Source organism: Vicia villosa, linkage group LG3 (assembly GCF_029867415.1).
Source record: "Vicia villosa cultivar HV-30 ecotype Madison, WI linkage group LG3, Vvil1.0, whole genome shotgun sequence".
In the NCBI taxonomy this organism is placed as follows: Eukaryota; Viridiplantae; Streptophyta; class Magnoliopsida; order Fabales; family Fabaceae; genus Vicia; species Vicia villosa.
This window is the reverse complement of record NC_081182.1, coordinates 60,524,204-60,596,292: the sequence shown is the minus strand read 5'-3', so window position 1 is coordinate 60,596,292 and position 72,089 is coordinate 60,524,204. Positions and strand designations below refer to the sequence as shown.

The 72,089-nt window shown below is 36.4% G+C and overlaps 4 protein-coding genes across 4 annotated transcripts; 2 read left to right on the top strand and 2 right to left on the bottom strand.

Annotated features, from left to right (window-relative positions):
- Positions 1 to 12,016: 12,016 nt before the first annotated feature.
- Positions 12,017 to 14,541, bottom strand: LOC131658172 (uncharacterized). The gene is made up of 3 exons (XM_058927500.1): positions 14,126 to 14,541; positions 13,142 to 13,427; positions 12,017 to 12,994 (listed from the first exon to the last, which is right to left on the bottom strand). Exons 1-3 carry the CDS (start codon positions 14,539 to 14,541, stop codon positions 12,017 to 12,019), a joined length of 1,680 nt encoding a protein of 559 aa, XP_058783483.1.
- Positions 14,542 to 15,240: 699 nt separating this feature from the next.
- LOC131658171 (uncharacterized) lies at positions 15,241 to 16,788 on the bottom strand. Its single transcript, XM_058927499.1, has 2 exons — positions 15,966 to 16,788; positions 15,241 to 15,872 (listed from the first exon to the last, which is right to left on the bottom strand). The coding sequence occupies exons 1-2, from the start codon at positions 16,786 to 16,788 to the stop codon at positions 15,241 to 15,243; spliced, it is 1,455 nt and encodes a 484-aa protein (XP_058783482.1).
- Positions 16,789 to 33,583: 16,795 nt separating this feature from the next.
- Positions 33,584 to 35,760, top strand: LOC131655891 (uncharacterized). The gene is made up of 4 exons (XM_058925691.1): positions 33,584 to 33,951; positions 34,034 to 34,168; positions 34,250 to 34,430; positions 35,381 to 35,760. Exons 1-3 carry the CDS (start codon positions 33,802 to 33,804, stop codon positions 34,424 to 34,426), a joined length of 462 nt encoding a protein of 153 aa, XP_058781674.1. The 5' UTR covers positions 33,584 to 33,801; the 3' UTR covers positions 34,427 to 34,430; positions 35,381 to 35,760.
- A 21,603-nt stretch (positions 35,761 to 57,363) lies between these two features.
- On the top strand, positions 57,364 to 59,540 carry LOC131655890 (uncharacterized). The gene is made up of 4 exons (XM_058925690.1): positions 57,364 to 57,731; positions 57,814 to 57,948; positions 58,030 to 58,210; positions 59,161 to 59,540. The coding sequence occupies exons 1-3, from the start codon at positions 57,582 to 57,584 to the stop codon at positions 58,204 to 58,206; spliced, it is 462 nt and encodes a 153-aa protein (XP_058781673.1). The 5' UTR covers positions 57,364 to 57,581; the 3' UTR covers positions 58,207 to 58,210; positions 59,161 to 59,540.
- Positions 59,541 to 72,089: the final 12,549 nt, after the last annotated feature.

Below are 72,089 nucleotides of genomic sequence, written 5' to 3'. Positions count from 1 at the left end.
AAGCGATAGTAGAGCTTTATTGTGTGTTAATAAATGCCTCTAAGTGCTGGAACTTGCTGCTATACCTATACCATGCTATTTGCTTTCTTTCCGAATTTTTCAATAACGCGCGCGGTGTGTCGGCTTTACTTCAAAATGTCATAACTCTTGAACCGTGTTGAATTTTCGCGAATCTGAATAATATTTCTTGAGTAGAATAATGCTTCTGGAGCTGATGGTGAGGTTTATTTTCGGTTTCGGCCGACTTTTTTTATCGTTTTTGCTACTGCCTGATTTCGAAAATCGTGCTTCCGAGCCGATTTTGTAAATTCCGACCGCATATTTGAGTTCTTTGTGTCGCACGCTCGCGAAAAATGAACAGAGTCGCCACCAATATATTTATCCCATAAGGGAAAGGAATACCAGGAAACCTCACAAAGGAAGGAACAGGGTCTTGCGACCAGAGAATCAAGGTACGGAAGTCGGTTACGCAAGGGGAAGGTACTAGCACCCCTCGCGCCCATCGTACTCGATGGTATCCACCTATGTTTGTTTCTATCTAAAGGGTGTGAAACTATGTCTATGTCTAAATGCGAAATGAATGCAGAATGTAGGGAAAATAAAGAATTGTGCTCGCACGGGCCCTACCCCGCTGCCTACGTATCCTTTTCAGAAATCAGAGTTACCGTAGCTCGGCTCACGATTTTCTGTTTGTTTTCGTGTTTTTTAGGTGGGCGGCGTTAAAGTTCGCGCTCTTGCATAAGGGATCGCCTAGGATGCGTACGAGCGGAAATAATGGTGCCCTTAGGTGCCAACGAGGCAAAAGGAAAAAAATGATTGGTTTGTGTCTTTTAGGGTAATTCCATGATGACGGATACCTACTACAAGGCTTCGCATCACTTCCTTACTTTGTTTAGAATCTGAACATTTATTAGGTTTTTTGAAGTGTTTTTGGTTGGTGTTTTTTAAGGGAATTTTGTTTGTGACTTAGATCATACCAAAAGAGTTTTGTTTTGCATATTTAGAGAAAGCACATCGAGGCCTACGCCACAATCGTTTCTCTAAATGACGGTGAAGAAATACATCGAGGTTTCACACCTCAATCATTTCTTCTCCGCTAAGTAGGAAATACAACAAGGAGTTCTTTTGTGAATATTTAGAGAATGCACATCGAGGCCTACGCCACAATCGTTTCTCTAAATAGCGGTTTAAGAAATACATCGAGGCTTCACACCTCAATCATTTCTTCTCCGCTAAGTAGGAAAGAACATACATCGAGGCCTACGCCTCAATCATTTCTTTCCTACCATGAAATATAGCAACGGTATGATCTTCATCGATTTTTATTAAGTATTTTAAAAGTTGAAAAGAAAAAGGGAATCAGAAGGGAACTATTTCTAAATTCTAGTCTAAGTTGTCTACACAAGGGAAAAATAAAAGAACTATACAATCTATTAAAAGAAACTATACAAGGAATAAGCAAAAGAAAATCAATATGCGACAAATAGAATTGAGAACTATAACGAGCAAATGATACTCACAAACACATATACATCCATTAATTCTATACAAAAAGATCGAGACTAAAAATTAATTCCTAAGTCTATTAGAGGATTATTTACAAAGAAGTTTTAAAACAAAAGAAAATTCAAGATATTGTAAAAAGGTTTATTAAAAGTATCAAAACAATTAACAAAAATCAACAAAATTATGAACATTATTTACTCATGCTAAAAATATCTAAAATTATTTTTATGTATTTTTATCATTTGAATTAAAAGGATTTATAAGGCAAAAATTGAAAGAAAACAAAATTGAAATAAGAATAAAATCTAAACTGCCAGGGGGTGCACCAGTAAAGAGAAAATGGACTAAAATTGTGTTAATGGCGCGATGGGCCTGAATTAGGGGTGGTGCGGATAGAACTGGCGCTAAGGCCCAGTTATCAGGTTCGTGTGGTGTATGAGTAGAGCACGGGTGCAGTTTCGGAAATGCGTTTCAGGCCCAATAGATTCGTGGCCCATCACCATCTTACCAACATCATGATCCAAATTTCCTTTTATTTCATTATTCTTTATACCAGTATGTGTGTTATTAATTGATTAAACGTAACATGGAATAGAATGAACATTATCAATGGGTCAAGGTCACTTAAATCACTACATGACAAAAACCTCCCACAGCCAGTAAGAGCCTAACACTTGTCATCTCTTTTCCCAACTTTGCATCAAATGAAACAAAAAGGAAATAAAAAACAAAAAAACCTATCCACTGGGAAGAGGACACGTATGGAGCTTCATGCACGTTCCAATAATAAACCGCCGGAGCTAGTCTCCGGCCTTCTTCTCCGATTACCCTCCCCGCCGGAGACGTACGGTAACACCCAGAAATTGACGATGCGACCACCGTCTCACTCGGAATTTCAAGTTGAGTCTGAATATGAGCTTAGTTTTTACTGGTCTTTGCTCAGTCTTATGAACCGTGGCCAACAACCAACCCCTAACTTATACAACTTTCATGAAAAACCAAGTGATTTGTAGCCAAATGATCTACATTTCACATACAACTTAATCATGCCATTTAAACATAGAAATGATGACTAATTCATGCAAACCGAATCGGATTTTAAGAGAGCAACAAAGTTCCAACTACACATGCAAGAACAACGTCTCATGAATTTATCAAACGCTCATGCTCCTAACACATGCCATTTCGATGCTGAGAGGGACTTAGAGACTTACCTGAAGCGAAGAATCGATATCCAGAGAACTCTGCTGATTTCAAAGCTCTTTGGTAATGACGTGTCGCAAAGTTGCTCCTAACCGCCGAGAGATGAACTCAGAAGTCAACGAATATTGATGATGAATCTTGCTTGTTTCTTGGTCGCGATAATGGTGGTAGAAATGGAGCTTCGGTTCAGGAAAACATGGTGATGAAGGTTCTTGAGATCGGTTGGTGAGGATGATTCAGTGATGGAGAGAGAAGGTTGGCTTTGTGAAGATCAATGGAGGTAGGAGATGATGAAGGTAAGAGAGAGATGAAGGTGGTTGCGGAGGGTTGTATGAGTTTGTTAAAGTTTGTTACCAATTGTAACAAACTTTGAAGGTGAGTTTATGGAAGGGAGAGAGAGAATCGAGAGAGATGGAGAAATTTGAAATCTAAAAAATGGAAAAAATGAATTATGAAGCGTGTGTCCTCCTGATTCGTGAAGTGGGGTTCACTTATATAGCAAGTGAGGTTGCATAGGAGCTATGGTGAGAGTGAATGTAGGATATCTTGTGCATTGTTGTAGTGGATTGATTCTCACAGCTTTGCAAAACAACATGGTCACGTAGCCTACTTTGTGCTCTTGTATCTATCTCTATGCTTAACCAAATGGACTCATTGTTGGCTTATTGTAAAGAGGATGTATAATAGAGCAAATTCCATGTTGGTGATGTTTTGGATTATTGCTTGGAGGTGGGAGAGAATGACTTGGAAGAGTGATGCATTGTTGCTACATACGAATCGCGCACGTCTGACTGGGGTTTGGTTTCATGTTTTGGTCGAAATACAGCTTGGTCAGGGTACAACTTTGAAGCTTCACAACCTTCTCAATACATGCTCAATCATCACACCCCTTGGCTTAAAAGAAAGAGGACATGGAAAGGAGTAATTTGAGGCTTAGTTTGAACCAAATGGAGGTTTGTAGAGTCTCTGAATGAAGCTTACATTACGCTCACCACATGTTTGTTAAAATGCACGCTCGTGACCTAGACCCTGACCTAGCCAGATGTTCAACCAAGGCTTTGCGAAACAATGACTTTAGATGATCATAAATGATTCATACTTTGTCCAAATGACTTATTCCTTGGCTTGTTATGAAGAGGACATGGCAAGGATTAGAATGACACCAAGTTTGCTTCCATGGCATTTTTGTAGAGCTCTAAAATTGGCTTGAGATTTGGCATGCCACGTGTTTGTTAAAATGACTGCGCTGCCTAGAATTCTTGCCCAGCTTTATGACTTGTGTTAAATGAAAACCTCCAACTTTGAACATTAATAACTCTTCAACCATGCTTCATATGAAAAAGTGTCCAACTACAAAGTTGTTCCCCTCCATGAGAGGAACAACTTTGATGTTGGAAATTTTCCCAAAAAGTTCCATTTGCCACGTGTAAAATGCTGATGAAGTGGACTGCACACCAAAGTTTCAAAGGCCTCAAAATTTTTCTAAGTATAAAACTTTCTATTTTTGATTTTTTTTCTATTTTTGGCAAATTTTGTCGAACTCCCGATTTTATTCATTCCTCGACTTTTCTTGACCGATTTTCCACCAAAAGTCAATATTCGAATAATTCTCCCGATTTTGACCCAAAAGTCAACTGTTCTGATTTTCCTCCGATTTCGATGAAACTCCCGATTAATCCACTTCTGACCCAACTGAACACTTCCACACAAGCATCATGCCACTGTTCTCCATAGAATCGACTCTTGATCAATGTATTTGACCAAAAAGTCAACTGCGTTGACTTTGGTCAAGAAACCCCAATTCAGGATAATCAGATGAACATCAAGCTTGCACTTTTCAAACAATGCCTTGAGTTGAGAATGAGAGGGCCCCAACCCAGGGGGCTTCAATGAACAAAGATCCACATGATTACACCTCAGATCCACATATTTGGTAGGAGATCCTCTGCCATGAAAGTTATCCCTTGCTAGTCTCTGATTAATACCAATGATATGAATGCATGAGTTATGTTAATGACCTAATGGGAGATATGTACATGAGACTATGAAATGCCTAAACCTGAGCCAGATAAAAGTTAAAGGGTAGGACAAATTTGGGGTATGACAGCTGCCCCTATTTAATCGTCTTGAACCTGAAGGTGAGATTGGCGCTAGCCTTTCGAACATTCAAGGTAGGAGAAGATTAAATATCAAGACCAGAAATTTTTCCTGAAAGATGAGATGGTGTAAATGATATCCTTATTTTTGTTTTGATATCTGCTGGGGAGAGAGAATTGTCCTTTTCTTTTTCTGGTGGAGAAGTTTATGGTGAGTAATGGTTGAATGGTGATAGTATGTAACATAGCATCGGTGCCAATACAAGGTTTCCAAAGAGAATAGTTATATGAGACAGTGACTGATAGGAATAGATCTCGTGCGATCTACGACTCAACATCGGGAGAAAATCTCGTACGATCTTCAAGACTGAAAGGAGAAGATCTCGTACGATCTGTGACTCAACATCGACTCGACATCAGGAGAGGATCTCATACGATCTTCAAGACAAAAAGGAAAAGATCTCGTGCGATCTACGACTCAACATCGGAAGAAGACCTCGTGCGATCTTCAGGACAAAAGGGAATAGATCTCGTACGGTTTACGACTCAACATCAGGAGAAGACCTCGTACGATCTTCGGGATAAAGGGAATAGATCTCGTGCGATCTACGACTCAACATCGGGAGAAGACCTCGTACGACCTTCAAGACAAAAAGGGAATAGATCTCGTACGATCCACGACTCAACATCAGGAGAAGACCTCGTACGACCTTCAAGACAAAAAGGGAATAGATCTCGTACGATCCACGACTCAACATCAGGAGAAGACCTCGTACGATCTCCAGGACCAAGGGAATAGATCTTGTGCAATCTACGACTCAACATCGACTCGACAACAAGAGAAGATATAAGCAGAGGGTCATTGTGTCAGACACTTGTCGGGGATTGAGGATACCTCATATCGGCACCGCAGATTAAAAGTGTTTGTGGCACTACAGCAGATATCAAATGGAGTTTGTAATGATGACAACTTCTGTAGGGATGTATCATTGTTTCGATTCCACTTTGACTCACATTATCTGGCTTATGCTTCGTATGCATGTTTAAGTTTTAATGGCGTAATGATCCACTGTAATGGATATGCTACGCTTTTGAGGATGCGATGTTGCATGCAAATGAATGCTATATGCAGAGCGCCAAATAAAGGCCTCGATGAGATAGCGGAGCAGGATCATTGGGGTCCGTTGCTTGTCTTCTTGAGACGCCATTGTGAGTGGGCGTTGGAAACCTTACAGCACCAAAGATTATTGGCGACTGTGCTGAGGATTAGAACGTAGCTTTGCTGGGGAGGAAGTGACTTTGCCCGACTTTCCTTACATCCTATACTGCTTGGGGAATCATGAGTCTTGAGGGACCCTTCCTTATCTATCATATGGAGGAAGGATATGGACCTCTTCAGGTGCCCCATATTTACCAGTACTGATGAGTTACACGCTTGAACTTCTACGCGGGATGATGACGATCTTTGTGATATGAGATGGGTCAGGGTGACCGGTATAACCTGCAACCTGCACAGAAAACGACATTTGGATACGAATGGTGCCCTTTAGAGCACTTTTATGTTTATGTAACATCATGTTTCATTTTGGTATGACCATTATTCCCCATGTTTTCAATGCAATGCTTAATAACGAATTAAATCACATATCGCATGAAAGATAAGAATGAATTTTTCAAAAGATCATTTTATTGATGGAACGCCTATGAATAGGCTTCTGTACAAGGAAGCAACTCCTAAATGAGGTAGTTGCGAAAAAAAAAGAAAAAATAAAAGAAAATAAAACACGAAGGCGAAATGGCAAAGGGAAATGCTTGAATTTCCATTAAAACTGGTATTGCTACAGTTCCCATATCCTCGATCCTCTCAATGCTTTGCTTCAGAAGCGTAGTGGTTGAATCGATCTGTCCGTTTTGCCAAGGGCGTATGGTAGTTTTTGTGAAGGATATTCAGACTGCAGCCTCTCGCTTTTGATCCCTAACTTTTGCCTGGATCGCCCTTTCGGGTTTTCAATCCAGCGGGATACCCCTTTTTTGCCTAAGTCGCCCTTTCGGGTTTTCGACTTAGCGGGTTATTCTCTTTTGTTTTATCCTTAATTTTTTCCTAGGTACGTCGGCCTAGCGGGTCTTTTATGCGTAGTATTTTTTGACTCAGTCTGAATTGACTGGAAGCGGAACGTCTTCCCCATCCATCTTTGTCAGGATTAAAGCCCCACCTGAGAAGGCTTTCTTCATAATGTATGGTCCCTCATAGTTGGGAGTCCATTTACCCCTTGGATCGGTGTGAATTGGCAAGATCTTCCTTACGACCAGGTCACCTGTGTGGAATTCTCGAGGCCGAATCTTCTTGTCATACGCTTTCTTAATCCTCTTTTGGTATAACTGACCATGGCAGATAGCAGATAAGCGCTTTTCCTCAATCAGATTGAGATGGTCAAGCCTCATTTGAACCCACTCTGTTTCATCAAGTTTGGCATCCATTAAGACCCTCAACGAAGGAATTTCCACTTCGACGGGAAGTACAGCCTCCATGCCATAGACAAGAGAGAAGGGAGTTGCCCCAGTTGAAGTGCGAACCAAAGTTCTATAGCCATGTAGGGCGAATGGTAACATCTCATGCCAATCCTTGTACGTTCTAACCATTTTCTGGACGATCTTCTTTATGTTCTTGTTAGCAGCTTCGACTGCGCCATTCATCTTCGGCCGATAGGGTGACGAATTGTGGTGTTCAATCTTGAACTCTTCACATAACTCTGTCATCATCTTGTTGTTCAGGTTGGACCCATTATCCGTGATGATCTTGTTTGGAACCCCATATCGGCATATGATCTCTTTCTTGATGAATCGAGTGACGACTTGCTTGGTTACATTCTTGTAAGAAGCAGCTTCAACCCATTTGGTGAAGTAGTCGATAACAACAAGGATAAATCTGTGTCCATTCGAAGCTTGTGGCTCGATTCGCCCAATCATGTCGATGCCCCACATGGCAAAGGGCCATGGTGATATAAGAACATTCAAAGGAGTTGGAGGAACATGAATTCTGTCAGCATACACTTGGCATTTGTGACATTTTTTCACGTACACATAACAATCACTTTCTATTGTCATCCAAAAATATCCCGCTCGCAAGATCTTTTTAGCCATAGAATGCCCACTGAAATGGGTTCCAAAAGATCCTTCATGAATTTCCCGCATGATCAATTCTGCTTCGTGTCTATCCACGCATCTGAGCAAAACTGAATCATAGTTTCTTTTGTACAGGACGTCTCCTGACAAGAAGAATTTGGATGCTAACCTTCGAAGCGTTCGCTTATCATTAATTGTAGCATCTTCGGGATACTCTTGCTTCTCAACATACTTCTTGATGTCATAGTACCATGGCTTTTCGTCATACACATCTTCAGTAGTGAGGCAATGAGCAGGGAATACATGTGCAGGCTCTTTGTAACGGAGGATCCTTATGTCCGGCATTTCTTTGGGAGAGCTAAGTCTGAACATAGCCGCCAAGGTAGCCAAAGCATCTGCCAATTGATTTTCTTCTCGGGGGATATGATTGAAGGTGATTTCCTCGAAAGCGGGCAACAACTCCAAGATATAATCCCTATAAGGAACTAAATTGGGGTGTCGCGTCTCCCAATCACCTCTTACTTGATGTATGACCAAAGCAGAATCCCCATAAACTTCAAGGATCTTGATTCTCATGTCTATGGCCGCCTCAAGGCCCATTACACAAGCCTCGTATTCCGCCACATTATTCGTGCAGTCAAAGCATATCGTGGCTGTGAAAAGAGTGTGAGTCTGACGAGGAGAAGTCAAAACAGCCCCAATACCATGGCCCATAGCATTCGATGCACCGTCGAACGTGAGAGTCCATCGCTCCCCTGGTTCGGGCCCTTCGTCATCATCCAGTTTCATGATATCTTCATCAGGAAAGTCAAACTTCATTGACTGGTACTCTTCCAATGGTTGATGAGCGAGATGATCCGCAAGGACACTTCCTTTGATGGCCTTTTGTGTGACATACTGAATGTCATACTCTGATAAAAGCATCTGCCATCGTGCTAGTCTTCCTGTAAGAGCTGGTTTTTCGAAGATGTACTTTATCGGGTCCATTTTGGAGATCAATAGAGTGGTGTGAGTCAACATATACTGCCTCAGTCGGCGAGCAGCCCATACCAAAGCACAACAAGTTTTCTCGAGTAGTGAGTAGCGGGATTCACAATCGGTAAACTTTTTGCTCATGTAATAAATGGCACACTCTTTTCGACCGGACTCGTCATGCTGGCCGAGCACACACCCCATAGATCCTTCAAGCACAGTTAAGTACATAAGAAGTGGCCTCCCAGGGACCGGAGGCATGAGAATTGGCGGCTCTTGGAGGTACTGTTTAATCTTCTCAAAGGCTTCTTGACAATTATCATCCCAACGGATACCTTGGTTTTTGCGCAGCAGCTTAAAGATGGGTTCACAAGTGTCAGTGAGGTGAGAAATGAATCTGGCTATGTAATTCAATCTCCCTAAGAACCCTCGAACTTATTTTTCATTCTTTGGTGCTGGCATATTCTGTATTGCTCTTACTTTATCAGGGTCGACCTCAATCCCTCGTTGGCTCACGAAGAACCCAAGTAATTTTCCAGATCGCACTCCGAAGGTGCACTTGTTTGGATTAAGCCTCAACCTGAACTTTCGCAGACGAGCAAACAGTTTCTCAAGATATACCAAGTGTTCCTCTTCAGTTTGAGATTTTGCAATCATATCATCGACATATACTTCAATCTCCTTGTGGATCATGTCATGGAAAAGGGTCACCATTGCTCGTTGATATGTTGCACCAGCATTCTTAAGGCCAAAAGGCATGACCTTGTAACAATATGTACCCCACGGAGTGGTGAAAGTAGTCTTGGTCATATCTTCCGGAGCCATCTTTATCTGATTATAGCCAGAGAAACCATCCATGAATGAGAACACCGAAACTGAGCAGTGTTGTCGACTAGCACATCAATGTGAGGCAGAGGGAAATCATCCTTCGGACTTGCCCTATTCAGATCTCGATAGTCGACACACATGCGCACCTTTCCGTCCTTCTTAGGAACAGGTACGATGTTTGCAATCCAAGGAGGATACTCACACACAGATAAGAAACCAGCATTCAACTGTTTTTCAACTTCCTCCTTGATTTTCAAAGCCATATCAGGTCGAGTTCTTCGTGGTTTTTGCTTAACAGGCGGACATTCTGGTCTGAGCGGTAACCTGTGCATAACGATATCAGTGTCTAAACCAGGCATGTCTTCGTATGACCAGGCGAAGATGTCGACATATTCTCGAAGCAGCTCAATCAACCTTCTCTTTACATCACTTTGTAAAGCGGCCCCTATCTTGACTTCTTTCTTTGCTTTTTCTGTACCGAGGTTGATGATTTCTATGGCTTCTTGATGCGGCTGAATAGATCTCTCTTCTTGTCTCAATAATCTTGCCAATTCCTCAGGGACTTCACAATCTTCCCCACTATCTTCATCAGCTTGGTCAATTGGATTTTCAAGGATATCAGGACGTGGAACTGTAACATTATCATTTTTGATGGAATCCGAGTCGGATTTGCACGACGGATGATTTATGCCTTAGAATGCAACACATAAAGGAAATGAAAAAAGGAGAAATACTTTGCCATTTTTTTTCAAAAGAGTTTTTTAAAATAAAAATCATGAAAGAAATGGAACAGTAATTGCATGCGAAAATATGATTTTCATTCAATATTAAACAAATTGAAAAACATGGGGGGCCCTCCTTTATACAGATGATCAAAATGCTTGGGGCGAAGCACATGATTTATCGAAACAAGAAAATTACATCTCCATAAAAGTGACTCTAGGGATGTTCAATATGGTCCAATTGTTGAGTTCATGTCCGGGCGCAGCATGGCAAATGAATCTGGAGAGATCTTCTTCATCATCATCATCATCCACGGCGAGAACCTGACTTCCAGAACTAGTACTGGCACTGACGAACACTTGAGAAATCGGGGGGATCACCTTCTTTCCAAGGATTGGGCTGAGCTGAGTAGAGGAGGATGGTTGGTATCCAAGTCCATACTTGTCTCGCTTCTCATGGATATCAATCAGCTTGCCCCAGGCACCATGGGGAACACCAGCTTCTAAGAAAGCCTTGGTATCATTCAAGGATGAGAGGGGTGCTCCAGGTTCCCTCTTGTTTTCAACCACAGGGAGTCTATCGACTGACACAATTTCCAAGGCTTGGAAAGGCGTCTCTTGTACTTCCCTTTCTATTTCTACATAACGGTATGCTGCCAGATTATTAACTATCAGATCTTCTTCACCAGTGATCACAACAATCTTGTCATTCACAACAAATTTCAAACACTGGTGGAGAGTAGATGTCACAGGTCCAGCAGCATGGATCCAAGGACGGCCCAAGAGACAAGTGTACGAAGGGTTTATATCCATGACGTAGAAGGCAATGTAGAACATGTGAGGACCAATCAAGACAGGCAGATCAATTTCCCCTTCCACGGATCTTCTGGAACCATCGAACGCCCTGACGCTCATAGTACATGGTCTCATCATAATCCCATCTATACTTAGCTTAAACAGAGTAGCCTTGGGCATCACATTAAGAGAGGAACCTGTATCAATCAGAACTCGAGACAACACAGCATCCAGACATTTTATGGATATATGCAATTCTTTGTTGTGTGCTCTACCCTCAGGTGGAAGTTCTTCATCACTAAAGCCCAAACAATTGCCAGCAGCAATATTGGTCACCACCCCTTCAAACTGTGGCACAGTAATGTCTTGAGTTACGTGTGCGGAAGCCAGGACTTTCATAAGAGCATCACGGTGAGCTTCTGAGTGCACCAAAAGGGACAAGATGGAGATTTTAGCTTGAGTTTGGTCAAGCTGATCAATCACCTTGTAGTCGCTTTTCTTAATGATTCTCAGAAGTTGTTCAACGTCTTGTGCATTACGGGTCTCAGGAGGATCAACACCAACTTGCTTCCCCTTTCCCTGCACATTGGCATCTTTGTTGGTCTCTTTGGGAAGTGGAGGAGGGGCAGCAAAGATTCGACCACTACGGGTAATGCCACTAGTGCCAGCAATATTAGTGATGCTTGAATTGCCCACTAGAGGACAATCATATTTCTTCCCTCGGATGTACACAGCATTATAACTCCAAGGAACAGCTTTAGAGTCAGCCAACTAAGAGGGAGCAGGAGATGCGGGAGGGGGAACCTGAGGATGGGCGGCCAAAGGAGCATTTGGGGCTTGAATAATCAATGGAGTTGTCAGAGCCTGAATAACCAAGGGAGTATTCGGAGTATGGATGACAAAAGAAGCGCTCTGAGTCTTTGATACTTCAGCAGGATAGTAGGGGATTTCTAGAACGGCCTCCTCTTCATCGGGAGTAACTCTTTCCACTCTAATGACACCTTCATCCATCAGCTTTTGGATTTCAGCCCTCAATCTGTCACATTCCTCTGGATTTGAAGAACATTGTAGGCAGAAATCATGTAGCTCACATAACACTCCCTGTTGCACGAGGTGTTCCTTGACAGTTGCAAGCGGCATTTTGACCTCATTAACATCAGTTACCAGGATCTGTTCATCCCACAATTCAACAGCATTGGTCGCACCTGTGTGGGGAGGCATAGGATTATTCTGCACATTAGGACCAGTGGGGGTGAACGAAATAATTTTGTCATCGAGGAGATCCTGAAACTTCAACTTGAATGCTCTGCACTTTTCGATCGTATGGCCTGGAGCCCCTGAATGAAATTCACAACGGGCATTAACATCATAGCCAAGAGGAAGAGGACTAGGTGGAGGACCAAGTTCAAGAAGCTGTACCAACTGACCGGCAAGCAACTGAGGGAGAAGTTGAGCATACGTCATCGGGACCGGATCTATACGCCTATCTTGGTACCTTGCCCTCTGTGGGCCCCTTTGACCTTGAGGCCTTGGGTTCTGTTGACGGTTCTGAGGGGCCGTAACTTGTTGTTGTGGGATGAATGGCTGTTGAGGTGCCACCCATGGCTGTGGGAGAGCAGCGGCATATGCCTGAGGAACAGATGGGCCAGGAACGGTATAAGGCATCGGGTAATAAGGGGGTGGGACAGCAGAGTACACAGGGGCTCGGCTTTGATCAACAGAGGCGGTGCTGGTCTCACCTTCTTTCTTCTTCACAAACCCAGAATACGGCTTCTTACCATTACCACTTGAGTTGCTAGGACTAGTAACACCTTGAATGGTACCAGCTTTGACACAGTTTTCAACTCGTTCACCAATGATAACCACATCTGAGAAAGAAGGAGAAGTATTACTAACCATGTGTTGAAGATACGGGCCTTTTAGAGTACCCATAAACAGATCAATCAATTCGCGGTCGAGGAGGGGAGGTTGAACTCTAGCAGCAAGTTCGCGCCACCTCTGGGCGTACTCTTTGAAAGATTCTTCAGACTTCTGTGCCATATTTTGGAGTTGAGCGCGGCTGGGAGCCATGGCAGTATTATAGTGGTATTGTTTCAAGAAGGCATCAACAAGTTGTCCCCAAGTACCGACATTAGCCCTCTCAAGCTTCATATACCACTCCAACGGGGCTCTACAGGCTGGCCTATAAAGGCTCAGGCCAGGCCACACATTTTTTATAAATAGAAAAGGCCTAGGCTTTTTTATAAGCCTATTTAGTTAAAAAGGCTAGGCCTCAGGCCCAAAAAAAACCTTTTAAGCCTATCAGGCCGGCCTATTTAAATAAATATGAATAATTTTGTTATTATCATTATGTTATGTGTTGTACTTTGAATTAAAATACATAAATAAAACTTGGTTATCTTAAACAACTTTTGAAAATAAGATGAAAACACATGATGAACATTGTTTTCATAAGTTCTCTTAAACAAATAGGCTTCCTAACTTATGCTAATAGGTAAGTTAAAATAAGTCAATGCAAATAAATTTTTAGTCTCTTGGTATTTTAGTTAGTTGGTTTATTTAAACATTATTTTAGTTAGTATGTCAAAACATATAGGCTTTTATGTAGGCTAACAGGCTAACCAGGCATTCGAAAAGGTCAGGCTTAGGCCTAAAAATAAGCCTACGACAGGCCACAGGCCAGGCTTAGGCTTCGATTTTTTTTGACAGGCCAGGCCTAGGCTTGGCAAAGCCTAGCTCGGCCCAGCCTATTTCCACCCCTAGGCTCCAGTGAGACTATCCTGAAAGAAATGCATGAGCAGTGGTTCATTCTCAGCATGGGCGGCCATCTTACGGCAGTAGGAACGAATGTGAGTCTCTGGACAGGTGACTCCCTTGTACTTATCGAAATCTGGCACCTTAAATTTCGGGGGAATAACAATCCCAGGTACCAAGCACAGTGCAGAAGTATTGAAGCTTGAAGTTTTGGTGACTTCAACGGCCTTGAGGCGTTCCTCGAGAGCCTGGTACATCTTAGCAGTTTCAGTTATCTCATTAGTAATGTCATGATCAAGATCAATAACGTTGTGGTAATCGTCCACCAACTTAGTTGTGCCACCATCAGGATTCTCTCCAGGTTTTGGTACTCCGGTAGCAGAAGTGGTAGGAGTCTCTTTGATCAAACTAGCGACACTCTTCCTGAGTTCATCTTGTCCTTGAACAACGACATGGAGGGTCTCCATGAGTTGGGTCATCCTATCCCCCATGACATCCATATCTCTACGGAGGGCAGCTTGATTCTGTTCAAATTGGTCCATGATCCTTTTCTCGTTGTTCCTGGTGCGGTAATGATGTAAGGAAGTCAGCTTTGTTGTTGAAGCAGAAATCTGTTGCTGAAAGGGACCCCAATTAGTTTCTTGTACAATAACCTGAAAATGCAATGTGATAATGTGAATGTATGAGTGCATGTGTGCTTATGACGTGATGTTCCATTTCCAGAGTATCCAAGATTTCAATATTGATATAGAATGGCTAACAATGTGATAGAGGACAAGCATTAAGAGAAACAAAGGAAATAGTTCTTCTTCATTCATAACAGGAATTCAAATTTGGGAGAAACCATACATCAACAAGATAGTTCAACAAGGAAAAGTAAAGGACCCCATCCAACAAGCCTGGAGGTGGTCGGGACATACAGACTAAAACATCAATCCATCTGAATATAAAATAGGGGTCCTCCTTGTCTGAAGTGCTCATCACTCCACTTCTTGGTTTCATCAAACAGTTTCTTGGTTGCTTTCCCATCTCTTCCTTTGATGAAGCTTTGGATCACCACATCCTTTCGGTATAACTGCCCATCTAGCTTCTTGCAGCACTCCCTGAGTTCGTCACATCCTTTGCATTCTGGGAGATAATCTTTCTCAGGCGTGTCCTCCATACCCATCATTTGATCTCCGAGCTTAGCATTCTCTTCTGTTAGTCGAGTATTGCGGAGGTGACTTCCTTTCAGTTGAGTCTCAATTGCCATTCTTTGAGTGGTCTCTTCTTCCAGTTTCTTTTTTCAGACTCCTCACTTCAGCTCTAGCCTCCCTTTCTATTTTGAGTTTATAAGCCTTCAAGTCCTCTCTGTACTCTCGCTTGAGTTTCTCTTCTGCCTCTTTTACGGCCCTCTTTATGATCTCCTGGTGATCCTCAACAACCACAGTAATATCTCTTTCACCTCTTTCCGTTCTAGCCCTCTTTTGAACTCTCAAAGATCCTTCTTTCAGCACCTTGGCCTCATGTGTCAACTCAACCCTTTGCTGGTCCACAAGACAATGTTTCGGTTGCGCATCCGACTTCTTTTCGTGCAATTGGGTGCCTTCCATATCTATCTGGATACAATTCTCAGCAAGCACAGTGGCAATTGGGATCTTAGGTGGTTGCTCGTACAATGGGTTAACCTTTGGGAAAGGCAACAGGCGGTCTTTAACTCTACCTTCAACCCAATCTGTGTAGGCTTGTTTGGCAACGACATTCTTTTCACCTAGAGAAATCTGATTACTTGTATGGATGTCATTCCAGGCACTCCTCACTTTTTCTAGACCTTTTGGATCGGTTCCCTTCTCAAAGAAAACGGATTCGAATATCTCTTTGTCCAAAGGCTTGTCTTCAAGTGCAAAACCCAACTGACGCAGCGCTAGCTTAGGATTATAATTGATAACACATTTTGTTCCTATGAGGGGAATGTTGTCAAAAGTACCACAACTAGTTATAATCTTCTCCACATTCATCCCAGTAGGACACCAGACAATGTCATTTCCAGTAAGCCCCATGATCCTTTGAGGCCATTTCTTAGTAGAAGTAACGAAGGGACCACTTGTAGGTAGGTGGGACTTAAACCAGGTGTATAACAACGGCAAACAATTTCTTATGGCTCCTCCTTTCCCATATCGAGAGTGAACAGAATAGTACGTGTCGGATAGCAAAGTAGGGACCGGATTCTCATCCATAAAAAGACATATAGCGGCCAGATCAACGAACTTGTGAATGTTAGGGAACATCACGATCCCATAAATCAAAACGGCCAGAAGGGCATTGAAAGCCTCCCACATCCTTTTGCTAGATAACTCTTGGGCCTTTTCAATCAAGAAACTCATGTAGAAACCATGAGCATTACCATTCTTTTTCCAATTTCCATGGACGTCTCCTATGCTCAAATAAAGAGCGTTGGCAATGTAGTCCAAATCAGGCTTCTCCGGGACACAAACGAAAGGAACCCTGTGTTGGATCTTGATATTGAGAAAGTGAGAGTATTCCTCGAGAGTGGGAGCCAACTGATAGCCTGAGAAGGTGAAACAACGCAAGTCAGGATCATAGAACTGGAGAAGAGTAGACAAACCCCATTCGTCGACATGTGAATCCAAAAGAGTCAAGATGTTTCCATAATTCTCGGTGAACACAGTTTTATTATGACCAGTGATCAATCCACCCAATTGCCCCAACTGAATCATGCCCTCACGATGAAAACTGTAAGTGTGAGTACGTCTTGTAACTTCTTTGGTGGTGGTCACGTTGTTAGCCATCCTGAATAAAAAGTAATAACCTCGGATACCCTGAAAAATGACATGCATATGAGAGAATACTATTTTTCTTTTCTTTTTTTTATTACATCTTTTCTTTCTTTCTTTTTTTTTAAAGTTAAATATGCCATGATGAAAATGATGCAATGGAGGTTCTCCCAATACGGGAGAGTTGTCGCGTTGTCTCTGAGCAGAATCGGATGTCACAAGATCAGAGGTTCGGCATAGGTGCCACGCAGCCATAGGAACAATAGTCACCAACAGAACACAATAGTCACCAACGGTACCTGTCATGTATATCCCTCCCCACTCACAGTGAATCTAGGCCAGGGTAGGTCAAAGAAAGCCAACAGAGGATTGAGAGTAGGCGTAATCATACGATATTGCCTCTTTCAATCAAGCTCTGCCCGTGGATACATGATCGGATCAATCAGACATACGTCTTCTGTCCGTCATGGCCACTCTATTCCTAGTTCCTAAGGTATCACTCATGGCCTGGGTATTGGGCCTTTTACCTCATAAAATCATCCCACCCAACCTGCAAACAGAGAGAAAGTATGTGGCCCCTACGGGAACCCATAATATAGTCCAGATGCATGCGGAAAGTAAATATGATATGCAAGCAGGAAATAAACATGATATGCAAGCATATATATACAAAATGTAAACACATAAACAAATAAATAAACACCCAATAAAAGAAACAAACAAAGGCTAGGATCGACTTGCTTAGGTAATCCCAAGCAGAGTCGCCAGCTGTCGCACGCTCGCGAAAAATGAACAGAGTCGCCACCAATATATTTATCCCATAAGGGAGAGGAATACCAGGAAACCTCACAAAGGAAGGAACAGGGTCTTGCGACCAGAGAATCAAGGTACGAAAGTCGGTTACGCAAGGGGAAGGTACTAGCACCCCTCGCGCCCATCGTACTCGATGGTATCCACCTATGTTTGTTTCTATCTAAAGGGTGTGTAACTATGTCTATGTCTAAATGCGAAATGAATGCAGAATGTAGGGAAAATAAAGAATTGTACTCGCACGGGCCCTACCCCGCTGCCTACGTATCCTTTTCAGGAATCAGAGTTACCGTAGCTCGGCTCACGATTTTCTGTTTGTTTTCGTGTTTTTTAGGTGGGCGGCGTTAACGTTCGCGCTCTTGCATAAGGGATCTCCTAGGATGCGTACGAGCGGAAATAACGGTGCCCTTAGGTGCCAACGAGGCAAAAGGAAAAAATGATTGGTTTGTGTCTTTTAGGGTAATTCCATGATGACGGAGACCTACTACAAGGCTTCGCATCACTTCCTTACTTTGTTTAGAATCTGAACATTTATTAGGTTTTTTGAAGTGTTTTTGGTTGGTGTTTTTTAAGGGAATTTTGTTTGTGACTTAGATCATACCAAAAGAGTTTTGTTTTGCATATTTAGAGAAAGCACATCGAGGCCTACGCCACAATCGTTTCTCTAAATGACGGTGAAGAAATACATCGAGGTTTCACACCTCAATCATTTCTTCTCCGCTAAGTAGGAAATACAACAAGGAGTTCTTTTGTGAATATTTAGAGAATGCACATCGAGGCCTACGCCACAATCGTTTCTCTAAATAGCGGTTTAAGAAATACATCGAGGCTTCACACCTCAATCATTTCTTCTCCGCTAAGTAGGAAAGAACATACATCGAGGCCTACGCCTCAATCATTTCTTTCCTACCATGAAATATAGCAACGGTATGATCTTCATCGATTTTTATTAAGTATTTTAAAAGTTGAAAAGAAAAAGGGAATGAGAAGGGAACTATTTCTAAATTCTAGTCTAAGTTGTCTACACAAGGGAAAAATAAAAGAACTATACAATCTATTAAAAGAAACTATACAAGGAATAAGCAAAAGAAAATCAATATGCGACAAATAGAATTGAGAACTATAACGAGCAAATGATACTCACAAACACATATACATCCATTAATTCTATACAAAAAGATCGAGACTAAAAATTAATTCCTAAGTCTATTAGAGGATTATTTACAAAGAAGTTTTAAAACAAAAGAAAATTCAAGATATTGTAAAAAGGTTTATTAAAAGTATCAAAACAATTAACAAAAATCAACAAAATTATGAACATTATTTACTCATGCTAAAAATATCTAAAATTATTTTTATGTATTTTTATCATTTGAATTAAAAGGATTTATAAGGCAAAAATTGAAAGAAAACAAAATTGAAATAATAATAAAATCTAAACTGCCAGGGGGTGCACCAGTAAAGAGAAAATGGACTAAAATTGTGTTAATGGCGCGATGGGCCTGAATTAGGGGTGGTGCGGATAGAACTGGCGCTAAGGCCCAGTTATCAGGTTCGTGTGGTGTATGAGTAGAGCACGGGTGCAGTTCCGGAAATGCGTTTCAGGCCCAATAGATTCGTGGCCCATCACCATCTTACCAACATCATGATCCAAATTTCCTTTTATTTCATTATTCTTTATACCAGTATGTGTGTTATTAATTGATTAAACGTAACATGGAATAGAATGAACATTATCAATGGGTCAAGGTCACTTAAATCACTACATGACAAAAACCTCCCACAGCCAGTAAGAGCCTAACACCTGTCATCTCTTTTCCCAACTTTGCATCAAATGAAACAAAAAGGAAATAAAAAACAAAAAAACCTATCCACTGGGAAGAGGACACGTATGGAGCTTCATGCACGTTCCAATAATAAACCGCCGGAGCTAGTCTCCGGCCTTCTTCTCCGATTACCCTCCCCGCCGGAGACGTACGGTAACACCCAGAAATTGACGATGCGACCACCGTCTCACTCGGAATTTCAAGTTGAGTCTGAATATGAGCTTAGTTTTTACTGGTCTTTGCTCAGTCTTATGAACCGTGGCCAACAACCAACCCCTAACTTATACAACTTTCATGAAAAACCAAGTGATTTGTAGCCAAATGATCTACACTTCACATACAACTTAATCATGCCATTTAAACATAGAAATGATGACTAATTCATGCAAACCGAATCGGATTTTAAGAGAGCAACAAAGTTCCAACTACACATGCAAGAACAACGTCTCATGAATTCATCAAGCGCTCATGCTCCTAACACATGCCATTTCGATGCTGAGAGGGACTTAGAGACTTACCTGAAGCGAAGAATCGATATCCAGAGAACTCTGCTGATTTCAAAGCTCTTTGGTAATGACGTGTCGCAAAGTTGCTCCTAACCGCCGAGAGATGAACTCAGAAGTCGACGAATATTGATGATAAATCTTGCTTGTTTCTTGGTCGCGATAATGGTGGTAGAAATGGAGCTTCGGTTCAGGAAAACATGGTGATGAAGGTTCTTGAGATCGGTTGGTGAGGATGATTCAGTGATGGAGAGAGAAGGTTGGCTTTGTGAAGATCAATGGAGGTAGGAGATGATGAAGGTAAGAGAGAGATGAAGGTGGTTGCGGAGGGTTGTATGAGTTTGTTAAAGTTTGTTACCAATTGTAACAAACTTTGAAGGTGAGTTTATGGAAGGGAGAGAGAGAATCGAGAGAGATGGAGAAATTTGAAATCTAAAAAATGGAAAAAATGAATTATGAAGCGTGTGTCCTCCTGATTCGTGAAGTGGGGTTCACTTATATAGCAAGTGAGGTTGCATAGGAGCTATGGTGAGAGTGAATGTAGGATATCTTGTGCATTGTTGTAGTGGATTGATTCTCACAGCTTTGCAAAACAACATGGTCATGTAGCCTACTTTGTGCTCTTGTATCTATCTCCATGCTTAACCAAATGGACTCATTGTTGGCTTATTGTAAAGAGGATGTATAATAGAGCAAATTCCATGTTGGTGATGTTTTGGATTATTGCTTGGAGGTGGGAGAGAATGACTTGGAAGAGTGATGCATTGTTGCTACATACGAATCGCGCGCGTATGACTGGGGTTTGGTTTCATGTTTTGGTCGAAATACAGCTTGGTCAGGGTACAACTTTGAAGCTTCACAACCTTCTCAATACATGCTCAATCATCACACCCCTTGGCTTAAAAGAAAGAGGACATGGAAAGGAGTAATTTGAGGCTTAGTTTGAACCAAATGGAGGTTTGTAGAGTCTCTGAATCAAGCTTACATTACGCTCACCACATGTTTGTTAAAATGCACGCTCGTGACCTAGACCCTGACCTAGCCAGATGTTCAACCAAGGCTTTGCGAAACAATGACTTTAGATGATCATAAATGATTCATACTTTGTCCAAATGACTTATTCCTTGGCTTGTTATGAAGAGGACATGGCAAGGATTAGAATGACACCAAGTTTGCTTCCATGGCGTTTTTGTAGAGCTCTAAAATTGGCTTGAGATTTGGCATGCCACGTGTTTATTAAAATGACTGCGCTGCCTAGAATTCTTGCCCAGCTTTATGACTTGTGTTAAATGAAAACCTCCAACTTTGAACATTAATAACTCTTCAACCATGCTTCATATGAAAAAGTGTCCAACTACAAAGTTGTTCCCCTCCATGAGAGGAACAACTTTGATGTTGGAAATTTTCCCAAAAAGTTCCATTTGCCACGTGTAAAATGCTGATGAAGTGGACTGCACACCAAAGTTTCAAAGGCCTCAAAATTTTTCTAAGTATAAAACTTTCTATTTTTGATTTTTTTTTCTATTTTTGGCAAATTTTGTCGAACTCCCGATTTTATTCATTCCTCGACTTTTCTTGACCGATTTTCCATCAAAAGTCAATATTCGAATAATTCTCCCGATTTTGACCCAAAAGTCAACTGTTCTGATTTTCCTCCGATTTCGATGAAACTCCCGATTAATCCACTTCTGACCCAACTGAACACTTCCACACAAGCATCATGCCACTGTTCTCCATAGAATCGACTCTTGATCAATGTATTTGACCAAAAAGTCAACTGCGTTGACTTTGGTCAAGAAACCCCAATTCAGGATAATCAGATGAACATCAAGCTTGCACTTTTCAAACAATGCCTTGAGTTGAGAATGAGAGGGCCCCAACCCAGGGGGCTTCAATGAACAAAGAGCCACATGATTACACCTCAGATCCACATATTTGGTAGGAGATCCTCTGCCATGAAAGCTATCCCTTGCTAGTCTCTGATTAATACCAATGATATGAATGCATGAGTTATGTTAATGACCTAATGGGAGATATGTACATGAGACTATGAAATGCCTAAACCTGAGCCAGATAAAAGTTAAAGGGTGGGACAAATTTGGGGTATGACACTTTGGCATGTTTCTAGCTTATTATAAAATTTTGGTTTAATTCCGACAAGTTTAGTTTTTTTATCATTTTTACCTGGTTTCGCCGTTTCGGTGTAACGTTGTGCATGTAAATACTTGTTTTGACTTTCGTAGTTTCGGTATGCATATTTGATTTGCTTTTGAATATTAACCAATGTTTCTACTTGTTTGCTTTCGCTATGTTCCTCTATTCCGTTATCAATTTCCAATTTAGCTTATCATTCAAATAACGCAATTCCGATTGCGATATGTTGTTATCTCTAACTTGTGTGCTAGTGTGCGAGGCTTTTGGACGGTCATTGATCGATGCTTATTATTTTCCACTTTATTTGCGGGACACGATTTCATTCACTCATGTCGTGTTCTCATCCTGGAGACACGTCTCTATTACTTTATATCTGCTTGTTTGGTTTGCTTGTTCCTCTTACAGGTGTATTGTGATTGTGCTCGATGCGCATGTCGATCTTTGTGTGCTTTCATGGCTAATGGGTGTGCTGACCATTTGATTTTGTTTTGCTAGCTCGCTCGCGGGATCCTAGTTTCCTTGCTCTCTTCGTGTTAGTTTACGGATCATCATCCGTTTGGTATTGATTCTGTTTCGTTTTATTTTTCTTGCACTTTATCGCTTTCTCGCATCATCCTTTAACATGAGAAGTAGGACTTAGACATGCATCTGGCCAAGTCCTCGAAAGAGGCTCTGTTTTTGTTGGTGTGTTTATATTTGTGCTTTGCGGCAAGGAGTCACAGTGTAATAAGTCCTATATGGCACTCCGTTAAGTCCTCATGGAAGGCACGCGGAAAGGGTTAGCAATCAACCCCCGCCTAGTCTCATTGAGTTCGTTCAGTATGCGCACACTACGCGTGGCTCGCTTCTGAACCTGCACAAGATCTTGTTATCGAGTATGTCAGGAAAATGGTTCATGTAGCCGGACCCCCGAACTTCCTATAGCTCGCGTTGTTCGATGTTGATGCTCGGTGTACGCACACACCGTTTTCCTTTCCGATCTGTGACAGCTTGGTTGCTGAGAGGAATCCGCTCCTCTTGTCTATGGCCCGATCATTTTCACGAGGTCTAATGCTTGGTTGACTCAGGTGATTCGCTCCCCTTGGTTATGGCGAGACCGCTTTTCTACCATTCGGTCAGTACCGTTGGTTTGTTTGCTTTACGAGCGGAGCTCGTTTGTGTGATATACTTGTTTGCATCCCCTTTTCCTCGTAGGTTGCTAGTTTAGTTTAGACTTGTACCCTTTGTATGATAACATTAGGTAGCAAGCTTTCCCCCTTAGCTTAGGTTTTCCTCATGCATTCTTTAAAACACAAACCACACTCTTTGATTTTTTTTCTTAAGAGCTTGTTATTTCTACTCCATTCCCAGCATAAGTCTCCAGAGGTCGAGCAGCGGAGTGCGAATGTAACTCGTTCACCTAAAAAACACAAAACAAACAGAAACATGTGAGCCGAGCTACGATAGCTCTGATTCTGCAAAACAGATACGTAGGCAGCGGGGTAGGGCCTGTGCGAGCACAATCCTTTCTTTTCCCTACATTCTGCATTCATTTTAGTCCAGATTAGCGTAGATTTATTACACCCATAGTTTTAGACACAAGCGTGGATACCATCGAGTACGATGGGCGCGAGGGGTGCTAATACCTTCCCCTCGCGTAACCGACTCCCTTACCCTTTTTCTCTGGTCGTGAGACCGTTGTTTTGTTTTGTTTTGTGGTTTGCTGGCATTCCCTTCCTTTTCAGGACAAATATGATAGTGGCGACTCTGTTAATTTTCGCGGTAGCGACACAGTGTCTTCCTCTGCCGAAGCAAATCATTCATCGAGTGGAAGCAATTTGTAGATCTTTCCTATGGAGTGGCACAGACAGAATTACTCGAAAAAGCCCTGTTGCTTGGAAACTTGTTTGTAGGCCAAGGAAGCATGGAAGGCTTAATATTATTGACCTGCCTGAGTGGAACAAAGCTTGTATGGCAAAGAACTTATGGAACCTTAGTGGCAAAGCGGATAGCTTGTGGATTCGATGGATCCACTGCTATTACACAAAACATAATGTCATCCTAACCATGCAATCTAGACAGTCTAGTTCATGGATTATGAGGAAGATCTTAAAGTTTAGAGGGGACATTAATCAACTGGAAGAGTGGAAAAGGCTGCGGAATAGTAATATACTCCACACTAAAACCGTGTACCTTGGCCTGCTTGGTGAGAAACAAAGTGTTAGTTGGAGGTGTTTGATGTATGGGAACATGGCTAGGCCAAAAGCAATGCATACTATGTGGATGGCGTGCCACTCAAAGCTTGCAACTAAAGAAAGACTTATGAGATTTGGATTGTTATCGAGTAATGATTGTTGTTTTTGCAGCCATATAAATACTCGGGAGCATCTGTTTTTTATGTGTAACAACATGCAGCAGGTGTGGACTAAAATTCTGAGGTGGATAGGAGAGAACCATATACCAAAAGGCCGGAAGGAATAAATGGTGTGGATGACTGCTATTAGTAAGAAGAAGGAATGAAGGAATCGACTTCTTCAGAGTGCCTTCACTGAAACTATCCATGAGTGTTGGCTCTATCGGAACAGGACTTGTTTTGGTGAACAAATTCAGCAACAAGACATCATCCAGCGGATTATGGATGTTTTGGTGTATAGGTGTTGGACTTATCCCAAGATTAGAGATCATATAGGGTATCTGCGAATGCCTTGAAGTTACCTTGGTGTATTTTTCTGGTTTACTGAGCTTGTTTAGTGATTTGGCTAGTGGGACCTTTGGGTCACTTGTTTTGTAATGCCTACTTTGAATCTTAATAAAATTATCTTTTGATTAATATATATATATATATATATATATATATATATATATATATATATATATATATATATATATATATAGAAACACATTTTCACAATAATCCTATTTTAATGTTTTCAATTAGTATCCTATTTTTATGTTTGCAATTAATATTATTTTTATATCATATTTTCACATTTATTAAAAATTTATAATGATAAAAATAAACAAATAAGTAAAATTTTAATGGGTTAAGTTCATTATTGCCCAATATACATTTATCTATATAATCACAAAATGGTTGAAATATTAAAATTTAAAACTTTAACGGGTCAAGTTCATTCTATATGTTTTAAGTTTAAAAATAAATATACTTAAATGTAACACGGAAAAATGGGTTATTTTTTAATTATTTATGTAACTACTAAAGAAATAATTGAGGAAAATATTTATAAGTAAAAATATACTAGACAAAAAATAAATAATGAATGAATTAATTGGCATTAAAATTATATGATAAGATAAACAAATTATAACTATTTTATGATCACCAAACAAAATTATTGTAAAGCAAGAGGAGAAAAGTTTTCTTTAGTATAAAGTCACACTCTTTTATGCTCTGCTAGGGTTCAGGGAGAATGGAAACAACGATATCAGTTCCTACTCAGGCATCACCTACTAATTCTTCTACAGGAAGGACTCAGGGCAGGGAATCTCCTGACAGCGGTGGAGGAGGAAGTAGCCCCATGACCAGAAACAGTTACCAGATAGGAGGAGTAGCTGGAATCTCCTACTGGAATGTTGTTACATGGGATAATGGTAGTGATATAAATGAGGGGGAGGACGGAGAAACAGAGAAGGTGGGACAAGAGGAGAATAATGATCTTTTCTGGGACATAGAAGGGATCACTGTGAAAGACGACAAGCGAGGTGGATACGATTGTCCTCAAATAATACTATCTAAATCTGAGGAAAAGAGAATTCAGCGACCATGGAGAAGAGGAGTGATTGTTAAGCTTTTGGGGAGAAGAATTGGCTACAAGGCTTTGGAAAATATATTGAAGCAGATGTGGGTGAGAAAAGGGATAATTCGTATTGTTGATCTTGGTTTTGATTACTACCTTGTTTGCTTCACTCATGATGATGATAAACAGGCAACGATGATGGACGGACCTTGGTTCATCTATGATCATTATCTTACAGTTAAAGAGTGGTCACCAGATTTCCATCCGGAAAATGACTCCATTGTGAATGTGGCAGTATGGATCATGATTTCAGGTCTTCCGGTTGAATATTATGATCCCAAAATACTGCACGTAATAGGAAATTTGGTGGGCAGAACGATTAAGGTGGACAAAAACACCTTGCAAGAAGAAAGAGGAAAATATGCAAGAATTTGCGTGGAAGTTGATATTTCAAAGCCGCTTCTTGCTATGTTTGAATTAAAGGATAAAAGCTATAGAGTGTAGTTTGAGGGGTTACATTTGTTGTGCATCTCATGTGGAAAGTTTGGACATTACAAGGAAGGTTGCTCCATGAAGAGAAACCTAGTGAATATTGTTCCGACTACAAATTCTCAGGGAAGTATGGCAGACGGTGCACCAAGTGGGAGGATCAATGCTGAAGATGGAAAGGAAGATGAGGACGGTCCATGGCAAGTAGTTCAGAAGCAACGACGAATTAGAAAACCTATGGAGAACAAGAAAAGACAGCCGGCGATAGGCTCGTGGTTGGGTAAAGCCGGATCTAGGTTTCAGGCGTTGGAAGGAGACGGCGGAGAACCAAGTTTCACAAATAAGGAAAATAATAATGACTCTATTATGGATAAGGAAAATAATGATCATATTAAAGAGGGAGACAAAAGCAATGATGAAAGAATTATTACAGAGGAACAACTTGTTAATGACCTAATGATTGCTAATAATGGCACTCATAAAAACATGACCACACAGGAGAATATTGAAAACATTAATGATACACGAGTTAGTGGCCAACATGAAATCATAGCTGGCACTGATGGTGATAGCATATTGGGTATGCATGTAACAATAGGCATAAATGGGGACAAAAAAGAAAATAAAAAAGAGCAAAATAAAAAGAAAAGAAGGGGGAATAAATTGGCAACACGTGTTACACTTGGTTTCAAAGATAAAGCTGAGGGACCCAGGAAACGACACTTGGACCAACATATGGATATTTTGAAAAGCGGTTACGTGAATATGCTGCAGGAAAAAGATAACATATTTGGTCATGTGCATGGAAGGAACATTTTACAAGATAAGGGGCATGAGAAACAACAGTTGGGATATAGTCACACCATGCATCTATTACATGCGAAGATAAATGGAATGCCCGTTAATGAAGCTGCAAAAGCAACCTTAAGACAAGCTTCAAGACCTCCGGATTGCAGTATAGAAGTTGGAGGAGTCAACAACCTTGGGTCCCCTATTCTTGAGAGAATTCCCACAAGTCTCTTAGGGGAGCAAAGTCAAGACATGGATCATGGTATGGAGGAAGAAATAGTTCAGGAAACTCCTGAACTTGATTAAGTGTGTATATCGGTATCTTGTTTTTGTTATTGATCAATGATGATTAAAAACATTAAAATTATTTGGTGGAATTGTAGAGGAGATGCTGGTAAAGGGTTTTTCAAATATAGTAAATATTATTGTGATATGTACAACGCTGAAGTCTTTGTATTCATGGAGACTAGGTGCGATCCTTTAAATCTTCACAAACCTCTAAAAAGATTAGGCTTCAACCAATTCTTCTCAGTTGTCAATGATGGGTATGCTGGAGGTATTATAGTAGCTTGTAAAGATAACCAACTTAAAGTTACATGGTGTGCACAGGAGGAGCAATGGATCCATTTAAATCTGCGAGCAAATGATGGAGTGGAGTGGCGTTTAACCTCGGTTTATGCAAGCCCCGCAGAACAGAAAAGAACACTTTTATGGGAGGAGATGCGTTCTATATCCCTCAACAATAATCTGCCTTGGATTGTTGCGGGGGACTTTAACGATATTGCTTACCCAAGTGAGAAAAAATGTGGTAATGGTGCTTCCAATAGAAGATGTGCTGCTTTTAGAAACAACATGGAAACTTGTAAGTTGTATGATTTGGGACCGAGTGGCCCAAAGTTTACGTGGAGAGGTGGAATATACCATGGTGGACAGAGAATATATGAGAGGTTGGATGGAGTAATTGGCACAGAAGATTGGAAACTTTTGTTCACTGATAGTTCTGTTAAGGTGCTCCCCAGAGTGAGTTTTTTAGACCACCATCCAATTATGATAGCTCTATACAGAGATGAGCATAGCAGCAGAAGTCGTCAATTTAAATTTGAAAATGCTTGGTTAATGGATAATAATTATGCTGATAGATTTCGCGGTCTTTGGAGAAATGGTGAGAACATTTTGTCCAACCTTAATAGAATTAGGAGTGATGTTAAGGATTGGAAACAATGGAACGTCAGTTATGTCCAAAGAACAAAGAACAGAATTTGGGCCCGTCTAAAAGGGATTCAGGAGAGCACTCATCTCCGTCACGATAATCGAGGACTGATTCGTCATGAGACAAGGCTACAACAGGATCTGAACACTCTTTTAAAGCAAGAGGAGCTTATGTGGTTCCAACGATCGAGGGCTAAGTGACTCACTGATGGAGACCGCAACACGAGATATTACCATCTTAAAGTTGTGAATAGGATAAGGAAAAATAATATAATGATGCTGCAGGATAATGAGGGTAATTGGATTGATAAAGTTGCAGAATTGAAGGAGTTAGTAAATAATTTCTATAAGGATCTTTTTACGATAAGGGATCTCGGCGGTAGCTCGTATCAAACCAAGTATTCGTTTCCACCAGTAATTGAGGAAGAACTTAAAAAGCTGGGTGACAATGTAACAAATGCTGAAATAAAGCAAGTTGTTTTTGATATGTAGCCATGGAAAGCTCCTGGTCCAGATGGTTTTCCGACAGGTTTCTACCAAAGATCTTGGAATATAGTTGGGGCCAATGTTTGTGAATTTGTGAGATAAATGTGGGATAAACCGGATACCATTGCTCAGGTGAACCAGATAAATATATTCTTGATTCCTAAGATTGAGAAACCGATCCTAGTTTCCCAATTCCGTCCCATTTCGTTGTGTAACAACATTTACAAGGTTGTAAGTAAAATTATTGTCAGTAGACTAAAAAAACATATGATGACCCTTATCTCTCCTTATCAAATGGGCTTCGTCCCGGGAAGACTCATACATGAGAATATAATAATTGCAAGGGAAGCCATGCATTCTATGGAAAAGATGAAAGGTAAGCATGGTTATTTTGCTATAAAGATTGACTTGTCGAAAGCTTACGATAAACTCAGGTAGGAGTTTATTTGGCACATGGTGCAAGAAGCTAAATTTACAGAGAAGTTGAGTAATATCATCATGCATGCTGTTACGAGTTTCGAGACAAACGTGAATTGGCATGGTGCTTAGAACGAATTCTTCCGCCCTCAACGAGGGATTCGCCAAGGGGACCCAGTCTCTCCGTATTTATTTGTGTTGTGTATGGATAAACTTTCACACCTCATTGAGGATGAAGTTATAATCGAAGATGGAAGAGCTTGAAGCTTGGTAGGCAAGGAATGAAGATATCTCATTTAATGTTTGCAGACGACTTATTATTATTTGGCGAGGCTACGGATAGGAAGATTCAATGCGTCGTGCAAACGTTAAATGTTTTTTGTAAGATGTCGGGCCAAGAGGTGAGTGATCAAAAGACGAGCATCCTTTTTTCTAAGAATGTTTCGCGGAGTATGCAGCAGAAAATTTTACTTGCCTCCAAGTTTAAACATACACGCTGCTTTGGTAAATATCTCGGAGTCCCCCTTAATGGTAAGAAGCTTAAAGGGCATGCTTTCCAGTATATCATAGACCAAATTGAGGGTAAACTTATTCGCTGGAAACGTGATAATATTTCACTAGCTGGGAGAATAACGCTTGCAAAGAGCGTTATTGAAGTTGTTCCCTTATATCCTATGATGACAAACATACTTCCTCAAAGTTGTCTTGATGAAATTCAAATATTGCAAAGACAGTTTGTTTGGGGAGACAATGATGAGAAAAAGAAGATTCATGCTGTTGCTTGGGATGTGGTCACAACACCGAAGAATCAAGGAGGAGTGGGTCTGCGAAAGTTATACATCCTCAATGATGCTTGCTTGATGAAGTTGGGATGGAGAATGGTTACCAATGCTAATGATTTGTGGTGCCAAGTGATTCGCAATAAGTATAATATTCGAGAGGATCAAGGCTGGACCAAGACGAAGACTACCGTCTCCAGTCTATGGAAAGATATTGTTCACACGATTCCGCTGCTGAGAAGTACAGGTAGATGGATTGTTGGTGATGGTAATCAAATTCTGGCGTGGGAAGATGATTGGTTGGGTAGAAAATTCTGCTTCACTGGTGCTGATGTTAACATTCCTATGGATCTTAGAGGGGTTAAAGTGCGTGATTTGTTAGATGAGAGGGGAGAGTGGAATTTCCAAATTCAGAATGATTGGCTGCCTCAGCGTTGGATTGCTAGACTTAGGTCGTGTGTGCCTCCTAACACTACCAATTTTTCTGACCATTTTTGTTTTGCAGATAATAATGAGGAATCTTTCTCGATCAAAGCTACGTATTTGGAGCTGGATGATAACACCGGTAATATGGCAGATACATACTGGAGGAATATATGGAGATCTACTATTCCTCAACGATGTCGCTATTTCCTTTGGCTTTTAAAGCATGGCAGGATGCTCACGAACTTCAGCAAGCATAAGAAGGGGTTGGGGAGTGCAGGATGTCGTCTTTGCGGTGATGTGTGCGAGACAACCATGCATGCACTACGTGACTACCCCAAGTGTGATATAATCTGGATGTGTATAGTGCCAAGTGACATTCAGATGGAGTTTTTCACGCTAGACCTCAGAGATTGGATTCATCTTAACCTTAATTATCGTAACTCCGGGAACAAAGGAGCGTAGGTGTCTGGAGCATTGCTTGCAATACACTGTGGCAGTGGCATAACTTTGAAGAGCATGACACTAATTTTGAGAGACCTTTTCATCCCACCATTCATATTTTGAGAAGAAATCAGGAGTATGTGAGTGCTACGATGGCAAATAAACATTATATAGGAGGGGATAATAACAGTGGTCTCATGGGGTGGAAGCCGCCCACTAGAGGTATGTGGAAGCTTAATACGGACGAGGCTAGTAAATTTAACAAGGAAGCTGGTTCCGGTGGTATCATTTGTGATCACAATGGTGCTTGGAGAGGTAGCTTTTCTAAATACTTGGGGGTGTGTTCTGCTTTGCATGTCGAATTTTGGGGAGTTGTTGAAGGCTTGAAACTTACTCTATCTTTGGGCCTCACTAGAGTGGATTTAAATGTTGATTCTAAAGTTGCGGTGCAACCAATCGAAGAAGGTGTTAATGGAGATTTGGATTGCATTCCCATTTTGCGTCAGATAAAAGATATAATCCCGCTGCTTGAGACGGTCATTATCTCGTATGCTCCCAAGTCATCAAATATGTGTGCTGACGCGTTAGCAAACAAAGCTTGTCTGGATAGGAGGGATTCTATTCATGATGTTGCTGCTGATTTACTCCGTCCTTTTATGGCCGCAGATTCTCTAGGAATTAATAGTTATTTCTTTGATCCTGTGTAGTTATTTTTCTTTTTGGGCTTAGGTCCTCCATTTTATTAAAAAAAAACAAAAATATTGTATTACTGTAATTATTTTAAGAGAAAAGGGGTGACGAACTGTAAAGTAGTTTTACACTGTCAACCAATCACAACCATGTATCCAATTAAAACATTCTTTTGTTTTAAAAAAAAACTAATGACATGGCAAACTGGTGTTTGTTTATTGGATGACAGTGTGAAACTTTTTTACATTTTCAGTGCATATCCATTAAACCCTTATTTTAATACTTTATTAATAAATACTTTATAAATTAAACAAATTACATGAATGAAAATACAAATAATAATATTTACACACGGGAAAATATGTTGTTGATCCAGATATTTGTATATATGGAAGAATTATATTTATGCTTTAAATATAAATAAAAATATGTTTAATTTAAAAAATATTAAACTTTCTTGGTTAAATAATTTTGTTTTTTCATTTATATTATAAATAACGTCAAAATAAATTTTATATTTACATACTGTAAAGTATATAGTTGATTCAAATATTATATTTGTATATATGGAAAAATTATATTTATGCACTAAATATATTTAATTTTTTAAAAGCATATTTATATTATTGTGTATATACTTAAAACAATTTATGAGTTCAAATATGGAAGAAAAAAAGTGTGTTGTTTTTTAATTATTAATGTTACTAATATTTTTAATTTAAGATACAATATTTTTTAAAAAATTAATATACATGAAAATACAAAAATGTATGTCACTTATCACTAATTTTAACTTGTATAATTCAAAATATTAGTATCAAGTTTCCTATCTGACCATAACATCTAAGAATGACAATTGGATTCATCCCCAATGGGCAACCACAAAAATGACCATTAACGAATAGGGCAAAAATCTGTAAAGTGAGCACGAATAATTATCCACTAAAATGAATGAGTATGGACGCGGGTACGAGTACCTTAGGTCTCACCGCGTTCATACCCATATATATATATATATATATATATATATATATATATATATATATTTGCTTATCGATTTTATTGAATACATCACTATTAGATTTGTACGCGTCTTAATACAAGTGTTGGTTAATATCTTAACTCAACAATATCTTTAATTTTTTTTATTAATGTTGTTAAAAAACTTAAAATCACATGATAAATTATAATTGATCATGAATTTTTATTAGAAATTTCGGTAAACGGGTATAGATATGGGTTTGAGTACTTAGGTACCTATAGGACACAAGAACATGCTCAAACGTTGGTGCCCAGCGGATATGGGCTCGAGTATGGAGATTTTTAAACTGCGGTATGAAAACGGGTACTATAATACCATACCCATTCCATACCAATTGTTATCCATAATAGCACATGTCATTTGTTATGTCATTATTTTTTTTGTTAAAAAAACTATTTAAATATTTTCAACATATTTAATATAATAAGTTATAAATCACAATTAATATTATTAATAAATTATATATGACATTAGACTACAACTACCCATCAACAATATACATATTTTTTCTATTATTTTCTGATACTTCAAATTCATAAAGAATTTGGAAAGAACCTATTGAATCCCGGGAGATGTGCGCTTATGAGGCGGATAAATCCTTAATGACAATGTCACGCCTTAGGTTTTGTTTAACAATTTACTATATTGTAGGATTAATATTTGTGATTAGGAAGAAACTTGACCAAGTTGCATTAGTGGCCAAATTCTACAACAATCTTCAAAAAATTATGTTTATATCGGAAAAAGTAAATTGTTCATTTAAAAATAATATATATACAAAAAATAATGACACAAGTTTATTATTATTTTTAAAAATAGTAAAATTTGTTGATTAAATAATTCTTTTATTACATTTTAAAAACAAATGCCGCTAGTTTTTCTTGTAAATAAAAATATTTTTTATTCGATATTTTTTCGTAATGAATATTTTGTTTTAGTACAATTGTCATGCATGGAATGTTATATATTTATGTAGTGGGCGTGTGGGTCGTCGTAAGCAGACAAGCCCAAAGAAAACACAAAACACTGCTTTATTCTGGTTATAAATATATACAATAGAAAGAATCGGGTGTTTAGGGTTTACGTATTTGCGAATAACTAGCTGGTGATTCTTGCAATGGAAAACCACTCCGCTTCTTTCGGCGTCACCCGACCTTCCTCTGAAAGCTTGCCAGAAAGAGGTAAGTGGCTCAACGTCTTTTGAATTCGAAACCACTTAAAAAGCTTAAGATGAGTGATTTCTCTATGTATGACGATGATCCCGAGCCTTTCGAGTTTTCGTGCCGACGCTTTGTGTATAAGAATAAGGCTCAGATCATTAAGGATCAGCAAATTAAAGTCGCCATGGATGATTATAGAGAACGCTCTCGCAACCTAAGTGTAACCATCTCATTTTCCTTCTATTTCAATTTCTCTTTTCACTTTATTTTCGTTTAATTTTGATTGATTGGGGTAAACACAGGTTTTCGATGCTATCAGCGTCCCAAAAATATCAGGTAAATGTGGTGGTACAGGACCCCTTCCTATAACCGAAGATGTTCGTCTTCGCCTCACTCCCCTCTGCAACCTTGCTTTAGAAAAATACAATGCTGACAAGGTTTAAAACTACTGCCGTTTATTATGCTTATTCATTCATTCCCTCATTGATGTATCAACTAATTATTCATTTAATTTTTAGGATACACATTTTGTGTTTGCTAACATTGTCAAGTCAACCTGGAGCCCTACCACTGGTAATATGTATTACATTACCTTTCAAGCACAAGATTCTTCCACCTCTCTTACAACTTTTCAGGCCCAAGTCTCCAATCACAGGTCCGGGCCTAAGGTCTACTCGTGTGCCATTAAAACATAACATGGTAAATGCTTATAGTTCCTTTCAAATTATATTTGATTTTGTTATTTATAATATGCTTCGGCCACTTTCTTTTTTTCACTTTTCTATTAGTTCTATTATTGTTTATATATCCTTTTGTTTCAACACTTATTCGGACTTCACTAAAGTTAGCCATTTCTTTGTGTTCTTTAATGTAGACTGAACCCTTACTAGAGGTCTGTGCTTAATTGTTCTAACTGTTTTTCGCTCTGTTCCTTTGTTTAGGGTGGGGTTATTTTTTTTGTTCATAATGTATCCCAAAGACATTCTTTTACTGAGTTTATTTTATTTTCCATCTCATGTCAATACTCTTTTCTATATCCAATCACTCGCCTGAGTAAGAGTAAGTTGACTAGTATTTTGCAGTCCTGGCATATTCTGATGACTTTCATTTCAAGAGATTATTTGTGCTTCTTAGTCTTTTTTTTTTTGTTGAAATTGTAATCTCACTTTTTTAGAGTTACAATATAACCTGGCTTGCACTTGTTCCCAAATTTGTTGTATTTATAATAATAACTTCATATTTGAATTGGTTTGTTGTTGCTAAAGTATATGCAACCACTGTGATTGGATGTCTGCTACAAATAAGAACTTAGTTTATTTTTTAATACTGTTTTTGCAGTTTGTGTATACCCTTCTTCTGGTATGAATGAATATTATTATTTTCTCTTATCCACTACCATTGACTTATGGAGAATTGATCTATATGATAGAACAGTTTCACTGCATATTTTTCATTTGATTTTTTTTAAATAACAAATGTTAGGATGATAGTTGTTTGTATATCTTGCTTGTAGTGATATGTAATTCCATTCTTGTAGTGTTATGTTTCTTGAATTTTGGAAACTCGAAATGTAATTTTTGCAATGCGACTGATGCTTGTTGCCACGGTAGTATTTTCCCATTAACTCTAATTCTTTATTCCTTTTGCAGGAAATCATGTTTACTGCATCTACCTCCTGCGAATGCATTTTGGTTATGTTAAAAATTTGGCGGTGAAAACAAGCATGTACAGACTTCTGATTCTAGTTTTAGACCCGTGCATGACACTGGTGGTTTTATTGTGAGTAAATTACAAAACAGAGAGACATGCGACATTCTTCACTTCAATTTTTAGTTATTAACCCAAACTTACTATTGTGGAAGCAAATATCAAAGAAAAACAAATTGAAATATTTTGGGATTTTAACCTCTCATGTTTCTTGTGTTATTATTTCACACCATTGAGGGTCATTTCTGTTTGTCATTTATCTGCATAATCTGATGATGTTTAGTATTTTCTAACCTTTAATATGAATATTTCCTACTCTCAAGTTTAAGGGTTTGTTTTGGAGGTGGCTTTTGATAGAGATGAGAGAATTTGCGAATCACAATCACACAGTTCATTCGTTTCCAGCATAGTGAGAAATTTGAGCACAATACAAGTGAAATTGTCATACATGGAGTATTCAATTTTTAGATTTATGTTAATTTGATAATTTAGAAAACGTTAAGTACACAGACTCTCGGTGTTTTTTAAAATATAGAAAATATTAAAATATAGATTGAAGAATTCGAGAATTGTCACTTTAAAAGAAAATAGTAACGGGAAGAGAAAAGTGAAAGTTGTGTGTTATAAAAGCTGTCCAGTTTTTATAATTCAAAACGGGTTTTTAAATTTTTGGAGTTGTGTGCTATAAAAGCTGTCCAGTTTTTATAATTCAAAACGGGTTTTTAAAATAATTCAAAACGGGTTTTTGAAATTTTGAAACTATAAGATATTTATATTAATTCTTATTATTTCGGGGGTTTTAATGAATGAGAAAAGATAAATTATTTTTTCTTCCAACAAAATCCATACTCGCGGGAAGTCAATAGAGACTGAATGATGTTTTCCAAATAAAATTAGCTTTGTAAATATTTTCCAAATAGCTTATCTTAACACAAGACAACCAATTTTCATGACCATTGCATATAAATAAAGATTTACAATCTTTTGTTATAAATATATATAGTATTTGGTTGGTTCATGTTGTTTTTTCAGTTTTAAAACAGAAGAAATTATCGGCTGAGCCGCGGACTAGTTCGCTTTCTTTAAGACGTTTTGTGGTACTGTCAAAGTTATGCAAAGCAGCTCAAAAATACACATGACGCCTTCAGGATAAAACAACTCGCTCTGAAATTACGATTGTCACTTACACTTGTGAGAATCGGTTGAAGTGATACACCTTCAGAGATGGTTTAAAAAACCATTCGTAGTATCTGAAACAATTTCAGTCGTTTATGGCGCACAAGGCCACTCGAAAAATAAAGAAGAAAGAAATTATTTTGAGATGAAGAGAATAGACAGGGAGAAGAGAGATTCCAAAATTTAGAAATTTGACGTACGTTTCCAAAAAGCTTAAGAATCATATTAATAAGTAAATGATTCAACTAAGTGGAGAGAAAATAGTGGGAGAGTGGAGAGAAAATAGTGAGAGGAAGTTATTTAGTCAGATGATTGACTCATTATTAATTAATAATTAAATAATATTAATAATTAATTCCACTAAAATTAACTCCCATAAAAATAGGACGACCATTTCAATTCCCGTTAAGTTTCCAACGGTTCATATAATACTATTTATCTTATGCTATTTGATTGGTTAAATTAGTTGCTATTAGTTTTATGTTATTGGACCATTTTGAACAATTTCCTTGTTGTAATATTGATCATGCAAAGCTGACTTGAAAAGTCATCCAATTTTATGTTCAGTAAACCAGATCGGTATTGTAAAGCTTTGAAAGAAAACAGGACCAGAGAAAACATATGAGGAACTTGTTATGCACTTGAGGTCTGAGGAAACCTTGTTGGAAATGTTTGTTTGGCATCCAATGACTTCAAATATGCTAAAAAGTTTGCACAAACCATCCACTCTAAGGGTCTGTTTGGTTCAAATGAGGGGGAGGGGAAGAGAGGGATTTTAGTGGAGGGGAGGGAAGGTGAGGGGATTTTTTTAATCAGATAAATGTTTGGTTCAAACGAGGGGAGGGGAGGAGAAAGAAGAGATTATAATTAAAAATATGTTTGGTTCAAGAGGGGATGAAAGGGGTTTTATTAATAATTTACATTTTTATCCTTATTATCTTATATAAGTGATACAATATGATATTCAAATGTGAAAAATTTATACAAATTTTCTTGTTAATAAAATTTCTAATATTGAGTGATTAAAAAGTTTTAATTTACTACATATAGTGTTAAAAAATTGAGTTCACTTAATTCGAATAAAATGTTCAAAAACAAATTAAACTATATGTTGATAACAACTTTTAAATCGTAATGAATTATTTGCACTAAGCTTAGAAACTACATTTGAACTCCCTAATATATCCTTCTTATCAAATATTATTTGCACTAAACTTTACCCATTATAGTAATCTGCCTAAATAAATTTTGATTGACCAATCCTATTTACGCATAAAGAGAGGTGGCATTAGATTTTACACTTGATATGAAAATACACTAATATCTTATGGTGAATTCATATATTCGGTGTAACACGGTGGGAGAACTGACTTTAAAGAATGTCGCGGATAGCAGGAGTCGTCACCGACTTTTATTTTATCCAATTAGAAAGGCTAAAAGAACATAAAAGACCTTTTGAAAGATTTTGAGTTCCGGGGGGGGGGGGGGGGGGGGGGGGGGGTTGGTTATACAAAGAGAAGGTGTAAGCACCCTTTGTATCCATGGTTATCCATGGGCTCTTAATTCCTTAGCTCACTTTTATTTTCAAAATGTTTGTAGTGTAGTGTGTGAATAAGAAAAGATTTTGAAGAAGAACTTTAGCTTGTAAATAAGCGTAGTCTTTTTTAATTTGATTTTTGAAAAGAAGTGGGAAGAGATTTTGATTTGAAAAAAAGCAAGCAATTAAAAAGCAATTATCCTAAAGTTAAGATTTTCTGTTGTTTTAGACTTTAATGGGAAAGGGCTATCCATACCATAAATAGGGCAGGTAGTCCTTTCATTGGATTTAAAAAGGGTCATCGAAATTATCGTTTGCCACAAGACTGTCCCTGCCATAAAGAGGGCAGGTAGTCTTTAGGGAAGGATATAATAGTTATTTAGGCAACAGGCGAGGATACCTTAGCAATTAGACAATCATCATTTACCGAAGGCAACATCGAGGGACAAAGTTGTTGATGATAATGAACTGAGGGCAACATTTGTTTTAGGTATCCTCATAATCGAGGGACTTGACTATTTTAGAAGAATTTTTCTTTACCCACCTCCCTATGGGGGTCACCCCCAGCAAAATCCCCCAATTACCCCTGCTTCGGAGATGCATCTCCGAAGTTATTTTTTTTTTGAATTTTCATACTTTTCGGAAATGAATCTCCGAAAACACCAAAAAAGTGGTGTTTTCGGAGATGCATTTCCGAAGTCAAAAAAAATTCAAAACCGTGAATATTTCAGAAGTTCATTTCCGAAAATATTACTGCATATACAATTTTCCCTCCTTCACTATTTCATCATTTTTTCTCCAAAACTTCTCCAAACCCTCTCCAAAACTCAATCAATCTCCATCCATTTTTCGTCTCAAAATCAAGTTTCAAACCGTTGATCACGTTAAGGGAGCATAGAAAGCTACAATTTGAGGTAAACATCTCCCATTTCATCCCCTATTTCACTACATTGATTGATGAATTTTCTGCTGAAACCTGCGATGGTTTGGAAGTTCATTTCCGAAATATATTACCTAACAAATTTCGGAAATGAACTTCCGAAATATGCCCTGGCAGTTAAAAAAAACACTTTTGGCCAATTTTGCTAATTTTTGCATATGTTAGGTATGTGCATCTGGACAACATTGTGCAAGACGATGGCGCAGTAGTTCCGGAAGTTGTCAATGTTAAAAACGATTTGGTTATCGATGATCGAGCTATGATCAATGCGGTTGATGTTCGGAAACAATTTACCAATGATCAGAGCTTCGGTAGTCGCGAGTATTTGATTGATTGGGTTCAGAACAAAGCTAGTAAAGTTGGATTTGGAATTATAATTTTAAGGTCCGACAATGGAAATAATAGGCGGAAAGATTTTGTTGTTTTGAATTGCGAACGGGGTGGGAGTTATGCACAATCAAACCGGGTGCTAAAACACGAAGACACGGGATCGAGAAAGTGCGGGTGTCTGTTTAAGTTGTGGGCGACTTGGAGGGTTGATGATTTGTGGCATCTAACCGTGATTTGTGGAATTCATAATCATGCCTTGGATTCCAAGTTACACGAACATCCAATGGCGTGTCGTTTGTACCGGCTACTTCTTGTCAATGGACGGCACATCGTTCAAATGAGGCGGAGACTTGGCCGTATCCGTTCGTTTCGAGAATGACGGAGTTTGAAGAAATGATGAGCCAAGAGCGCGAGCAAAATAGAGAGCGGTCGAAGAACGTACCTATTTTGGACTTAGGATCCACCGATTGGTTCGGTGAATTTTAGTTTGTTCCGGATCATTTTTTGTTTGTAATGACCATTTTTGTATGTATTGTTGTTTATCATGTAAAATCTGACCGATTCAATACATATATAATATAAGTATGTTTTATATCATCATTGTCTAATTTATGTCTATTTTGATTCCTTTTGCAATTTATACACAAAACACTAAGCAATCAATAAAATGCAAAATTTATGTATGTTTCTGCATAATTAGGAAATGAACTTCCGAAATATACTAGTTTGCCTCCAATTTTCGGAAGTTCATTTCCGAAACATCCACTGAGTGCAAGATAAGGTTTGTTGGGCCATTATTACTCCAATAAGTATATAAATACAACACACTCTTCTTCATCCTCTTCACACCTAGAAACACAAATCACACAAACCTACCCCCACCTAGCATTCGTCTACTTCACCACCGGCTACCCGATGCCGTTCCAATTTCGCTTCTCGCGCAACACGCCGTTTGCGGAGTTGATAACGTTGCTCCACATGCTATTGCAATATTCCGAAAATCGAAAGGTTGTGAAGCTCGAGTACCGCTCGCCATCGCTTAACGACGAGGGAGGCATTGAATTGACACCTTTTGAGATCAAGAAAGATGAAGATTTAGCGGTTTTGTGGACAACGTTCGACCGATTTTCTTCGAAGGGTCCGATCGAGTTGGACGCGAAACTTCAAGATCAGGGGCCGACGTTATCAAAATGTTGACTCATCCTCACCTACCCGTGTTTAACAATATGTAACTTTAATCTTATGTAATGTGATCGATGTAATCTTCATCCGATTAAATAAAGGGAATCGTTCTTGTTTGTTATTTTTCTTCTGTCCAGACCTTATTTCGGAAGTTCATTTCCGAATTCCTCCAAGGGGGGTGAATTCGGAGATGAACTTCCGAATTCACCAAGTTTCTGAAAATTAACCTTATTTCGGAGATGCATCTCCGAAGTCAATATTTTTCATTAAAATATTCAACTTTTCGGAGATTCATTTCCGAAAACACCTTTTTTTCCAATAAAACTACGTTTTCGGAAATGAACTTCCGAAACAAGGGGTATTTTCGTAAATTCGCCAGAGGTGACCAAGAAGGATAGGAGGTGGCTAAATTTTTTTTCATTTTAGAATCATAATTAAAAGGCAACAGGCAACAAAAGAGGTTACCTCGAAAGTGTGTGTGTGTGGGACAATCAAGTGATACAGTTCGGATATTTTATCTTGTAATTAGTGAGCTATGTTAATTTTAGCAAGGCTTGCACTCCCTAGGATTACTAACCACAACAATTAATATCATACAGAAATTAAAGGCAGAGAATATAAGTTCCTACGCTATTACAATAAACACTTGTGGGCAGAAAAATAAAAGGCGAAAAAATAAAGGCAGAAAATAAACCTAATTACTATTACAAGAAAACTTATTGCGACCTATACATAATTTCTAGAATTTAAAAAAAGTGAATAAATAAATAGCACAATTAAAAAAAGGTGGAATTAAGATAAAAGTAGGATAATAAACAAACATGCGACAATCACAAAGTATGAGGTGAGGAAAGAATTCGCGAATAAAAAATATATAAGTTTAGAAAAACAGGGTCAAAAACCTTATGGTTAAGAAAAAACCTAATGGGTAAAATAAATCTACAAGGTTGAAAACCTAATGACAATATTCACCTAAGGGAGAAACCTACAGTTAATGGGCAACACCTACCTAAGACACTTATGGCTACTAGGGTTTTTAAATTAATCGAGGCTAACAAACCCTAAAAATTAATTATTGGTTTTTTAACCTAATTAATTTTAAAATCAGCTAATCCTGATTAAATTAATTTTATGAACCCTAAATTGATTTTAAATTAACCTAATTTACTTAATTAATATTATGGGTTAAATAAGTATTTAGTCCATATAAATATGACAACTTTCAATTTTAGTCCTGCAAAATTTTTCTTCAAACAATGGTCCTTGCAATATTTTCCGTCCCTATTTTTAGTCTCTCCTGTTAAATTTCACTAACGGAGGCTTACGTGGCACGCCACGTGTAACGCCACGTTAATTAAAGTTAATATTAATTAAAAATAGATAGATTACGGAGGTTTTAAACTCCCTTTAAATAACTTTAAAAATAATAAATTTTCAAAAGCAATTAATCAAACAATTGATAGTGAAATCTTTGTTACCCTCATTCTTCACATTTGAAAATCAGTATATTTATCTTTTCACAACAGTAAGAGAATTACAGGCTTTTAGCCAAATGTGTATTTAGCTTCTTTTGAAATGATGTTGTACCAGTATTCTTAAGTTTTGATTTGTACATTATTTTTCAAATCATAATTTATATCAGAAGATAATGTATACATATTCGGTGGATTTGCCGCATCTCTACTATCACAATATGGCTTCAGGGGAACTCCTCTTGTTCCCTAGAAAACTTTACATGTCACAACTCACACTCTTAGTTGACTAGTCTAATTAGCAAAAACTATATTAAAACTTCATTCAAAACAATCAAAAGTTCTTAAAACATTTAGAGACGTAGGATATAATTTCATCATACTTATTTATTATTTTGTATTAACAGAACTTGTATAGACCATATGCTTGGAGAATACAGATGGGGTACTTTTGTATATGATCAATTTTGTTCAAAGGGATTTTATTTCATTTGTTCTTTGAGAAATTTATAATTGACAATATGTGGTTGTTTTTGTTTTGTAAATATATTTTTAAAAACTTCAATTGGTTCTTGTTAGAGTCTAGAATGAAGGTCAATAATCTGATTATTGTAACTAGTCTTAAGAAGCCATTAGTATTATGTGGCTAGAATTTCCATGTCTTTGATTATTGTAAATTCTATCACTGTTAACCAACAATAAATTTGAGTGATTCATGGATTTGGAATGAATCAAAAACAACAAATATTTTATAGAGTAATGCTATTCTTACACTCAATTGTTACACCAATACTTACACCCAATAGTATTTTACAGTAGTCACTAAATTTAGTTAATGCAGTGTAAAAACTTGGTTAATGCAGTAATGAAGTTGGTTAATGCAATATAGATATTAAAAATAATTTTTAGCAGTCACGAAACTTGGTTAATGCAGTGTAAAAACTTGGTTAATTTAGTAATAAAGTTGGTTAATGCAACATCCAGGTATTAAAAATAATTTTTAGCAATCACCAAACTTGGTTAATACAGTGTAAAAACTTGATTAATTCAGTAATAAAGTTGGTTAATGCAACATCCAAGTATTAAAAATATCTTTTAGCAGTCATCAAACTTGGTTAATGTAGTGTAAAAACTTGGTTAATGTAGTAATGAAATTGGTTAATGCACGTTCAGGTATTAAAAATAAACGCCCGTACATGAATAGTACCCGTCTGTACATGAATAGTACCCGTCTGTACATGAATAGTATTCGGCCGTATATGAACAGCATCGTCCGTACATGAATAATATCGTCCGTACATACGGTGTAGGTGTAACATTTGGTGAAAGAATAGCATTTATGTATTTTATATTAGGTGTAAAACCCTAATTACGTGTTTTGATTTCTACTGGATGAGTGTAACAATTCATGTAGCTTGGCTACAAACTTTTTAATGTAACGAGGCACTTGATATGGAAGATAAAAGAAGACTATACTGATAGGATGATGTCTACTGGTAAGGTTCATCTCCACCTACATGTCACAACAAGTGTAATCAATGTCATCCATACATGGCATTACAGGTTCTAAGCCATGAACATGTTCAGCAAGGCATACGCATACTGCTGCTTCAAGTTCAGCCATGGAAGATAGATTATTTATCCAAGATAGTGATAATAACAGGTACTCTAATTACAAGCCATTGAGTTGGAAATTTCATTCATGATGATGTGAAGAATGAGGGTAACAAATATTTTCCTAATTAATTCCTTGTGAAAAATTATAGTTTTTTAAAATTATTTGAAGGGGGTTTAAAATCCCCGCAATCTGTCTCTTTTATTTAATATTTATTTTAATTGACGCGGCGTGATACGTGGCGTGCCACATAAGCCTCCGTTAGTGGAATCTAACAGGAGGGACCAAAAATAAAGACGGAAAATATTATGAGGATCATTGTTTGAAGAAAATTTTTGTAAGGACTAAAATTGAAAGCTGTGATATTTATAGGGATCCCTAACATATTTAACCCTAATATTATTGATAATTAAAACTTAATTAATTAACCCTAAAATTATTAATCAAAATATAAATTAATTAATTAATTTAAAGAAAACCTAAATTAAAATTAATTATATTAATATCTAAAAACCTAAATTATTATTATTATATAATTAATCTAAAATAGAAAAAAAAGTTATAAAAAGGTTTTTTAGGGTTTTAATGAAAAAGGATATATAAAAAACAAGAAAATAAATAAGATAAAGAAATATAGAAAAACCAGGGTTTTGATCTGATATGGTATGGCTGGAGGTCTTTGAGATGCACCCTCAATCCTGGGCGTTGGATCCAGCTTTGATGAAGATCTAATGGTGATGATGGAGGGATCATGGTGCGCGTGTGTCATACCCTAAAATTTGCCCTCATATACTTACGAACGCCATTTTATTTCGAATAAATGAATTGACACAATTGGTAAGAATTTGAGCGTGAAAGCTTCATTAGCGCGGGGTCCCGAGTTCAAATCCCACTTCTAACATTTTCCCTTTTACTTTATTTCCGTTTATTCAAAAATCACAAAAATTGCAATTTCTATCATTTTAATTTTAATTTTCGTACTAGTGAAATAGGCATTTTTTAAAATATTTAATTTTCACTTTTATGTATTTTTTTAGTAAAAAAAAATCACCAAAAATCATAAAATATTAAAAAAAATCAAAAATAGTATTTTTTTCCATCATTTAATTATTATTTTCGTATTTATTTATTAGGCATTTTTAAAATATTATTTTTTCATTAAAATCTTTATTTTTTGTATTTTTAGTCCAAAAACCATGAAAAAAAAAGATTTACAAAGATTTTGTTCATATTTCTAAATATTGTATAATTGTATAGTTTAGGAAAGAATCAACATAATTAGTTAAATATTTCAAAAATCAAAATCAAATTATATTTGATTTAGAGTTATGATTTATTAATTAATTAATTGATTCTTTTAATATTTTTGTTAACCTAATTTTTATAAATAAATAGCACTAGGTTCTACATTTTTTAAAAAAACTAACAATTCTAACCCTTATTCTCACTCTCTCTCTCTCTCTTCTCACAAATACAAAAAATATGTTCTCCTACTTCTCCTTCTTCAGGGTTTCAATTCCGGTTGCAGCAGAGTGATAAATTTTCCAGCCTATCAGCCAAAATTTGAAACTACTGTTTCGATTTGCTCCAAATTTTTTCCAGAATTTTGAAACTACTGTTTCGACGCTCAAAATCGCAAATTCCTCGTTTTTCTATTTTATTTGATTTAATTTCTATTTTCGTATTTTCAAAAAAAATCTCAAAAAATTTGTAGCTTCGTTATCTTATTTTATTTGATTTATGATCAGGTTTTTATATTTTTTTGATTTTATTTCGATCACTTTTCTATTTTTCCATTTGTTTTCTTAACCGTAACATTGCATGACTTATGAACAGGTTTTCTATGGATTGACCAATTGAAAGGAGCTTTATCCCTTGATCTCAAGGAGGTTATTCATATTTGCCCAAAAGTCTTTTGGCTCTTGACCAAATCAAGGTTATTCATATTTGGCCAAAAACCTTTTGGTATTTGGCCAAATCTAAGTTATTCGTAATTTTGTCCATAATTTAATTATCTAAACCCCAATTTTTTTCTTGTGTTGTTATTATTATTATTATTATTATTATTATTATTATTTTATTATTATTATTATTATTATTATTATTATCATCTTCATTATTAACATTATTACTAACATTATTAATATCCTTTTTTGCAGGTACTTCCTTTGGACATTAACCTTGTTTTGGCCAAACAACTTAGCTGACTACTTTCTCATCATGCACCCTCATGGAGCAGCCACTCAGAATCTAGAGTTGAGTTTCTTTTTTTTCTCTCCTCTTATTTATTTTATTTTATTTTCTTTATTCCTTTCTAAAAACAACACTTTTATTAATTCTTTTTAAAAACTATTTTTTATATTACAACAACTTATTTTTAATAAAATTAACTTCTATTGTTAAGTTAAATTAATTTTATTTTTTTGATAATTATGATTAATTTAATTTAGGTTTTTTTTATTTATTAAAAATAATCACGGTTACCCTCTCTCCAAAAATTTTGTTTGCCTTATGTCATTTGTCTTGCCTTATTTATTCTATTAACCGTGGTTAACTTGCTCCCCATTTGGGGTTTAACTTTTTTTATTTTTAATTTGTTTACCTAAATTATTATTATTTTAATTTTTGATCTGCCACGTTATAATTGTTGAGATCTTTAATGCACTAACATTTTTCTTCTTCGTGGCTAATTTTTAGGAGTAACCAAAATCCTTCAGTCACGCGCCATGCCAATCAAAAAGCTAAGTTCTAAACCTTTTCTTATTTAGATGTTATTTTATCTTTTAATTTTTGCCTTATAGGTTAAATTAGGGTTTATTTTCAATGCCAAGGAATTCCTCCTACACTCACCCCTATTATTGTCCGTTTAATTCTCAGATGTTCAGAGTCAATCGAAGGTTCGAGGAAGATCAAGGCTCAAGATAAAGATAATTAAATTAATTATTCATCTCTCTTATTCTCTACTTTAATTCCCCATCCCCGCAGGTGTTTATTGTAATAGCGTAGAAACTTTTATTTTTTCGCCTTTAATTTCTGCATTTTTAAACTGCGTGGTTAGTAATCCTAGGGAGTGATAAACCATGAACTGAACGTAGAATCACTAATTTTTACAAGATAAATATCATCGAAGTTAACCACATGATTGTGCACCCACACACCTTTAGGGTAGTCCCTCTGGTTGCCTTGTTGCCTTATTATTGTGCCTTGTTGCTCTAAGAATACTAAATAGTCAAGTCCCTCGACTCCGAGGATACCTAAAGAAATGTTGCCTTTAAAGTTATTGAAACTCCCTCGAGGACCGAGGTTGCCTTATAAAATATAATGATTGTCCCAATTGCTAAGGTATCCTCGCATGATGCCTAAAAAATTTAATGACTATTATATCTTTCTCTTAGACTGCCTACCCTCTTTATGGCATGAGACAGTCTTGTGGCGAACGATTATTCTCGATGACCCTTCAATATCCAATTGAAAGACTTCCTGCCCTCTCATGATATAGATAGACCCTTTTGCCCGAAAGGTTAAAAGAACGATTTTTCAAACTTAGGGTAGTTGCTACTAATTGCTTTCTCTAAATTCCAAATCTTTTTCCCACTCTTTTCAAAATCAAATTCAAAAAGACTACGCTTATTTACAAGCTAAAGTTCTTATTCAAATTTTTATTCACACCCTATTTTTCAAACATTTTTAAAGTGAGCTAAGAAATTAAGAGCTCATGGACAACCATGGATTCAAAGGATGCTTTACACCTTCCCTTTGTATAACTTACCCCCCGAACTCAAAATCTTTAAAAAGGTCTTTTTTTGTTCTTTTAGCCTTTCTATAAATTGAATAAAATAAAAGTCAGTGGCGACTCTTGCTTACCGCAACATTTCAAATAAAAGTCAGTTCACCGTATTACAGAACTAACGACTCTGTTGGGGATTCTTTCGATTAAAAAGAGGGGTTACCTTAAAGTTTAGAATCACTTTAATTGTTTGATTTGTCTGCTTTATATTTCAAAGGCTGTTTTGGGTATTTACTTGTGTGAAAGATCCTAACCCAGATCTGAGTACCTTAGGTAAATGGCATGAGACCAAGGAGACTGCACAGCGTATACTAATGTGGTTGATATGGTGGCCATCGTTAGTGTGACACATTGGTTTGTCCTGGTGTTCCTTGGGATCCGACTTGAGGAAACACTTGGCTGCTGTGTGGTGTCATTAAGCACTAATTTGCCCTAGAACCTTAGTTGAACTTGACTTTGGCCTATTAGAAAGTAGCGAGACGGCTGGCTTTGGTTCCGACTGAAGTTGGTTGATACTCAAAGCTACACTCATATGGACTGGACTCTCGGGACCTTTTCCGTTGGTGATTCGATTGCCAAACTGAGATAAGCACCTTCGAGAAAGGTCAATGATATGAGCTCCATAAAACCCAATCTTTATATAGGACAGGTTGAACCAACTAAACTTTAGTGGGGAGGGTACTTACCTACAAACTTCATGCAAGACTTTAACCTAAGGATACTTGTGTGACGTGTCCGTGCTTGCTACTAACCCTTTGGTTTTCTTGCGGTTTTTTTCCTCGTGGGACTCACTCGTCCTTACTATCGTACGCTTTGCCTGATGCACTGCATTCGTATAACATCATGACATCATAAGCATAACATGATTTAACTAACCCTTTCGAGGATCTTAGGAATTTAGTGCACACAATTTCAGGTGCTCTTATCAAGGACTGAATCCCTAATCAAGGGGAAAGAGGATTTATTTTCCTCTAGCCACATACCTTCCAATTCAAAGGCTCAACACCTATCAAGGGGAAATTTAAAGGCTCAACACCTATCAAGGGGCAAGAGGATTTACTTTCCTCTAGCCATGTACCTTCAAATTCAGAAGTATCCCGAATCATAGGCTATGACCCACTGGATATGGTGAGCTCGATTCCCTTAGAAGAACGTCCAAGAATCATAATTCTTCAGACAAAGACGCGACCAAATCATTCTCTAATGTTGCTAACTGAATTTCTTAAATATCCTTGAAAGCATTGCATTTGCATTCATAACATCGTATAACAGGTTTCCATAACAAGTCTTTCATCTTCTCTCGCCGTTTATTTCAGCACCAATGGATCTCGAACAATCAGTCAGAAATTTTCAGGCTCAGAACGCCCAATTCCAAACCTTGATTCTAAATTTGTCTAAGGGGCAAGACGGGTTAAGAACCTTGTTAACCAGGAAGGAGAAGTATCAGCATAGGCAGCAAGGTAGTCAAGATAATTGGAAATCCAAAACTAAGCGATCATTTACTCCATTGCATACGTTGTTGTCTCAAGTTCTGCAACAATTTTTTAATCAGAACCTGATAACCCTTTTGCCTCCATATTCAGTCCTTGTCAATCATGTTTCTGGGTACAAGTAAAATGCAAGATGTGCTTAGCATTCGAACAGTCCTGATCATGACACAAAGTATTATGGACAATTAAAGCATAGGTTCAGGACTTAATTGATGATAAGATCATTGATTTCAACTCACCCGAGGAACCTCATATGGCTAATGCTATGCACAACCAGAAAGGTCATAATTAACACAACCTATCTGTTGAAGCCGTTCTACAACAACAAAGAAAGCCAGACGTACCTAAGCGTCAACTTACCAAGATCAATATGTCGTTGGCTCAAACATTACAACATCTGTTGAAGATCGAATTGAGTACTCTGAGGGACACTCCTAAGAATCTTAGCACCTATGCTACTGACTATCAACCCAATGTGAGATGCGCATACCATTTCAACAGTCCTGGACATGACACTAACAATTGCTGAACATTGATGAATAAGAATTGAGATCTGATCGATGACGGGGAAATAAAATTCAACCCTCCTGAAAACTCCTTGGATGATCACTGCTCCTATGCCTAGTCATGACAAGAATGACTGACGTCTAGACGGACGAACATTTAGATCATTAGATCTACTTTCATTTGCAAGTTTCTTTTCTGTTTGTTTAAATATTTGACTTATGATAGACATTATCTGTTTTAATAATCATCATCAGTGCATTGCATATGTTTGTTTTGGATAAATTATTTCGCTATCACTCATTTTAAACTACATCTTTACTTTCCATATGTTTTGTGATATTCGACTCCTGCTAAAGTTGTATGCCTTTTGAGGGAGGATGAAGAAAACGATAATGCAGCCTCAAAAAGTATGCTTTTGAACAGACTATGCTGACGATGTACAAACATTGTTTCAATTCCTAAATAGTGGAGATATAAGGATGTTAATCTCTTGTCAACCCCTTTGAGCCTAAGGCATAGGAGTTTTCTTTCTTGTACAATTTAAAACCCTTAATCATAACCTGGGGCATGGTAGTTACTCAATTAACTCAATTATACTAGCTATTGTTTACATAGATTATGATGGGTTACCGCAACCATTAAGTCAGGCAGTTAACATCTATAAAAAAGAAAAAAGAAATTTTTTAAGTCAAAACCTATGAAGGAGACTTATCAAAAACTAAAACATCCCGCTGACTGTAATCTCAAAATAAACAGTTCAGGCAAAATTTAGGGATAATAGAAGCAAAGACAAAAAAGAGGTCATTACAAATCCTCGACAAAAATAAAGTATTACAAAAGAAAAAAGGATGACTACCTTTCCAAATAAAAGTTTCGGTGCTCTAACCATCATCAAATTTCAATGTTACGACTTCAATGTTAATGACTCTATTATGGATAAGGAAAATAATGATCATATTAAAGAGGGAGACAAAAGCAATGATGAAAGAATTATTACAGAGGAACAACTTGTTAATGACCTAATGATTGCTAATAATGGCACTCATAAAAACATGACCACACAGGAGAATATTGAAAACATTAATGATACACGAGTTAGTGGCCAACATGAAATCATAGCTGGCACTGATGGTGATAGCATATTGGGTATGCATGTAACAATAGGCATAAATGGGGACAAAAAAGAAAATAAAAAAGAGCAAAATAAAAAGAAAAGAAGGGGGAATAAATTGGCAACACGTGTTACACTTGGTTTCAAAGATAAAGCTGAGGGACCCAGGAAACGACACTTGGACCAACATATGGATATTTTGAAAAGCGGTTACGTGAATATGCTGCAGGAAAAAGATAACATATTTGGTCATGTGCATGGAAGGAACATTTTACAAGATAAGGGGCATGAGAAACAACAGTTGGGATATAGTCACACCATGCATCTATTACATGCGAAGATAAATGGAATGCCCGTTAATGAAGCTGCAAAAGCAACCTTAAGACAAGCTTCAAGACCTCCGGATTGCAGTATAGAAGTTGGAGGAGTCAACAACCTTGGGTCCCCTATTCTTGAGAGAATTCCCACAAGTCTCTTAGGGGAGCAAAGTCAAGACATGGATCATGGTATGGAGGAAGAAATAGTTCAGGAAACTCCTGAACTTGATTAAGTGTGTATATCGGTATCTTGTTTTTGTTATTGATCAATGATGATTAAAAACATTAAAATTATTTGGTGGAATTGTAGAGGAGATGCTGGTAAAGGGTTTTTCAAATATAGTAAATATTATTGTGATATGTACAACGCTGAAGTCTTTGTATTCATGGAGACTAGGTGCGATCCTTTAAATCTTCACAAACCTCTAAAAAGATTAGGCTTCAACCAATTCTTCTCAGTTGTCAATGATGGGTATGCTGGAGGTATTATAGTAGCTTGTAAAGATAACCAACTTAAAGTTACATGGTGTGCACAGGAGGAGCAATGGATCCATTTAAATCTGCGAGCAAATGATGGAGTGGAGTGGCGTTTAACCTCGGTTTATGCAAGCCCCGCAGAACAGAAAAGAACACTTTTATGGGAGGAGATGCGTTCTATATCCCTCAACAATAATCTGCCTTGGATTGTTGCGGGGGACTTTAACGATATTGCTTACCCAAGTGAGAAAAAATGTGGTAATGGTGCTTCCAATAGAAGATGTGCTGCTTTTAGAAACAACATGGAAACTTGTAAGTTGTATGATTTGGGACCGAGTGGCCCAAAGTTTACGTGGAGAGGTGGAATATACCATGGTGGACAGAGAATATATGAGAGGTTGGATGGAGTAATTGGCACAGAAGATTGGAAACTTTTGTTCACTGATAGTTCTGTTAAGGTGCTCCCCAGAGTGAGTTTTTTAGACCACCATCCAATTATGATAGCTCTATACAGAGATGAGCATAGCAGCAGAAGTCGTCAATTTAAATTTGAAAATGCTTGGTTAATGGATAATAATTATGCTGATAGATTTCGCGGTCTTTGGAGAAATGGTGAGAACATTTTGTCCAACCTTAATAGAATTAGGAGTGATGTTAAGGATTGGAAACAATGGAACGTCAGTTATGTCCAAAGAACAAAGAACAGAATTTGGGCCCGTCTAAAAGGGATTCAGGAGAGCACTCATCTCCGTCACGATAATCGAGGACTGATTCGTCATGAGACAAGGCTACAACAGGATCTGAACACTCTTTTAAAGCAAGAGGAGCTTATGTGGTTCCAACGATCGAGGGCTAAGTGACTCACTGATGGAGACCGCAACACGAGATATTACCATCTTAAAGTTGTGAATAGGATAAGGAAAAATAATATAATGATGCTGCAGGATAATGAGGGTAATTGGATTGATAAAGTTGCAGAATTGAAGGAGTTAGTAAATAATTTCTATAAGGATCTTTTTACGATAAGGGATCTCGGCGGTAGCTCGTATCAAACCAAGTATTCGTTTCCACCAGTAATTGAGGAAGAACTTAAAAAGCTGGGTGACAATGTAACAAATGCTGAAATAAAGCAAGTTGTTTTTGATATGTAGCCATGGAAAGCTCCTGGTCCAGATGGTTTTCCGACAGGTTTCTACCAAAGATCTTGGAATATAGTTGGGGCCAATGTTTGTGAATTTGTGAGATAAATGTGGGATAAACCGGATACCATTGCTCAGGTGAACCAGATAAATATATTCTTGATTCCTAAGATTGAGAAACCGATCCTAGTTTCCCAATTCCGTCCCATTTCGTTGTGTAACAACATTTACAAGGTTGTAAGTAAAATTATTGTCAGTAGACTAAAAAAACATATGATGACCCTTATCTCTCCTTATCAAATGGGCTTCGTCCCGGGAAGACTCATACATGAGAATATAATAATTGCAAGGGAAGCCATGCATTCTATGGAAAAGATGAAAGGTAAGCATGGTTATTTTGCTATAAAGATTGACTTGTCGAAAGCTTACGATAAACTCAGGTAGGAGTTTATTTGGCACATGGTGCAAGAAGCTAAATTTACAGAGAAGTTGAGTAATATCATCATGCATGCTGTTACGAGTTTCGAGACAAACGTGAATTGGCATGGTGCTTAGAACGAATTCTTCCGCCCTCAACGAGGGATTCGCCAAGGGGACCCAGTCTCTCCGTATTTATTTGTGTTGTGTATGGATAAACTTTCACACCTCATTGAGGATGAAGTTATAATCGAAGATGGAAGAGCTTGAAGCTTGGTAGGCAAGGAATGAAGATATCTCATTTAATGTTTGCAGACGACTTATTATTATTTGGCGAGGCTACGGATAGGAAGATTCAATGCGTCGTGCAAACGTTAAATGTTTTTTGTAAGATGTCGGGCCAAGAGGTGAGTGATCAAAAGACGAGCATCCTTTTTTCTAAGAATGTTTCGCGGAGTATGCAGCAGAAAATTTTACTTGCCTCCAAGTTTAAACATACACGCTGCTTTGGTAAATATCTCGGAGTCCCCCTTAATGGTAAGAAGCTTAAAGGGCATGCTTTCCAGTATATCATAGACCAAATTGAGGGTAAACTTATTCGCTGGAAACGTGATAATATTTCACTAGCTGGGAGAATAACGCTTGCAAAGAGCGTTATTGAAGTTGTTCCCTTATATCCTATGATGACAAACATACTTCCTCAAAGTTGTCTTGATGAAATTCAAATATTGCAAAGACAGTTTGTTTGGGGAGACAATGATGAGAAAAAGAAGATTCATGCTGTTGCTTGGGATGTGGTCACAACACCGAAGAATCAAGGAGGAGTGGGTCTGCGAAAGTTATACATCCTCAATGATGCTTGCTTGATGAAGTTGGGATGGAGAATGGTTACCAATGCTAATGATTTGTGGTGCCAAGTGATTCGCAATAAGTATAATATTCGAGAGGATCAAGGCTGGACCAAGACGAAGACTACCGTCTCCAGTCTATGGAAAGATATTGTTCACACGATTCCGCTGCTGAGAAGTACAGGTAGATGGATTGTTGGTGATGGTAATCAAATTCTGGCGTGGGAAGATGATTGGTTGGGTAGAAAATTCTGCTTCACTGGTGCTGATGTTAACATTCCTATGGATCTTAGAGGGGTTAAAGTGCGTGATTTGTTAGATGAGAGGGGAGAGTGGAATTTCCAAATTCAGAATGATTGGCTGCCTCAGCGTTGGATTGCTAGACTTAGGTCGTGTGTGCCTCCTAACACTACCAATTTTTCTGACCATTTTTGTTTTGCAGATAATAATGAGGAATCTTTCTCGATCAAAGCTACGTATTTGGAGCTGGATGATAACACCGGTAATATGGCAGATACATACTGGAGGAATATATGGAGATCTACTATTCCTCAACGATGTCGCTATTTCCTTTGGCTTTTAAAGCATGGCAGGATGCTCACGAACTTCAGCAAGCATAAGAAGGGGTTGGGGAGTGCAGGATGTCGTCTTTGCGGTGATGTGTGCGAGACAACCATGCATGCACTACGTGACTACCCCAAGTGTGATATAATCTGGATGTGTATAGTGCCAAGTGACATTCAGATGGAGTTTTTCACGCTAGACCTCAGAGATTGGATTCATCTTAACCTTAATTATCGTAACTCCGGGAACAAAGGAGCGTAGGTGTCTGGAGCATTGCTTGCAATACACTGTGGCAGTGGCATAACTTTGAAGAGCATGACACTAATTTTGAGAGACCTTTTCATCCCACCATTCATATTTTGAGAAGAAATCAGGAGTATGTGAGTGCTACGATGGCAAATAAACATTATATAGGAGGGGATAATAACAGTGGTCTCATGGGGTGGAAGCCGCCCACTAGAGGTATGTGGAAGCTTAATACGGACGAGGCTAGTAAATTTAACAAGGAAGCTGGTTCCGGTGGTATCATTTGTGATCACAATGGTGCTTGGAGAGGTAGCTTTTCTAAATACTTGGGGGTGTGTTCTGCTTTGCATGTCGAATTTTGGGGAGTTGTTGAAGGCTTGAAACTTACTCTATCTTTGGGCCTCACTAGAGTGGATTTAAATGTTGATTCTAAAGTTGCGGTGCAACCAATCGAAGAAGGTGTTAATGGAGATTTGGATTGCATTCCCATTTTGCGTCAGATAAAAGATATAATCCCGCTGCTTGAGACGGTCATTATCTCGTATGCTCCCAAGTCATCAAATATGTGTGCTGACGCGTTAGCAAACAAAGCTTGTCTGGATAGGAGGGATTCTATTCATGATGTTGCTGCTGATTTACTCCGTCCTTTTATGGCCGCAGATTCTCTAGGAATTAATAGTTATTTCTTTGATCCTGTGTAGTTATTTTTCTTTTTGGGCTTAGGTCCTCCATTTTATTAAAAAAAAACAAAAATATTGTATTACTGTAATTATTTTAAGAGAAAAGGGGTGACGAACTGTAAAGTAGTTTTACACTGTCAACCAATCACAACCATGTATCCAATTAAAACATTCTTTTGTTTTAAAAAAAAACTAATGACATGGCAAACTGGTGTTTGTTTATTGGATGACAGTGTGAAACTTTTTTACATTTTCAGTGCATATCCATTAAACCCTTATTTTAATACTTTATTAATAAATACTTTATAAATTAAACAAATTACATGAATGAAAATACAAATAATAATATTTACACACGGGAAAATATGTTGTTGATCCAGATATTTGTATATATGGAAGAATTATATTTATGCTTTAAATATAAATAAAAATATGTTTAATTTAAAAAATATTAAACTTTCTTGGTTAAATAATTTTGTTTTTTCATTTATATTATAAATAACGTCAAAATAAATTTTATATTTACATACTGTAAAGTATATAGTTGATTCAAATATTATATTTGTATATATGGAAAAATTATATTTATGCACTAAATATATTTAATTTTTTAAAAGCATATTTATATTATTGTGTATATACTTAAAACAATTTATGAGTTCAAATATGGAAGAAAAAAAGTGTGTTGTTTTTTAATTATTAATGTTACTAATATTTTTAATTTAAGATACAATATTTTTTAAAAAATTAATATATATGAAAATACAAAAATGTATGTCACTTATCACTAATTTTAACTTGTATAATTCAAAATATTAGTATCAAGTTTCCTATCTGACCATAACATCTAAGAATGACAATTGGATTCATCCCCAATGGGCAACCACAAAAATGACCATTAACGAATAGGGCAAAAATCTGTAAAGTGAGCACGAATAATTATCCACTAAAATGAATGAGTATGGACGCGGGTACGAGTACCTTAGGTCTCACCGCGTTCATACCCATATATATATATATATATATATATATATATATATATATATATATATATATATATATATATATATATATATATATATTTGCTTATCGATTTTATTGAATACATCACTATTAGATTTGTACGCGTCTTAATACAAGTGTTGGTTAATATCTTAACTCAACAATATCTTTAATTTTTTTTATTAATGTTGTTAAAAAACTTAAAATCACATGATAAATTATAATTGATCATGAATTTTTATTAGAAATTTCGGTAAACGGGTATAGATATGGGTTTGAGTACTTAGGTACCTATAGGACACAAGAACATGCTCAAACGTTGGTGCCCAGCGGATATGGGCTCGAGTATGGAGATTTTTAAACTGCGGTATGAAAACGGGTACTATAATACCATACCCATTCCATACCAATTGTTATCCATAATAGCACATGTCATTTGTTATGTCATTATTTTTTTTGTTAAAAAAACTATTTAAATATTTTCAACATATTTAATATAATAAGTTATAAATCACAATTAATATTATTAATAAATTATATATGACATTAGACTACAACTACCCATCAACAATATACATATTTTTTCTATTATTTTCTGATACTTCAAATTCATAAAGAATTTGGAAAGAACCTATTGAATCCCGGGAGATGTGCGCTTATGAGGCGGATAAATCCTTAATGACAATGTCACGCCTTAGGTTTTGTTTAACAATTTACTATATTGTAGGATTAATATTTGTGATTAGGAAGAAACTTGACCAAGTTGCATTAGTGGCCAAATTCTACAACAATCTTCAAAAAATTATGTTTATATCGGAAAAAGTAAATTGTTCATTTAAAAATAATATATATACAAAAAATAATGACACAAGTTTATTATTATTTTTAAAAATAGTAAAATTTGTTGATTAAATAATTCTTTTATTACATTTTAAAAACAAATGCCGCTAGTTTTTCTTGTAAATAAAAATATTTTTTATTCGATATTTTTTCGTAATGAATATTTTGTTTTAGTACAATTGTCATGCATGGAATGTTATATATTTATGTAGTGGGCGTGTGGGTCGTCGTAAGCAGACAAGCCCAAAGAAAACACAAAACACTGCTTTATTCTGGTTATAAATATATACAATAGAAAGAATCGGGTGTTTAGGGTTTACGTATTTGCGAATAACTAGCTGGTGATTCTTGCAATGGAAAACCACTCCGCTTCTTTCGGCGTCACCCGACCTTCCTCTGAAAGCTTGCCAGAAAGAGGTAAGTGGCTCAACGTCTTTTGAATTCGAAACCACTTAAAAAGCTTAAGATGAGTGATTTCTCTATGTATGACGATGATCCCGAGCCTTTCGAGTTTTCGTGCCGACGCTTTGTGTATAAGAATAAGGCTCAGATCATTAAGGATCAGCAAATTAAAGTCGCCATGGATGATTATAGAGAACGCTCTCGCAACCTAAGTGTAACCATCTCATTTTCCTTCTATTTCAATTTCTCTTTTCACTTTATTTTCGTTTAATTTTGATTGATTGGGGTAAACACAGGTTTTCGATGCTATCAGCGTCCCAAAAATATCAGGTAAATGTGGTGGTACAGGACCCCTTCCTATAACCGAAGATGTTCGTCTTCGCCTCACTCCCCTCTGCAACCTTGCTTTAGAAAAATACAATGCTGACAAGGTTTAAAACTACTGCCGTTTATTATGCTTATTCATTCATTCCCTCATTGATGTATCAACTAATTATTCATTTAATTTTTAGGATACACATTTTGTGTTTGCTAACATTGTCAAGTCAACCTGGAGCCCTACCACTGGTAATATGTATTACATTACCTTTCAAGCACAAGATTCTTCCACCTCTCTTACAACTTTTCAGGCCCAAGTCTCCAATCACAGGTCCGGGCCTAAGGTCTACTCGTGTGCCATTAAAACATAACATGGTAAATGCTTATAGTTCCTTTCAAATTATATTTGATTTTGTTATTTATAATATGCTTCGGCCACTTTCTTTTTTTCACTTTTCTATTAGTTCTATTATTGTTTATATATCCTTTTGTTTCAACACTTATTCGGACTTCACTAAAGTTAGCCATTTCTTTGTGTTCTTTAATGTAGACTGAACCCTTACTAGAGGTCTGTGCTTAATTGTTCTAACTGTTTTTCGCTCTGTTCCTTTGTTTAGGGTGGGGTTATTTTTTTTGTTCATAATGTATCCCAAAGACATTCTTTTACTGAGTTTATTTTATTTTCCATCTCATGTCAATACTCTTTTCTATATCCAATCACTCGCCTGAGTAAGAGTAAGTTGACTAGTATTTTGCAGTCCTGGCATATTCTGATGACTTTCATTTCAAGAGATTATTTGTGCTTCTTAGTCTTTTTTTTTTTGTTGAAATTGTAATCTCACTTTTTTAGAGTTACAATATAACCTGGCTTGCACTTGTTCCCAAATTTGTTGTATTTATAATAATAACTTCATATTTGAATTGGTTTGTTGTTGCTAAAGTATATGCAACCACTGTGATTGGATGTCTGCTACAAATAAGAACTTAGTTTATTTTTTAATACTGTTTTTGCAGTTTGTGTATACCCTTCTTCTGGTATGAATGAATATTATTATTTTCTCTTATCCACTACCATTGACTTATGGAGAATTGATCTATATGATAGAACAGTTTCACTGCATATTTTTCATTTGATTTTTTTTAAATAACAAATGTTAGGATGATAGTTGTTTGTATATCTTGCTTGTAGTGATATGTAATTCCATTCTTGTAGTGTTATGTTTCTTGAATTTTGGAAACTCGAAATGTAATTTTTGCAATGCGACTGATGCTTGTTGCCACGGTAGTATTTTCCCATTAACTCTAATTCTTTATTCCTTTTGCAGGAAATCATGTTTACTGCATCTACCTCCTGCGAATGCATTTTGGTTATGTTAAAAATTTGGCGGTGAAAACAAGCATGTACAGACTTCTGATTCTAGTTTTAGACCCGTGCATGACACTGGTGGTTTTATTGTGAGTAAATTACAAAACAGAGAGACATGCGACATTCTTCACTTCAATTTTTAGTTATTAACCCAAACTTACTATTGTGGAAGCAAATATCAAAGAAAAACAAATTGAAATATTTTGGGATTTTAACCTCTCATGTTTCTTGTGTTATTATTTCACACCATTGAGGGTCATTTCTGTTTGTCATTTATCTGCATAATCTGATGATGTTTAGTATTTTCTAACCTTTAATATGAATATTTCCTACTCTCAAGTTTAAGGGTTTGTTTTGGAGGTGGCTTTTGATAGAGATGAGAGAATTTGCGAATCACAATCACACAGTTCATTCGTTTCCAGCATAGTGAGAAATTTGAGCACAATACAAGTGAAATTGTCATACATGGAGTATTCAATTTTTAGATTTATGTTAATTTGATAATTTAGAAAACGTTAAGTACACAGACTCTCGGTGTTTTTTAAAATATAGAAAATATTAAAATATAGATTGAAGAATTCGAGAATTGTCACTTTAAAAGAAAATAGTAACGGGAAGAGAAAAGTGAAAGTTGTGTGTTATAAAAGCTGTCCAGTTTTTATAATTCAAAACGGGTTTTTAAATTTTTGGAGTTGTGTGCTATAAAAGCTGTCCAGTTTTTATAATTCAAAACGGGTTTTTAAAATAATTCAAAACGGGTTTTTGAAATTTTGAAACTATAAGATATTTATATTAATTCTTATTATTTCGGGGGTTTTAATGAATGAGAAAAGATAAATTATTTTTTCTTCCAACAAAATCCATACTCGCGGGAAGTCAATAGAGACTGAATGATGTTTTCCAAATAAAATTAGCTTTGTAAATATTTTCCAAATAGCTTATCTTAACACAAGACAACCAATTTTCATGACCATTGCATATAAATAAAGATTTACAATCTTTTGTTATAAATATATATAGTATTTGGTTGGTTCATGTTGTTTTTTCAGTTTTAAAACAGAAGAAATTATCGGCTGAGCCGCGGACTAGTTCGCTTTCTTTAAGACGTTTTGTGGTACTGTCAAAGTTATGCAAAGCAGCTCAAAAATACACATGACGTCTTCAGGATAAAACAACTCGCTCTGAAATTACGATTGTCACTTACACTTGTGAGAATCGGTTGAAGTGATACACCTTCAGAGATGGTTTAAAAAACCATTCGTAGTATCTGAAACAATTTCAGTCGTTTATGGCGCACAAGGCCACTCGAAAAATAAAGAAGAAAGAAATTATTTTGAGATGAAGAGAATAGACAGGGAGAAGAGAGATTCCAAAATTTAGAAATTTGACGTACGTTTCCAAAAAGCTTAAGAATCATATTAATAAGTAAATGATTCAACTAAGTGGAGAGAAAATAGTGGGAGAGTGGAGAGAAAATAGTGAGAGGAAGTTATTTAGTCAGATGATTGACTCATTATTAATTAATAATTAAATAATATTAATAATTAATTCCACTAAAATTAACTCCCATAAAAATAGGACGACCATTTCAATTCCCGTTAAGTTTCCAACGGTTCATATAATACTATTTATCTTATGCTATTTGATTGGTTAAATTAGTTGCTATTAGTTTTATGTTATTGGACCATTTTGAACAATTTCCTTGTTGTAATATTGATCATGCAAAGCTGACTTGAAAAGTCATCCAATTTTATGTTCAGTAAACCAGATCGGTATTGTAAAGCTTTGAAAGAAAACAGGACCAGAGAAAACATATGAGGAACTTGTTATGCACTTGAGGTCTGAGGAAACCTTGTTGGAAATGTTTGTTTGGCATCCAATGACTTCAAATATGCTAAAAAGTTTGCACAAACCATCCACTCTAAGGGTCTGTTTGGTTCAAATGAGGGGGAGGGGAAGAGAGGGATTTTAGTGGAGGGGAGGGAAGGTGAGGGGATTTTTTTAATCAGATAAATGTTTGGTTCAAACGAGGGGAGGGGAGGAGAAAGAAGAGATTATAATTAAAAATATGTTTGGTTCAAGAGGGGATGAAAGGGGTTTTATTAATAATTTACATTTTTATCCTTATTATCTTATATAAGTGATACAATATGATATTCAAATGTGAAAAATTTATACAAATTTTCTTGTTAATAAAATTTCTAATATTGAGTGATTAAAAAGTTTTAATTTACTACATATAGTGTTAAAAAATTGAGTTCACTTAATTCGAATAAAATGTTCAAAAACAAATTAAACTATATGTTGATAACAACTTTTAAATCGTAATGAATTATTTGCACTAAGCTTAGAAACTACATTTGAACTCCCTAATATATCCTTCTTATCAAATATTATTTGCACTAAACTTTACCCATTATAGTAATCTGCCTAAATAAATTTTGATTGACCAATCCTATTTACGCATAAAGAGAGGTGGCATTAGATTTTACACTTGATATGAAAATACACTAATATCTTATGGTGAATTCATATATTCGGTGTAACACGGTGGGAGAACTGACTTTAAAGAATGTCGCGGATAGCAGGAGTCGTCACCGACTTTTATTTTATCCAATTAGAAAGGCTAAAAGAACATAAAAGACCTTTTGAAAGATTTTGAGTTCCGGGGGGGGGGGGGGGGGGGGGTTGGTTATACAAAGAGAAGGTGTAAGCACCCTTTGTATCCATGGTTATCCATGGGCTCTTAATTCCTTAGCTCACTTTTATTTTCAAAATGTTTGTAGTGTAGTGTGTGAATAAGAAAAGATTTTGAAGAAGAACTTTAGCTTGTAAATAAGCGTAGTCTTTTTTAATTTGATTTTTGAAAAGAAGTGGGAAGAGATTTTGATTTGAAAAAAAGCAAGCAATTAAAAAGCAATTATCCTAAAGTAGGGGTGTTCATTGGTTCGGGTAAATTCGAACCAAACCAGAATCCGAACTAAACCATAGTGTTTGAGTTGGATATTTTTTCAGTTCGGGCAAGAACCGAACCAAACCAATGAAATTCAATGACAATCGGTTCGGGCATCGGATTTTCAATTTTCTACCCGCAAGCCCAACCCAAACCAACCATAATTAATTATCATGAAACTTACTACCAATCATTCAACTTCAATAAGAAAAAAATAAAATGTCGTGTGTGGACAAGTTATGCTATTTTAATTTGTTATTAGAAAATTGATAGTGTAATATGATAAATGAACATAAAGTTATGAAACACATTCATTATCATATTAATTCAAGTGACTAGTTATAGATTCAAAAGTCTTAATCTTAGATATTTTTCTTGTTAGATATTTTTGAATCTATTAGAGAAAAATTTCTAGTATAATATTTAAATTTGAACACTATTAATATTATATTTTTATAATATTATGAAAAATTAATTTTTGTAAATAAGTTATTTTTTAAAAATATTTTTTCATTTTTCATCTACCCGATCAATCCAACCCAAACCAATCCGTTGTTTCTCGGATTGGTTCGGTTTAGACTTTATCGCAAAAATTTGTAAATCCAATCCAAACCAATCCATTTAATTTTAATCGGTTTGGATATCGGATTCTCTCAAAATCGAACCAAACCGGCCCGCGAACACCCCTATCCTAAAGTTAAGATTTTCTGTTGTTTTAGACTTTAATGGGAAAGGGCTATCCATACCATAAATAGGGCAGGTAGTCCTTTCATTGGATTTAAAAAGGGTCATCGAAATTATCGTTTGCCACAAGACTGTCCCTGCCATAAAGAGGGCAGGTAGTCTTTAGGGAAGGATATAATAGTTATTTAGGCAACAGGCGAGGATACCTTAGCAATTAGACAATCATCATTTACCGAAGGCAACATCGAGGGACAAAGTTGTTGATGATAATGAACTGAGGGCAACATTTGTTTTAGGTATCCTCATAATCGAGGGACTTGACTATTTTAGAAGAATTTTTCTTTACCCACCTCCCTATGGGGGTCACCCCCAGCAAAATCCCCCAATTACCCCTGCTTCGGAGATGCATCTCCGAAGTTATTTTTTTTTTGAATTTTCATACTTTTCGGAAATGAATCTCCGAAAACACCAAAAAAGTGGTGTTTTCGGAGATGCATTTCCGAAGTCAAAAAAAATTCAAAACCGTGAATATTTCAGAAGTTCATTTCCGAAAATATTACTGCATATACAATTTTCCCTCCTTCACTATTTCATCATTTTTTCTCCAAAACTTCTCCAAACCCTCTCCAAAACTCAATCAATCTCCATCCATTTTTCGTCTCAAAATCAAGTTTCAAACCGTTGATCACGTTAAGGGAGCATAGAAAGCTACAATTTGAGGTAAACATCTCCCATTTCATCCCCTATTTCACTACATTGATTGATGAATTTTCTGCTGAAACCTGCGATGGTTTGGAAGTTCATTTCCGAAATATATTACCTAACAAATTTCGGAAATGAACTTCCGAAATATGCCCTGGCAGTTAAAAAAAACACTTTTGGCCAATTTTGCTAATTTTTGCATATGTTAGGTATGTGCATCTGGACAACATTGTGCAAGACGATGGCGCAGTAGTTCCGGAAGTTGTCAATGTTAAAAACGATTTGGTTATCGATGATCGAGCTATGATCAATGCGGTTGATGTTCGGAAACAATTTACCAATGATCAGAGCTTCGGTAGTCGCGAGTATTTGATTGATTGGGTTCAGAACAAAGCTAGTAAAGTTGGATTTGGAATTATAATTTTAAGGTCCGACAATGGAAATAATAGGCGGAAAGATTTTGTTGTTTTGAATTGCGAACGGGGTGGGAGTTATGCACAATCAAACCGGGTGCTAAAACACGAAGACACGGGATCGAGAAAGTGCGGGTGTCTGTTTAAGTTGTGGGCGACTTGGAGGGTTGATGATTTGTGGCATCTAACCGTGATTTGTGGAATTCATAATCATGCCTTGGATTCCAAGTTACACGAACATCCAATGGCGTGTCGTTTGTACCGGCTACTTCTTGTCAATGGACGGCACATCGTTCAAATGAGGCGGAGACTTGGCCGTATCCGTTCGTTTCGAGAATGACGGAGTTTGAAGAAATGATGAGCCAAGAGCGCGAGCAAAATAGAGAGCGGTCGAAGAACGTACCTATTTTGGACTTAGGATCCACCGATTGGTTCGGTGAATTTTAGTTTGTTCCGGATCATTTTTTGTTTGTAATGACCATTTTTGTATGTATTGTTGTTTATCATGTAAAATCTGACCGATTCAATACATATATAATATAAGTATGTTTTATATCATCATTGTCTAATTTATGTCTATTTTGATTCCTTTTGCAATTTATACACAAAACACTAAGCAATCAATAAAATGCAAAATTTATGTATGTTTCTGCATAATTAGGAAATGAACTTCCGAAATATACTAGTTTGCCTCCAATTTTCGGAAGTTCATTTCCGAAACATCCACTGAGTGCAAGATAAGGTTTGTTGGGCCATTATTACTCCAATAAGTATATAAATACAACACACTCTTCTTCATCCTCTTCACACCTAGAAACACAAATCACACAAACCTACCCCCACCTAGCATTCGTCTACTTCACCACCGGCTACCCGATGCCGTTCCAATTTCGCTTCTCGCGCAACACGCCGTTTGCGGAGTTGATAACGTTGCTCCACATGCTATTGCAATATTCCGAAAATCGAAAGGTTGTGAAGCTCGAGTACCGCTCGCCATCGCTTAACGACGAGGGAGGCATTGAATTGACACCTTTTGAGATCAAGAAAGATGAAGATTTAGCGGTTTTGTGGACAACGTTCGACCGATTTTCTTCGAAGGGTCCGATCGAGTTGGACGCGAAACTTCAAGATCAGGGGCCGACGTTATCAAAATGTTGACTCATCCTCACCTACCCGTGTTTAACAATATGTAACTTTAATCTTATGTAATGTGATCGATGTAATCTTCATCCGATTAAATAAAGGGAATCGTTCTTGTTTGTTATTTTTCTTCTGTCCAGACCTTATTTCGGAAGTTCATTTCCGAATTCCTCCAAGGGGGGTGAATTCGGAGATGAACTTCCGAATTCACCAAGTTTCTGAAAATTAACCTTATTTCGGAGATGCATCTCCGAAGTCAATATTTTTCATTAAAATATTCAACTTTTCGGAGATTCATTTCCGAAAACACCTTTTTTTCCAATAAAACTACGTTTTCGGAAATGAACTTCCGAAACAAGGGGTATTTTCGTAAATTCGCCAGAGGTGACCAAGAAGGATAGGAGGTGGCTAAATTTTTTTTCATTTTAGAATCATAATTAAAAGGCAACAGGCAACAAAAGAGGTTACCTCGAAAGTGTGTGTGTGTGGGACAATCAAGTGATACAGTTCGGATATTTTATCTTGTAATTAGTGAGCTATGTTAATTTTAGCAAGGCTTGCACTCCCTAGGATTACTAACCACAACAATTAATATCATACAGAAATTAAAGGCAGAGAATATAAGTTCCTACGCTATTACAATAAACACTTGTGGGCAGAAAAATAAAAGGCGAAAAAATAAAGGCAGAAAATAAACCTAATTACTATTACAAGAAAACTTATTGCGACCTATACATAATTTCTAGAATTTAAAAAAAGTGAATAAATAAATAGCACAATTAAAAAAAGGTGGAATTAAGATAAAAGTAGGATAATAAACAAACATGCGACAATCACAAAGTATGAGGTGAGGAAAGAATTCGCGAATAAAAAATATATAAGTTTAGAAAAACAGGGTCAAAAACCTTATGGTTAAGAAAAAACCTAATGGGTAAAATAAATCTACAAGGTTGAAAACCTAATGACAATATTCACCTAAGGGAGAAACCTACAGTTAATGGGCAACACCTACCTAAGACACTTATGGCTACTAGGGTTTTTAAATTAATCGAGGCTAACAAACCCTAAAAATTAATTATTGGTTTTTTAACCTAATTAATTTTAAAATCAGCTAATCCTGATTAAATTAATTTTATGAACCCTAAATTGATTTTAAATTAACCTAATTTACTTAATTAATATTATGGGTTAAATAAGTATTTAGTCCATATAAATATGACAACTTTCAATTTTAGTCCTGCAAAATTTTTCTTCAAACAATGGTCCTTGCAATATTTTCCGTCCCTATTTTTAGTCTCTCCTGTTAAATTTCACTAACGGAGGCTTACGTGGCACGCCACGTGTAACGCCACGTTAATTAAAGTTAATATTAATTAAAAATAGATAGATTACGGAGGTTTTAAACTCCCTTTAAATAACTTTAAAAATAATAAATTTTCAAAAGCAATTAATCAAACAATTGATAGTGAAATCTTTGTTACCCTCATTCTTCACATTTGAAAATCAGTATATTTATCTTTTCACAACAGTAAGAGAATTACAGGCTTTTAGCCAAATGTGTATTTAGCTTCTTTTGAAATGATGTTGTACCAGTATTCTTAAGTTTTGATTTGTACATTATTTTTCAAATCATAATTTATATCAGAAGATAATGTATACATATTCGGTGGATTTGCCGCATCTCTACTATCACAATATGGCTTCAGGGGAACTCCTCTTGTTCCCTAGAAAACTTTACATGTCACAACTCACACTCTTAGTTGACTAGTCTAATTAGCAAAAACTATATTAAAACTTCATTCAAAACAATCAAAAGTTCTTAAAACATTTAGAGACGTAGGATATAATTTCATCATACTTATTTATTATTTTGTATTAACAGAACTTGTATAGACCATATGCTTGGAGAATACAGATGGGGTACTTTTGTATATGATCAATTTTGTTCAAAGGGATTTTATTTCATTTGTTCTTTGAGAAATTTATAATTGACAATATGTGGTTGTTTTTGTTTTGTAAATATATTTTTAAAAACTTCAATTGGTTCTTGTTAGAGTCTAGAATGAAGGTCAATAATCTGATTATTGTAACTAGTCTTAAGAAGCCATTAGTATTATGTGGCTAGAATTTCCATGTCTTTGATTATTGTAAATTCTATCACTGTTAACCAACAATAAATTTGAGTGATTCATGGATTTGGAATGAATCAAAAACAACAAATATTTTATAGAGTAATGCTATTCTTACACTCAATTGTTACACCAATACTTACACCCAATAGTATTTTACAGTAGTCACTAAATTTAGTTAATGCAGTGTAAAAACTTGGTTAATGCAGTAATGAAGTTGGTTAATGCAATATAGATATTAAAAATAATTTTTAGCAGTCACGAAACTTGGTTAATGCAGTGTAAAAACTTGGTTAATTTAGTAATAAAGTTGGTTAATGCAACATCCAGGTATTAAAAATAATTTTTAGCAATCACCAAACTTGGTTAATACAGTGTAAAAACTTGATTAATTCAGTAATAAAGTTGGTTAATGCAACATCCAAGTATTAAAAATATCTTTTAGCAGTCATCAAACTTGGTTAATGTAGTGTAAAAACTTGGTTAATGTAGTAATGAAATTGGTTAATGCACGTTCAGGTATTAAAAATAAACGCCCGTACATGAATAGTACCCGTCTGTACATGAATAGTACCCGTCTGTACATGAATAGTATTCGGCCGTATATGAACAGCATCGTCCGTACATGAATAATATCGTCCGTACATACGGTGTAGGTGTAACATTTGGTGAAAGAATAGCATTTATGTATTTTATATTAGGTGTAAAACCCTAATTACGTGTTTTGATTTCTACTGGATGAGTGTAACAATTCATGTAGCTTGGCTACAAACTTTTTAATGTAACGAGGCACTTGATATGGAAGATAAAAGAAGACTATACTGATAGGATGATGTCTACTGGTAAGGTTCATCTCCACCTACATGTCACAACAAGTGTAATCAATGTCATCCATACATGGCATTACAGGTTCTAAGCCATGAACATGTTCAGCAAGGCATACGCATACTGCTGCTTCAAGTTCAGCCATGGAAGATAGATTATTTATCCAAGATAGTGATAATAACAGGTACTCTAATTACAAGCCATTGAGTTGGAAATTTCATTCATGATGATGTGAAGAATGAGGGTAACAAATATTTTCCTAATTAATTCCTTGTGAAAAATTATAGTTTTTTAAAATTATTTGAAGGGGGTTTAAAATCCCCGCAATCTGTCTCTTTTATTTAATATTTATTTTAATTGACGCGGCGTGATACGTGGCGTGCCACATAAGCCTCCGTTAGTGGAATCTAACAGGAGGGACCAAAAATAAAGACGGAAAATATTATGAGGATCATTGTTTGAAGAAAATTTTTGTAAGGACTAAAATTGAAAGCTGTGATATTTATAGGGATCCCTAACATATTTAACCCTAATATTATTGATAATTAAAACTTAATTAATTAACCCTAAAATTATTAATCAAAATATAAATTAATTAATTAATTTAAAGAAAACCTAAATTAAAATTAATTATATTAATATCTAAAAACCTAAATTATTATTATTATATAATTAATCTAAAATAGAAAAAAAAGTTATAAAAAGGTTTTTTAGGGTTTTAATGAAAAAGGATATATAAAAAACAAGAAAATAAATAAGATAAAGAAATATAGAAAAACCAGGGTTTTGATCTGATATGGTATGGCTGGAGGTCTTTGAGATGCACCCTCAATCCTGGGCGTTGGATCCAGCTTTGATGAAGATCTAATGGTGATGATGGAGGGATCATGGTGCGCGTGTGTCATACCCTAAAATTTGCCCTCATATACTTACGAACGCCATTTTATTTCGAATAAATGAATTGACACAATTGGTAAGAATTTGAGCGTGAAAGCTTCATTAGCGCGGGGTCCCGAGTTCAAATCCCACTTCTAACATTTTCCCTTTTACTTTATTTCCGTTTATTCAAAAATCACAAAAATTGCAATTTCTATCATTTTAATTTTAATTTTCGTACTAGTGAAATAGGCATTTTTTAAAATATTTAATTTTCACTTTTATGTATTTTTTTAGTAAAAAAAAATCACCAAAAATCATAAAATATTAAAAAAAATCAAAAATAGTATTTTTTTCCATCATTTAATTATTATTTTCGTATTTATTTATTAGGCATTTTTAAAATATTATTTTTTCATTAAAATCTTTATTTTTTGTATTTTTAGTCCAAAAACCATGAAAAAAAAAGATTTACAAAGATTTTGTTCATATTTCTAAATATTGTATAATTGTATAGTTTAGGAAAGAATCAACATAATTAGTTAAATATTTCAAAAATCAAAATCAAATTATATTTGATTTAGAGTTATGATTTATTAATTAATTAATTGATTCTTTTAATATTTTTGTTAACCTAATTTTTATAAATAAATAGCACTAGGTTCTACATTTTTTAAAAAAACTAACAATTCTAACCCTTATTCTCACTCTCTCTCTCTCTCTTCTCACAAATACAAAAAATATGTTCTCCTACTTCTCCTTCTTCAGGGTTTCAATTCCGGTTGCAGCAGAGTGATAAATTTTCCAGCCTATCAGCCAAAATTTGAAACTACTGTTTCGATTTGCTCCAAATTTTTTCCAGAATTTTGAAACTACTGTTTCGACGCTCAAAATCGCAAATTCCTCGTTTTTCTATTTTATTTGATTTAATTTCTATTTTCGTATTTTCAAAAAAAATCTCAAAAAATTTGTAGCTTCGTTATCTTATTTTATTTGATTTATGATCAGGTTTTTATATTTTTTTGATTTTATTTCGATCACTTTTCTATTTTTCCATTTGTTTTCTTAACCGTAACATTGCATGACTTATGAACAGGTTTTCTATGGATTGACCAATTGAAAGGAGCTTTATCCCTTGATCTCAAGGAGGTTATTCATATTTGCCCAAAAGTCTTTTGGCTCTTGACCAAATCAAGGTTATTCATATTTGGCCAAAAACCTTTTGGTATTTGGCCAAATCTAAGTTATTCGTAATTTTGTCCATAATTTAATTATCTAAACCCCAATTTTTTTCTTGTGTTGTTATTATTATTATTATTATTATTATTATTATTATTTTATTATTATTATTATTATTATTATTATCATCTTCATTATTAACATTATTACTAACATTATTAATATCCTTTTTTGCAGGTACTTCCTTTGGACATTAACCTTGTTTTGGCCAAACAACTTAGCTGACTACTTTCTCATCATGCACCCTCATGGAGCAGCCACTCAGAATCTAGAGTTGAGTTTCTTTTTTTTCTCTCCTCTTATTTATTTTATTTTATTTTCTTTATTCCTTTCTAAAAACAACACTTTTATTAATTCTTTTTAAAAACTATTTTTTATATTACAACAACTTATTTTTAATAAAATTAACTTCTATTGTTAAGTTAAATTAATTTTATTTTTTTGATAATTATGATTAATTTAATTTAGGTTTTTTTTATTTATTAAAAATAATCACGGTTACCCTCTCTCCAAAAATTTTGTTTGCCTTATGTCATTTGTCTTGCCTTATTTATTCTATTAACCGTGGTTAACTTGCTCCCCATTTGGGGTTTAACTTTTTTTATTTTTAATTTGTTTACCTAAATTATTATTATTTTAATTTTTGATCTGCCACGTTATAATTGTTGAGATCTTTAATGCACTAACATTTTTCTTCTTCGTGGCTAATTTTTAGGAGTAACCAAAATCCTTCAGTCACGCGCCATGCCAATCAAAAAGCTAAGTTCTAAACCTTTTCTTATTTAGATGTTATTTTATCTTTTAATTTTTGCCTTATAGGTTAAATTAGGGTTTATTTTCAATGCCAAGGAATTCCTCCTACACTCACCCCTATTATTGTCCGTTTAATTCTCAGATGTTCAGAGTCAATCGAAGGTTCGAGGAAGATCAAGGCTCAAGATAAAGATAATTAAATTAATTATTCATCTCTCTTATTCTCTACTTTAATTCCCCATCCCCGCAGGTGTTTATTGTAATAGCGTAGAAACTTTTATTTTTTCGCCTTTAATTTCTGCATTTTTAAACTGTGTGGTTAGTAATCCTAGGGAGTGATAAACCATGAACTGAACGTAGAATCACTAATTTTTACAAGATAAATATCATCGAAGTTAACCACATGATTGTGCACCCACACACCTTTAGGGTAGTCCCTCTGGTTGCCTTGTTGCCTTATTATTGTGCCTTGTTGCTCTAAGAATACTAAATAGTCAAGTCCCTCGACTCCGAGGATACCTAAAGAAATGTTGCCTTTAAAGTTATTGAAACTCCCTCGAGGACCGAGGTTGCCTTATAAAATATAATGATTGTCCCAATTGCTAAGGTATCCTCGCATGATGCCTAAAAAATTTAATGACTATTATATCTTTCTCTTAGACTGCCTACCCTCTTTATGGCATGAGACAGTCTTGTGGCGAACGATTATTCTCGATGACCCTTCAATATCCAATTGAAAGACTTCCTGCCCTCTCATGATATAGATAGACCCTTTTGCCCGAAAGGTTAAAAGAACGATTTTTCAAACTTAGGGTAGTTGCTACTAATTGCTTTCTCTAAATTCCAAATCTTTTTCCCACTCTTTTCAAAATCAAATTCAAAAAGACTACGCTTATTTACAAGCTAAAGTTCTTATTCAAATTTTTATTCACACCCTATTTTTCAAACATTTTTAAAGTGAGCTAAGAAATTAAGAGCTCATGGACAACCATGGATTCAAAGGATGCTTTACACCTTCCCTTTGTATAACTTACCCCCCGAACTCAAAATCTTTAAAAAGGTCTTTTTTTGTTCTTTTAGCCTTTCTATAAATTGAATAAAATAAAAGTCAGTGGCGACTCTTGCTTACCGCAACATTTCAAATAAAAGTCAGTTCACCGTATTACAGAACTAA

Excerpts from the sequence above, each read along its gene's own strand:
- LOC131658172 (XM_058927500.1), bottom strand. The coding sequence starts at position 14,541 with ATGGACCAATTTGAACAGAATCAAGCTGCCCTCCGTAGAGATATGGAT. Across the intron at positions 13,428-14,125 it reads AAGGTGCCAGATTTCGATAA|GCCAGCCTGTAGAGCCCCGT; the intron begins GTACAAGGGAGT and ends GAGCCTTTATAG. Across the intron at positions 12,995-13,141 it reads GCCCGTATCTTCAACACATG|AAGAAAGAAGGTGAGACCAG; the intron begins GTTAGTAATACT and ends GGGTTTGTGAAG.
- LOC131658171 (XM_058927499.1), bottom strand. The coding sequence starts at position 16,788 with ATGGCTAACAACGTGACCACCACCAAAGAAGTTACAAGACGTACTCAC. Across the intron at positions 15,873-15,965 it reads GAAGATTATAACTAGTTGTG|ACAAGCCTTTGGACAAAGAG; the intron begins GTACTTTTGACA and ends TTGCACTTGAAG.
- LOC131655891 (XM_058925691.1), top strand. The coding sequence starts at position 33,802 with ATGAGTGATTTCTCTATGTATGACGATGATCCCGAGCCTTTCGAGTTT. Across the intron at positions 33,952-34,033 it reads AACGCTCTCGCAACCTAAGT|GTTTTCGATGCTATCAGCGT; the intron begins GTAACCATCTCA and ends GGGTAAACACAG. Across the intron at positions 34,169-34,249 it reads AAAAATACAATGCTGACAAG|GATACACATTTTGTGTTTGC; the intron begins GTTTAAAACTAC and ends TTTAATTTTTAG.
- LOC131655890 (XM_058925690.1), top strand. The coding sequence starts at position 57,582 with ATGAGTGATTTCTCTATGTATGACGATGATCCCGAGCCTTTCGAGTTT. Across the intron at positions 57,732-57,813 it reads AACGCTCTCGCAACCTAAGT|GTTTTCGATGCTATCAGCGT; the intron begins GTAACCATCTCA and ends GGGTAAACACAG. Across the intron at positions 57,949-58,029 it reads AAAAATACAATGCTGACAAG|GATACACATTTTGTGTTTGC; the intron begins GTTTAAAACTAC and ends TTTAATTTTTAG.